Raw genomic sequence first — 60,948 nt, forward strand, 5'->3', positions numbered from 1 at the left:
CCGAGTCCTCCAGAGTCCCCCAGGGACTTCCTAAGTCCTCCAGGGTCCTCCCGAGTCCCCCGGGACCCTAGGTGGACCCACGGACCTCCAGGTAGGCCCACGGACCTCCAGGTAGGCCCACGGACCTCCAGGTAGGCCCACGGACCTTTAGGTGGACCCATAGACCTCTAGGTAGGCCCACGGACCTTTAGGTGGGCCCATAGACCTTCAGGACCTCCGGAATAACCCACGGACCTTCAGGACCTCCGGATACCAAATCAGTAGCTTGAATAAACCGTAGGAAAGGACTATATATACCAGGCTGCCCGCCTCCCTCTTCCTTTCCTTTTTCTCTCTCTCTCTATATCTTACTTCTATAGTCTTCACAGTCTTCCACAATTCAAACTGCCTCTTTTCCTCTAGATCTTCCTCTTCCGTTCCATCTCTCCGTGACCGTTATAAATTTTTTTTTATTTATTTAGGTTAGAATTAACTAAGTTATTTAACGATTTATTTTTATTATTTTCTTTATTACTTTTTCCTTTTTCTTTATTACGTTATCGATAAAGGACAGAAATAAAGAATACTAAGCTAAAGGTCTAATTCTGATTAGCCTAGGTTCGAAAAGTGGGTCTAAAAGTGGGTCTAAACGGTGAAGCTATTTATAGATCTCGCGACGCGAAGAAAAGCGATGCTCGTATAAAGCGAATAATAGGATTTCCACGGGCGGACTTTTTACTAAAAGCTTATATACCACGTTACGATATCTTATTATTATAGGCAGCGCGGTAAGTTAAGTGGCTTAATTATTATAGCCATTATTCGTGGATATATAATAGCCTTTATATTTAATCTATATATTCGTTATTTTTTTTCTTTTTTAAAAAGCCCTTTATATAATAAAGGAACAGTATATCCGATCATAACAAAGAGTCTTATTCTAATCGTATAGTTCTTCCGGAACAGGAATAAAGAGCTGGCCTCTTGGCACGACTCTTGGCGACCGTATTAGGAAGAATAAAGAGCTTTGAACCGTGGTATCGGAACGAACGGTTCGATTCGATTAGCTATCTTCGGGAGACAAAGGGATTTCGTACGGTCGGAGACAAGGATCTGCGACCGGGAGAGGATAAAGGGATGGTCTAAAAAGGCAGGTGGCCTAAAAAGGCAGGGAGTCTTTTTAGTATTTTTAAGTAGAATAAAAGGGTAGAAAAGAGTAGATTTCCTTCTTTACTAACCCGGGCTTATAATCTTTTAATAGATTAGGCTACGAGTAGTAGGCTATACGCGCGGAAGAGAGGAATCTTAAGTAAATAGCTATTAAATTCGTAGATCCGTAGGATTACTGCCTTTTTCACGAAGGTGTAAAGAACTGACTTCTGGGATTTCTTCCTGGATCCGGGGCTGGCAAAAGACCCTGAAAGATTGGGTGGCGACTGTTACGTTAATAGCCTACGCGACGGTTATCACGCCACGTTATTTGCTTAAGTAATAACTAAGATATCGTATTTACGATACCTAGTATATTTATATTATTATTATTATAATTATTACTTATTATAAGTATAATATCAACAGGTATTTTTCCATTATAGCCGCGAAGCGGTCCGCTATAATATCTTTAAGTAGCTTTCTAATCGTGTTAAGGAGGGACATCGGCCTCTAACCTCTAGCTATCTTATAGTTACTCCATAAGCGGCCCTTTTTTCGAATAATTATAATAATAGTGGTATAATAGTAGTACGGGAAGTAGCTTAGGGATAGGCAGGCTAAGAGGATCGTGGCTAGGATCTAGTATAGGGCTAGGCTATAGGCTTTTAGGAGGCCTACCGGGAAGCCGTCTAGGCTAGGAGCGGCCTATAGCTTAGTCCGGCGGAGGCGGCCTTAGATATCCGCTATAGTAACGCTTCGGTCTATATCTTATCTAGAGGGGTACTCTTATCCTAGGGGTCTAGGGTCTAAGTCTCTAGGGGGGGGGGGGGAGAACTTAGCGTATAGGATATCCGCTTTCTTATTATAACAGGTCGCTGGGTCGCTATGGTCGTGGCGTAGTGGTGGTATAGTAGGGGGTCCGGGTAGCTAATATCCCTTAGTCCGGGCCTATTTTTAGAGCCTTTAAAGGAGCCTATTATTTACCTGCGTTAAGTAAAGGAGGTGGCGCTAGTACTGCCTCTTCGTTACCGCTATAGCTTTATCGCGGCGGAGTTCGGCTTCCTTATACTCATCCTATCTATTCCGTGATTTCCTCGCTATATACCGCCTATATAGTCTACGCGCTTCTTAGGTCAAGGAGGTTAGCTTATTAGTCTACTACGGGCAAGGCGGGCGGCCAGGGGGCCCGGTTCGGCGATACGGGGCCGTCTAGTTAGTAACGGTGGTAAGGTCCTGGGTTAGCTAGTTAAGGGCCTTATCGATATTATAGGGCGTTATTAGGGGGCCCGGATATATAAGGATCCCGGGGGCTGCCTAGTAGGCGAGGGAGGGGACGAATTCCTTCTAGACCTAGTATAGGCGGTCGGGGGGCTATAGCAGGGCCGTGTCGGTAAGGCGGTCTATATTAAGATAGATAGTTACGATTTAGGAGAGGTAGTCTAATCCGATAACCTTAGTGTCTATACCGTTATAGTTATAGCGGAGCCCTTATAATAGCTAAATAAGGTCGATAATGCTTAGTCGCTGTGAGCGGCTGGTCATAGGTTGATCGCACTAAGTAAGGCCGAATAATTGTATTAGCTAGAATTAAGGAAAAGGAAAGGAAAAGGTCTATGGAGAGGTGCAGGATTTGCTAGGTTTGTGCGATTCCGCGGTGAGGGGAGCGCGAGGTCTAAGCGTCGGATCTGCGTGCTGATTGGCGGTTCCGGCCTTATGCCGGAACTATACTTTCGAGGGGTCAACCCGTGACAGTCGCTCTCCTAGTCTATACTAGGTAGTTATTCCGGGGGGGGGGGTAATAAGGTTAAGGTTTTAGCGAGTAGTTAGTTCTAGGAGGGTGCTAGACCTAGGATAGAATCTAGGGTAGCTAGCCTAAAGGGGATAGTAGAGGTTAAAGTCTCCGAGGAGGATATAGCGGCCCCGGGGGGGTATCCCTATAAGGTCCGTAGTTAAAAGGGTATACTACGGGGTAAAGGCGGATTAATAATTCTTAGAGTAAATTAACTAGATCGTGATAGCTTAGTCGCCTATACCGAAGGTGACTATATAGGAGTCCTAGTAGGCCCGCTATATCTATATACTATGGGGATATCGTTTATAAATATAGAGTAGGGCCTTATTACCTCCTTAGATTAGGAGGTACGGGGCCCTGCTTAGGGCTTTTAGACCCTTCGTAAAGGGGTTAAGCCCTGGCTCTTAGATAGCTATTATATTATATTCGGTACGGGCCCGTAATAGGAGCTTAGCCCGGGCCTATTTAGCTCCTATATTCTAAGATAGGATACGGAGCTTTATTAATAGGAGGGGGGGTTCGGGGTCGGGTTAGCCTAAGTGGCTCCCTAGGTGTCTTATATCGGGGGCGGGTTAGTCCCGCGGGGGACTAGGAACGGTTTTAGGGGTCTAGAAGCCGGGGGGTATTCGCGGAGTTGTTTTAGCGGGCGGCTAGGGCTATAGCGAGTAGGGGCGGCTTATAATAAAGTGGGAGAGGGTAAGGGCAAGGGCTAGCGTGGGCGGGGTCGCTAGTATACCGCTTTAGTTTATCTTAAGATATTAAACTCTTTTACCCGGTACTTATATACTTCCTAGGCTTTTACGGCCTCCTATTTCCTGACTTAGTAGCCGTTATTAAAAGCTTCGTAGTTCCTATTATAGGCGGTATACCTTTGGGTAGCCTTTAGGGCCGCCGCTAGGCAGTTCTTAAAACCATTTTAGTAGGTAGACTCGGGTTTAGCGTAATAGCGGTATCGTTTCTCTGCCTTTAGGTACTAGGCGGCCCTATACCCGAACTATAAGCAGGTATAGTATCGTAGAAGGTTTATATTAGGGTTATAGGGCTTATATAGGAAGCTGCCCCCTTCGAAAAGGAGGCTATTGTATATAAGGCTTTCCGTACCTTCCGGTATACTAGCCTTAATAAGTAGTATCGTTACCTTGCCGGTACTATACCTAGGGAGCCGGGTCCTTACTTAGTGTATTTTCGTGTTAGGGTTAGTGGCTTATAGGGTCTAGAGGAGTTTGTTTTTAGAGAGAGGGCTTAGTATCGAATAGGAGATAGCTTTTACTAGGACTAAGTAGGTTCGGGTAAATATTTTAGCTTTAGCGCCGAAGGCCTATTCGACCTAGTAGTTAGCGGAGGTAGATTATTATTATACCCCCTTAGTAAAGGTTAGGCAGATATCTTTATTAGGTAGGCGCTATGCCGTTATAGCGTTAGAGCGGCCGGCGGCTGTGTTTATTACTTAGATAATCTCTTTTAGCGACTAGGCTAGGAGTGCTTAGTCGGGCTAGTCTTTATATTTAATAATTAGTTCTTTATAGTATCTAGCTAGGATCACTTTAGGGGGGGCTAGGTCCTAGGGGGGGGGGGCTATAGCGGGCGGTGCTATAGCTATAATAGCCTAGGTCGGCTTTATGCTATTCCGGAGCTTCTCCTTAATCACGCTCCGTATAGTGGCGTGGAGGTAGATAATCGGTATTACTACGGTACTCTAGCCGTTAAGGCAGCGTAGCTTAATAAGCTTTTCTACTAGCTCCACGACGTAGTTAATCGTGTTCCTATTAGCTAGTAGACTTTACATTAATGACTCGACTTATTAGATTTTTGTTCTAGGGGCCCGTGTCGCCCCTGTATCGGTCTCGGTTCGGTTATGTACGGGAGTATCCTAATTCGGGTAGTAGGAGTCGAGTAGTGGTTATTATCGGCGGGGGCGGTTTAAAGAATTTTTAGGCGGTGGACTAGTCGCCACCACCCCTTCTATTATATCCGCCCCTATATCCACGTTACGGCTTTTACTCGGTGCTATCACGGCGTAGAGGAGGGAGTTAGATTCCTTCTCTAATTAGTTTTATTATCTTTACTCGTGTTACGCGGCGGTAATAGCCTAATTCGTCTTTTTTAGGTATTGGTTTTTAAGATAAATAATATAAATAGTATAGAAAAGGCTATATAATGCTTTATTAATATAACACTAAAAACTAATAGGGGGATTATAAAGTCTAAAAGGTATAACTAAATACCTTAAATAACTATACTTAGTATATAAAGTAGTTTTCCACTTATCCCCTTCTTATATACGTAGCCTATAGTAGGTATCTTTTCAATCCAGTTTAGTATATAACTTTCTTTTAGATAAATAGTCTATAATCTTATAAATTAAGGGGAAAGTGGTATAGTCCTTATAAGTAATCTTATTAAGTCCTTTATAATCGATATATAAACTATATTTACCTCCTTCCTTTGGAATAAAGAGTATAGGGGCACTAGGAGGACTAATAGAATATCGAATCTAACTTTTAGCTAAGGTGTCTTTGATATATCATAGTAGAGTCTCTAACCTTTCCTCGGTAAGAGTATAGATACCATCGAATAATAGGGTCTAATCGTCTTCTAGTTCGATAGCGTGATCCTATTTATGGTATAGCAGGAGACGGCTAGCCTTAATAACGTTTAAAATATCGGTAAAATGTCGGTATTATTCGGGTAGATAAGACTCGGGTAACTTCGGAAGGCTATTATGGGTAGGGGTAGTATCCTTAAGGGAGATAGGAGGGTCGGCCAGGACTAAATCGGATTCGGAGGCCTATCCGGCATCGGGAGATATAACACGGCCTATATTAAGGGCTTTCTCTTTAGTCTTAATAACGTTTAAACTAACTAAATAGATAATACCACGAGTACGCTTTCTTTCTTTCTTAATTTCCTTAGGGCAAAAGATAACCTCTCTTTTATTAGTAGTTAATGTAAAATATCCCAATCGATACGAAAGTTCTAAAGCCGGTCGGCTTAATTAATGTTGGGATTATGGGTGGTTAACTAGGGGATACTTAAAAGAACTTATAAAACTTTAATAAGGTTAACGATATAGAATAAAGTGCGATATATATCGGTACGGCCCTAATCGTTAATAGCCTTTGTAAATAGTATAATAGAACTGTAGGTATCTTTTTCGACTTCGCAAGCACTCTAATCAAGACGTTTAGGGGGACCAGTAATGTTAACACCTAGAGGTAGGGCGTGGCGGTTAATAAGATTATAACTAGCCCCATAATCTATTACCGCGAGGTAATATTTCTAATTACCGCCTAGCTGTATTAAGAGCTTAGTCTTTAGTAGCCTAGTTTCTAGGGATAGCGAGCTAAGCGGCGACTAATCCTATAGGGTAGGTAATAGATTATTAGCGTAAACTCAGTTTATAACCTGCTTCTTAGAATCAATAGGCTATTGATTAGGGTTAGACTAAGGCGGGGGTATATAATAGGTAGGCGGAGTATAAGTATTATAAGGCCGATAGTTGTTATTACCGGGGGTATTAGAACTAAATGTATTAGTAGAAGACGAATTAGCTAATTTAGAGTATATAGACTGATAATAGTCGAACTACTAATAGTAATCATATTTAATTTTAATAAGGGATTAGCGGTTAGAACAGTCTTAGGGCTAACTTTCTATAGACGGGATAGTAAGAGGATTATTAGTAGAAGATAGAGTAAAGGTGGAAGTAGATAGGGTATGGCCTAGGGTAGAATAGGATAAAACGGGCAGGGTAAAGGTAAAGGGTTAGGAGGATCGCGAACGGCTAGTAGCGGCTAGTCCTTAACGGAAAGCTAGCCTGTAGGCTAAGGGTGTGGCGCAAGCCACACCGTTAGGTGGCGTTAAGCCACAACGGCTTAGGCGTACTATGGCTGGAATATATATATATATATAATATAGTTTAGCTTATAGGCTCTAGCTATATAGAGATAGCTGGATTAATTAGTATCACCATTATATATAAAGTGTCTATAGATTAGCAGTAACTGCTCGTTTTTTTCGACGATTCGACCGTCGAACCAAGGGAAGAAAAGCATTGTTAACTATAGATTCCCGATAAGGAACACGAGACCCGAAGCCCACCGCGTTAAATAAAGGCCAGATATAGCTGAATAATATACTTGGCCAGATAACTACTACGATATCACGCAGCTTAAGCTAAGTTCCACGAAGAGATCTACCCGATTAATATTACTATTCTATGATAGGTGCTAGAATCGAAAAACGCGGAAGACATAATGCTAACCGATTAAGAGCACCTATATCTATTAGACTGGCTCTAATAAACCGCACCCCTCCGTAAGATAACTTCTATATTTTATAGGCAGGCCGTAAAACTTTACGACGTATACGACCGCTAGGACTAATTAGATTTTATAAATAATCTAATAGCCTTATATAGGGTTTTACCCCCGTATAATATAAGTAATATAATAATCGAGTCGGAGGAGAGTATTATTAATAGCCTCGAGTCGATACACCTCTCTACCCTATGTAATTAGTTCGGAAAATATAAACTACTACCCCTACTACCGATAGGCAATTCTCGTAGTATACTATTAATGTAGGTAGGATAATCTAGATTATATCCCCCCCTTCCACCTATTCCTTTAATTAACTTAGATATATCTGATATAATCTATATAGACTTAGCCCTATTTCCCGACTCACTATTAGCCGAATGAGCTAGAACCATAGCTAACTAAGATAACCCGAACTATAACGCGACGGAAGAGAACACGGACGCACGTTTAGCGAGACTAATTAAGGACGTAGTTTAATAAGCACTCGCACCTATATACTAGGCAGTCTAGTAATTTTAGGAAAGAGTGCGATAGAATAAAGACGCTAACACGAGGGAACCTATAATGCTATTATCAGGTAACTATGTCACGTCAGCTTAACACTATATATAATAATATTAAGTCAGATTTAATATATAGGATTACGGGGCTATTAACCAGAACTACCTATTTCACCCTCCACTTCGATTAGTATATATCGGTATATTTAATCCAGAAGTAAAGGACTTATAGTAACTAGGAATTATTAATAATAGTAAATTAATAATATAAACAGATATTTACGTATTCACTCATCGACTTAAAGATTAAGTAAAGATATAGGAGGATTAAGTCCTATGGGTGTAGACACTCTGCCTATAAGCCTAAGTATTATTATGGTATACACGATGCCTTACCAAAGCACATCAGCATTTACTAAGAGCCGGATTAATCAGTAATATTTATATAAAACTTACCGAGAAATTCAAGGTGCTAACAGATATAGCTATGGGAAGATAGCGAGACAGAAGATTCGCGGTTAAAGATATCGGTTAAGGTAAATCTATTAAGCTATATATATAGAATATATTACGGGAGGTATAAGTAGTATATATAGCGGAATAAGGAAGACTGCTATTTATCTATTCGATATTCGATCCCTAGATTAAGGCTATTATTAACAAACTACGAATAAACATAATACCTAATAAATAGTTTTAGTATATCGAAGATAAGGAAGTGGCACTCTAAGTAATAGCAGAATATATATATTAGCGACCCAGAGATATATAAGTATAAGGCGGATTATAATACGGTACGCCGTAACGCGATAACTGGCTGTTTAATAGTATAAATAATCATATATAATAATATAAAACGCGGGGAGGCTACGGCATAGGGTATAGACCCTAATACGGATACAGAAATCAGATATAACTATAATTAATATAATAACCGCGCGGTATATCTAATTTGAAACTAAGCTGCGGCGGGTTTAACACGAGATTCGGACGTAACTATACTAATAAGAATAACAGGCTATCCCGATTATAGCGACTAAACTATAACTAATATAATCTAAACGTAAGTACGAATTTCCCTTCATAATATAAGAACACCCAAGCCGGTCCTAGTAATACTCGACCTCTATATAATAATAATCGACCCTTAACGTGGCCTAATTAATAACCCAGAACAGTTCGAGTATATTATGACGAACTAGAGTAGGACACAGAGGAGATATTCCAATACCGAGGTAAACGACGGAACCTAATTATAATAATAAAGGCCCGATATAGATAGCTGAATTGGACGGTTAGTACCTAGAATAGGTAGACGACTAATAGCTAGAACCCGAGGAATAGAATAGTAATATAAAGACCTTTAACTACTATATCGTAACGGCGATAGTCATAAAGTGCCCCGAAATCGCCACTTAGTATATATACTACTGGTGTTATTAGAAGTTCCTAAGTAAAAATAAGTTATACTAATATATACGGGAATAATATTTAAGATACTAGACGATATTCTATACCCATTATGGTAATACGATGGTATTCTATATAATATAAATCGGCCAGCCTGAATTAATAAAAGCCGGTCCAACGATAATCGATATACTAGAGATTCGCTGATTAACCGTAAACGCGAGTCTAGATATAGGTATAGGCTACGGCGTCTAATTGAATTCCTATATTAAATTCAATATCTTGCCCGATATAGACTTAGAGGAAGAAGTTAATATATCCGCGGACACGGGATACTTGATTATATTAATTAACCGTAACGTCCTGCGTAGATACTACCATAATATTATAATTAGGCTTAGAATAATACTACTAACTGTATAAGGAATCGGAGATAATATATATATAATAAAGGAATATACACTATTACTGTTCTCACTTAATTGAATATACTAAGGGCGGTCGGTTAGAGCTAAATTCACCCGCGAGGTATTAGTAGTTGATAACTTAAGAGCTAACCTCCTACTAGGTATAGACTATATATTACCCGAAATATTCGATATCGCTAATAGTATAAACACAGCTTATAATTATAGCTATTCGGTATAGATTTCGCTAACGTGCTAGGGCAGAGTATAATGCCTATATATTAAGGTAATAGCTTATATATAGGTTATTCTCCTCGTATAATTATCAAGAATACCATAGATAATCTATATAGTACCCAAGCACAAAGACTTTATCTTCGAGCTAGCATAACTCCTAGTAACAATATACGCGCTGTTATATAACGCGAATTTAATAACGATACCACTATTTAACGATATAAAAACAGAAAAGGTTCTACTTCCCGGAATATATTTACGATATATAATCTTAATCGAACTAAACTATAGAGCCTGGTCTATAAATACCTGGATCGACGAACCCATACTCGAGACTAAGGAGACGTAATAAACCGAATAGCGGAATAAAGCACCGAAGGACTCTGGATATATTATATGGGACTTACCTGATGTCCAGAGGAACACGATTATATATTATACGAGAGTATATACCTATAAATATAACGGTATAGCGTACCTAGAGGATCCAATTAATGATTATAAAGATATATTTCGGGATAAAGAATTCGCTCGTTTACCAGAGGATTTATATGTAAGCATCTTGCTGCGTCTAGACTAGTAGAAATATATCCCTAAGAGGTATCGGATATACCCTATAAATATAGAATACCGAGCGGTTATTTAATAGATAGGGGAAAAACTAAAAATTAGACGGAAAGGCCTATAGAATAATGCACGGAGTGCCCTTCCTGGCTAGTATTTACCGTGTATTATATTAAGAACGGTAATCGTAATGGACGTATAGTAGTTAATATATGGCTATTTAATGATACGAATATACCCAACGTAGACCCGATACGTATATAAGACGAAATCCTATTATATATAGCGGGTAAGATATAAATTCTAGTACTTAAAGCTATTAGCTTCTACTATTAATAGTAAACCCACCCCGACTATTAATAGATATTACCTATCTCTATACTAGAAGGATAATTTATATTTAAATATCTATTTATAGGATTCAAAAACTTAAATATATATATATATATATATATAACGTATAATAAATAACCTACTCCACGGTATAAAGGCGATAATATACTCCGATAATATCGTGGTGAGTAGTATAGAATTCGACGAATATCTATAATACCCAGATAAATTATTTAGGCTATTTTGATAATACAATATATTAATCGGGTCCGAGAAATTATTTATAGGCATGCTATCGGCTATGGTACTAGGTAAGATGGTAAACGTATAGAGCCTATTAATACTCGAAGAGAAGATTAAAGTAATTAAAATTATTTATTTTCCTAGTATATTAAAGCACTTTAAATACTCGATCGGTTTAGTAACGTTACTTAGATATTATATCCCCCGCTTTATAATATAAATATAACTACTAGAAGTATATAAAGCTAACCTTCTAAAGGATTCTCGTAGAGTTAAGGAATCCCGAGATAAGAATGAAACACAGAAAAAGTCTATAGTAAAATAAAACTTAAAACTGGCTTAAACAGCCTGGGTATAATCGATGAATATCCCGATACTAAGAGGACGGGAGGTCTAAGCATTTCATAATATAAAGAACGTGCTATATAATAATATTATATTAGCGATATTTAACCTATATAACTAGTTATTTATCGACTTCGATATATCCGTAGAGGGAATTATAGTAGAAGTGTTTCACGTTAATAAGAAGATACAATAGAAGATTATATAAGACGAAAAAGCGGTATACCTACCTCGAATAGCAATTTTACCTATTATATTGTTATTACGCACGCTACGAGTAGCAGCAAAACGATACTACGGACTAAAGATGGAGATCGCGGGATTCGTGTAGATACTAAGTAAGATGGTATACTGAATTAATAGTACCCGATAACCCCCGGCGATTATTTTCACTAACTATTAAGTAACTATGATACTATCACTGTAACTAGATATTACGAATATGGTATCACGTATAGGGATAGATAAGAAGATTATAAGGGCTATAGAGTATATATCATAGGTCGAGATACACGTGATATATAAGCCAGGAAAGAATTATATTATACTAGACGCACTTAGCCGACTCCTAGTATAACACGAAGCCGATTTATAGACGGAAGGGGGACTTAATGAACTACCTTATAACCGATACGAAACGGCCTATAACGGTATTATACTTAAACTAATACAGCTATAATACAGGGAAATTACAATATAACCCGATATCCCCGTATAAGCAGGACTACCTATACAGACACTATAACCCACGGCTACTCTTATAGAGATATCACCCGATTTTAAGTAACGTATTCGACTCGGATATAATAATGACGTATTCTAGAAAGAAACACTGAATACCCTATAAAAGAATAGTGAACTCCGATTTAACTAGGTAAGACTACTATTTAAAATACACGACGATAGGTTTATATAGCGTGTATCAAAGAGCCTCCTACGCCTATATATCCCTAGAATATAGTAATAGGATATATTCGACTCCATATGTAATAGTAACGACCGAGGTAACGGCAAGCTAAGTTAATTCCTTAGTTAATTCTTTATTTATAAAGGGTATAAGGAATTCCGTCGCTACCTTAGCAGCTATCCCCTATATAAAGTATACTAGAAGTCCTATTATAAGCTATATAATAGTCTATAACCTATAATACCACCACTATACCCATACTATATAATCTGTACCGATTTTATCGTAGGACTACTAAATACGGAGAATAAGAACTATGTAATCCTGATAATAGTATATAAACTCTCAAAAGAACTACTAATAATTCTCTGATAGAAGATAGATACAGTAAAAGAATATATAGATAAGCTCCTGGATAACGTATTAGAGGCGAACTAGGGTATCCTAAAAATTATTCTTAGTAATCGGGACTTAGAATTCCTGGTATGACTTTAGAAACGATTCTAGTAATGCCTAGGAACCGAACTATTATACGCGATAGTATATTACTTATAAACAGACAGATAAACTAAGACGATTACCTAGGTTATTAAATTAGTACTACGGTGTTATATTTATGCAATAGATAAGTCGGAATACTAAGAGAAAGTACTACCACTGCTTTAATTTAAGTATAATACTATAAGATTAGTATCCAAAATATAGCCCTATGGAAATTATTAAGAGACGTATACTAAATAACGTTACTATAACGATTATAGGATATCCAGATACACTACTAATAGCCAGAATTGAAGCGGTAGGTATTATCGCCGAAGCCGCGATATTAATAAAACGATACTATAATCGACGATATAAACCCTAATTCCTCGAAACTAGTACGAAAGTATACATGCGATTATATAAGGAGTACTTAATTCTAAGCTCTTATACTATAATAATAAAACTAGGATAGTAATTCGTAGGGCCGTTTATAATCACGGAACGAATCGATCGACTCGTATATCGACTTAACCTCCCATATAACTAGAAAATACACGACGTAATCTTTATTAACTATCTAAAGCCCGTATAGTTAGACCTATACGGTCGCGCGTTACCCCTAATTTACCTGCTAATATTAGAGGAGGTACTAATTAGTAAAGTAGTGGCCATAAAATAACGTAAAGACGGATAGAACTACTTAGTGTGATTCTAAAACCTAGGGGCAGAATACGATTAATAGGTATCGAAGGGAGTGATTTAATAATAACTAAACGTAATAAAGCTGCTTAGAGTTAATAAGTAAGCCTAATCTCGAGTACCACCCGCCTTATAACTCGAAAAGACTAATAGATAACACCTCCTACTAAAAGAGGTAGGAAGGCACTTACCATAAATCTAATGCTTATTAAAATACAAAAGAACAATTTACCTCTGATTAATTAATAAATATAATAGTCGAGGTAACTAGGTCGGTTCGAATCCGGCTACAGGCGCACGCAAAGAAGGAACCCCTTTTCCTTTTTTACGCTACTCGGAACCTATTCTTAGGGGCCCTTATCTACCTTAGCACGCTAATAAGGGTTAAATAGGGGGACTGTTAGACCCACCTTCTGCCCGGCTTCGCTAGTCGATAACAGGTGCTACGGGGGAGTTAGTCGCCCTTCCATAGAAAAACAAGAAGACGGTATATAATATACACTAACCGTATATATCTCTGGCCAGCCAGTACTATAGGACCTACGAGAGGATTTAAATAAGGCAACCTTAGGGTGCAGTAAATAATATATAAATAGGATAGATTCTCTAAAGGAGAGGGTGAGGTTCCTACTCTATACATCTACGGGGGAACCTCGAGCTATCTAAGGCTAGGCGCTATACTAGGTATAGTGCTAGGACGGTGCTAGCACCGGTCTAGCGCTATACTGGTTTAGTACTAGTATAGGGCTAGCACTAATCCAGCGCTATACTGGTTTAATACCCGTATAGTGCTAGCATTAATCCGGAGCTATATAGTTTTAGGTCCTTGTATAGTGCCTGATAGTGGTGCGTAGTATATACCCCGGGAAAGGTAAAGCCCTGCGTTCCGCGGGCGTCCCCTTCTCTTAAGGTCTACGACATCCGACTTAGACTCGGCATGGCCGATTATTATACTAGTAATGGTAGATATAATTATAAATCTTTATTCTTAGCCAAGACTAAATAAATAAAAAGATAAAAAAAACTATAGTATATAATAGCGCTTTATAGCGTAGTTCCTAACTACGTTAGGTTCCGTCTATAACACTAGTAACTACGTCCGGCAGCCTATCCCTCTATTATATAATTACTAACCTAGGACTTAAGATAAATAAAAGAAAATGAAAAATAAAAATCTAGAAGGCAACGATCTATATTCCCTCGGAGCCATCCTATTATAGAATCTTAATCGCGGGAGCCTCTAGCTCTATATTAGGTAATCCCTATTCCTTTATAGGTATCCCCAGGATAACCTCTACGTCCTCGGGCTAGATTCTATCCTTACGGTGTCTAAGCTCGCCGCCAAGCAGATTATATAACGCTAGTAGGCCCTTACGTCGGTTATTCTTATAGTGGTTATAGATAACCGCTATATAGTGAATAGTATCCGTGATTAGGCTTACGTTACTAGTTAGCCTATTCGTTATAGTGTCGCGTTTATTATCGTCCAAGCTACTATTATTCTTTAGTTTAGCGACTTAGATAAGCCCCTCTATGCGCTATATTACGATAAGGAATAGTATATTAGCTGCCTACTAGACGTCCTTACTAATAACGTGCTTATTAATAAGGTCTATCGCGAATTTAGCTATAGGTAATAATATTAGGATAGAGTGTTAGCGCTAAGTCACGATAACTAACTTATAGCTATTATTCTTGAAGTCGTCCCGTATGACTTATATATTAGTATCCTTTAGGCGGCCCGTAAAGGCCTTAGTGGCTTAGATCTAAATTCTATCCTCGCCCTATATAGTGAATAGTAGACACTTAGCGGCTAGCGCTAACCCTGTGTTATTACGGGTACGCTTATTAATACCGGTTATAGCAGGTATAAATAGTTTACCGGTACTAGGGGACGGCTTAAGGCTTATTTAGCTTCGAATATCTATCACGGAACGAATAGCTAGTATAGGTCGTTCCTTAAATGATTATATATAACTCTTAATAGCCGTGGTATACTATTAGATATACTCACGATATTCTTTTATAACTATAATAAATAAGTCTAACTCGATTATTCTATCGGCGAGCTTATCGATTATCTCTACTAATACGAGGCTAATGCTATTAGTCTTATTAATCTTATTAATTGTCGCGGTAGATAAGTTAGCGCTGCGGAGCACGGGGCTTTAGCGGTTAAGCGGCGTATTAGTTACCTATATAGGAGAACCTGCCTTAGTTACTATAATACGGCTAGCCCTACGGGCCTACCCGTGCAGGAATTAGCTATCCGGCCTACGGGGTGCGTTATACCGAGCTATTATAAGGTATTACTTAAATAATTATTCGTACTAGGGCTACTAGGCGACGGTGTCATTATTATCTAGTAAGAATTATAGCTATAGGTATTCCGATATAGTCTCTTTAGCTCTGGCTATAGAGACGCACTTATTAGCTATAGGTTCTGGCGCGAATATAGTGTGCTCTAGTCGTCTATTTTAAGGGTCGTTATACCCTTCTTTTATCGCCTAGCGGCGGTATCTTTTAGTAATAGCTTCGTGTTCTACGACCTATTACTTAAGTACTAGCCTGGTAGTAGTAAGGTGGTATACTACGCCGTTTTTATCTCTAAATAATATAATAGCCCTAAAATAGCCCTTAAAGGTTAGACCGGACCCGACCTAACCGTTTCTAAACCAGCATATAAACTCCTCTCGGAGTTTCTAGTCCTTAGATCTATAAACGTTAGTTAGGTATATAACGATATAAAACGTTATATTAGGGGCCATAGATCTATTTAGGTGTTCTTCGGCTTCTAAGGCCACGTTATAATAGAGGTGAATAGGGATAATAATAAGGATATAGGTATTAGACGGACCTTAATAGCTATAAAGGATATAAGGATAGTAATAGGGGAAATACCTATAATAGGAATAGGGATTATATAAAAGCTTAGTTAGCTAAGCGCAGAGGGTAGTTAAAGTATAATCGTAAACGCTTAACTATAGGTAACGAATAGGGGCAAATAGTAAAGCTATAGGCGGCCTAGAAAATCTTTTATTTTCGAGCTAGCCGTGCTGATTTACGTGTATATTAGGGCTATATAGCCGGTAGGGCTATTATTCTTATTAGTTTAAGATTAGATAGTGGTATTCTTTCTGTATCGGTCGTGCTTTCTAAAGGAGTTTCTGTTATTAAGGGGGACGGCTCTTTAGCTTTAGCCTAGCTCCGCCGCGAGGCTAAATAAGTCCCTTTAGTTCTTTAAAGCTCGCCGGGCTCGGGTCTTTTAACCTCTTTTATTCCCTTTAATACTAAACAAAGCACCTCTAACGCTTTTTAACGGTTTTCGAATTCCTTTACTAAATCCAGGGCTTCTATTACGTCTACTAGTATCTAGACGTTCTACTAGTCCGGCTAGTCCTTTTATCGAATAAGGTACTCGGTATATGGCCTGCTCCTTCCTTTATAAGTAATCCGTTTATCTAGCATAGCCTTAATCTTATAGCGCTTATATAGGTTCCGCTATTACTCTCGGTCCTTATCCTATAAGTTAACGGGTCCCGTGGTGTCTAGTATCTTTACGAACTTAACTATTTAAAGCTAAGCGATACTAATTACGGGGTGAACGTTGAGAGTCTTAGGCAGATTTAATCGGCACGCTAGCGGCGATACTTACTTAAGGACCTTAAAGGGGCCTATCCGTTAAGCACTTAGCTTAGGCCTAGCCTTACCTAGGAGCGAGTACCCGCGGCTAAGGCGGATATATATATACTCGCTAGGCTAAAATCGGATATTACGCCATTTCTTATTATATAAGCCCTTTATATATATTTAAGCTATTCTAATAATAAGCTTTATATTCTCTTAGAATATCTTGTATATAAACTTAGGATTAACGTTACCGATTAAGTTAAGCGGACTATTCGTTTAAGTGCTATATAGTATCTTATTTAGTATATAGCCGAGTATCTTAGTAAAGGCGTTATTTAGGCTAAACTAAAAAGGTATAATTACCTTCGGCTATAAGTCGTTTAGGTTATCCGCTGGGTATATATATATCCCGATTTCCACGGTTTGGTTCTTTCTGTCGGAAATACTATCGGTTTAGGGATACTAGGCCGTTAAGAACTTTAGCTTAGTTCCGGCTACCTTTTATAGAGTTATCTAGAAGTCTAATAAGAACTTAGGGTTATAAGCTAAGATAATAGCGCGGGGGATACCCTAGTTACCTAATTAAAGGGCTTAAAAGGGCGCGGACGCCTAGTCCTGTACGGTATAGATACTATAGCTAGGATAAGCAAGGAGGCCTTAAAGAACTTATCCGTGACGGTTAGGAGGGCGTCGAATAAAGGAAAGCCTTCGCGCCACTAAGGTATCCAATCCCTATGGAGGGTATTTCGGGTAGCCCGATAATAAAGTCTATAGCGATAGTATAGAAAGGGATTAGAGGCGTTAGGATAGGTTATATCTCGTTAAGGGGAGCTTACCGATCCGTTTACTAGGTACGATATATCTTATATTAAGCGATATATAAATCAACCTCCTTATAGAGTCGTAGAATTATAAAGCGGCTAACTAAATCGTATTATATCCGTTTAACTCCGAAAGAATACCGGTTATTAGAGGCGGCCTAGAGGAATTCCTTATACAGGGAGAAGGGGATATAAAGGCGTTGTCTCCTATTTAAATCCACTTAGTATAGGAGCATATTATTTACCTCGAAAGGGATCTTAACTAATAACTTATAGTTAGTGGTTTAGGTAAGAATAAGTGCTTACTTTAACTTATTTATATATCCTTTAATAATCCTTTATCGTATCTTATTCTTTATTTAGATTTCCTTAATATAATATATAGCTTAATCTTCCTCAATCCAGTCTAATTCGCCTAGACTTTCGGCTAGGGGGCCGTTAATAGTAGGTAGCCAAGATAAGGCGTTAGCTATTATATTAGTCTTACCGGGAATATATCGATAATTTAATTATAATTAGCTAAGAAGCTCGGAGGAGAGGGTAAGCTTTATATTTAGCCTAGTCTTATCGGTGCTAAATAGGATAGTCGACTTTATAATACTAATAATAGCGGGTTAGTCTATACGGACTATAGTCGGGTTATAATAAGCGGACTAAATAATAGTACGGGTCCTATAAGCGGCCTATACTAAACAGGCGATCTTAAGCTTTATAGGCTAGTATTTCTTTTTAGCGGCGTTAAGTCCCTTACTAATATAAAGTATTAATCGAATATCGGTTTTCTTAAAGGTTGTTTTAATAAGCTATTTAGTCTTATCGATTAATTAGAAGAGTATAGGAGAACCCGTGCTTTTTAAAGGCGTTTAGCTAGATAAAGAAGATCTTAGCAGGGATATAATAAAATAGGCAGGTATCCGAGGTAAAAGCGCTAGTAATATCGTGGAACGTAGCTAACTCTTTAGTGGTAGCCTTAAATATTATACGTTTAGTATACGCTTTACGGGCCTATCCCTTATCTTTTCTAATCTAATAAGCCTTAGCGAGAAGGGTTATTTTCCGTTACTAAAGGGGAGAGATTCGATAAGAGAATCAGGGCATAAGATAGCGAAGCTACCCTATTATCCCGATCTAATATTCTAAGGACTAAAGAGAAGTCGGGGGGTAAATCTTTCGTGGAGCCTCGGTACGTTCTTTAGTATTTAATAGCCTAAGAGCGTCGACCTTAAATCCCAATAGTTGGACTAACGGATATCTAATAAAGGATTTATAGGGAGAGATACTAATCCTCTTTTTACTAAATAGGGAGAGCACTATATTTAAGTGCTTAGTAGAGTTATCCTTAGTATCCGATATAATAACGATATTATTAATAAAAGCGGAGATAAAATCCTAGTACGGGTAAAGGAGCTAGTTTATATAGCGTTAGATATACTCGGGCGAGTTATAGAAACCTATTAGGGCGACCTTTAGCTATTCCTATCCCCGTTAAGAAACTATAATAAACCGCTTATAGTGCGGTTCGTATATAGGGAACTAGTAGAAAAAGGCCTAGGCGTTAATAATACAGATAAACCTCTTCCCGTAGAGTCGTTTAATAACCTTATCTTAGAGCGGTATCGGGTATATATCTAGGATAATAACCTTATTCAGGGTATAAAGGTTAACCACTATATGGCCTTTACGTTTACCTTTTACCTTTAATTATATAATAAAAACCGGGGTATTAGAAGATATTAGCGCTAATATCCATTCTATATAACCCTAATCGTAGAGTCCGTCTAGGGTTTAGTCTAGAAAGGCTTAGTCCTTATAGCTAAGTGGGTATAACTTTTAGCTAATCCTTGAGGTATACTATTTATCGATTAGGGGAACGCGTATATAGTCCTTTTTATCTATATCGATAACGCCTTAGTCCGTCTAAACCTTAGGATAATTACCGATAATCCTAGTAAAGTGTTATATAAAACGGGCTCCGTGGTTATAGATAGTTACTCCCTTTAGAGTCGTTTTAGTCGGGGTATCCGGGCTCTTAGCGATTCCGAGCTTCCCGCTAATAAGTAAATACCCTTTAAAGATGTCGCCTTATTCTTCTAGACTTAGAGACTTTTCGGCGGCCTTTAGTCGTTTTATTAGAATATCACGGGTATTATCCTACTCTATATTAAAATATCCGTCTATATAAAAAGAATCTGTATACCCTAGCTTACTACCCCGGGAAATAAGTAGCGGCTAGTCGTTAGCGTTATAGATTAGGACGGATATCCCTTCGCTAAGGATATAGTTTAGTAAACCCTTAATATCCGGTTACAATTCTATAGAGTCTAAGGTTATATTCCGTTCCTTAAATAAGACGAATCTATACTAATATAGTAGGATACTAACCTTTTTAGCGGCTTTTAATCGGGGCCTAATTAGCGAACGTTTAGCGAAGATATATACTAGGATAATAAGACCTTTATAGGACCTAATCTGGATAGTATCCTATAAGTTAAGGATATCGACCTTATTCGGATAATTAAATTCCTGCCCGAGGAGTGGACTGGCTTCTAGCTTAGGAATTACCTAAGCTTTTATATATAGCCGACTAACTCGGGGCTAGCTATCCACCGTGCCTTATACTAATAGGGTAAATAAGTCCTATCCGATAGTATCTAAGGTGCCTACGCCTCGATGCGTAGATCTGTTAGACGTATCGACTTCGGCGTCGGGGAGGTAAGGAAGAAGGTGCTAGCTTATAATATATTATAAAGCACCTAAATTCACGTAAGCTTTAAAGGGAGCACTATCTAGGGCTAGTTAGACTTAGACCCGTACGTATATATAACCGCACGGGCCGGCTATAGGGTTTATTACTTCCTATAAAGCGCCTTTGATTAGCGGAGAGCTCTAACCGCCCTATTCCTTTATTAAGAATGGGCAGGAATAGGAGTTCTTAATGCGGAGGGCCTTATTGTTAGATCTTATTAGCCATCTATACTTAGTATATTATCGTTATACCTAATAGAGATTATGGTATTTAGGTATAAATCCGGGTTTATTAGCGACCTAGTATAGTTAATTACTGCCTTTATCGGTCTTGGCTTTATCGTCTATAAGGTCCTTAGAACTATTAGACTCCTCCTCGAAATAGTACAGGTCCTCTAGTTCCTTATCGTTCTTATATCCTTTATTAAAGACCCTTATCGTTAATAATAGTATGTATAGGGTCCCCGGATTACTCTTAGCGGAAATCCCTATTTCTGCGCGGTTAATTAGACGCGTTATTAGCTAAGAGCCGTTAGCTATATTCGTTTATATAACAGTTTAGCGTTCCTAGGGCTAGCAGGGCGTGGTCGTTCTAGCGGAATTACCTTAGTCCTAATAAGTAATACTCCGGTAATAATAAACAATACTCTAGCATTAAGGAACGTTATTCGGGGTATAGTAATCGTCCTAGAGCCAGGCTACCGTGTCGATCTAAGTACTAGGGAAAGGGCGAATATACCTAGGAGGATTAGTTTACTATTAATATCCGTTTAATCCGCGGTAGGGTTTCTTAGGTAATAAATACCTTCTAGGCTTTATTAGTATAGTTGTGGTATTATCCTAGTATTATACTAGCTAGGCTATTTATAAAGTCGGTTATTATAGTTTCCGGTCCGGGATAGGGAATAGAGTTTATTAGGTTAGCGTCTAAGCGGTCCTATATAAGAGCTAAATACTTACCTCTACGTTTATTATCCGCCTTTACTAATCGGATTACCTTATCTATAAAGACTCGGATATTATAGCGGGTGATTATATCGTCTAGGGTGTATCGCTTATATCTTAGCTTATACTTAGCTTCCTCTTAAAGTAGTCGGAACCTGTTTTATAAGGCGGTCTTTTATTCTATACCGGTGGCTATTATAATAAGGTATAAACGTTATCCCTTATCGAGGCTTATAAACTATATAAAGGCCTCGCCTAATAGGTAGCGGGCTAGTCCACGGGGAAAGGACCCGCGGTGCTAGGCACTTAGGCTCGTATACTAGTCTCTTACATTAATAAAGCCGAAAACGTTTATATAAATTAGTTTAGTTCCTGCAGTCTTAAGATCCTAGCCGGTAGCGAAGTATAAGGGAGGCTTAAAGTAACCTAGATTATTAGCCTTAGATCGGTATATCTAATCATCGCGCTAGCCGAGGATAGCGAGTAAATCCGATTATCATATATATAGGTATAGGTCCGGGTAGCTAATATACGGTATATTCCTTTAGAGGGGACCTAACCTATACCGGGAGGGCCGTGTCTAGGGACACCTTTACCCGGAGGGGCTGCCCGATACTATTAGTATTCCGGATTCCTATTATTTCTGGTTCCGATATCCTCTATTTAGTTATAAGGGTAGTATATAATATTATAGGGCGTAGGGCTTATATAATTATCGCGGTGGCTTATAGTATCGGCTTATTAATTTGCCTAGTCGGAGAATAGTATACGGTTATTAAACGCTAGAGTATAGTCGGGTATTCCTTTAAAAGGTTTAGCGTACTGTAAAGAAGGGCTTTTCACTATATCTTCAGGGAAACTTTTAACTAGCTCTTCGACTATACTTATAGCGGGGCGGATTAGAAGGGATTCTAATCCCTTAACCTTAATCTTTAGTTTTACTAGTAGAGAATCGTGGCTGGTAGTAAAGGTGGCTAGCTCCTTTCCCTTTATTACGCTACGGGGTATAACTATAGACTTATAAAGGTCGATATACTCGGGTTCCTTTTTAGCTAATTATAGAATACCTTTACGAAAGAGTCGTGATCGGTAACCCACTTAACGGGATAGGTTAGGTAGGGAGGCAGGATAGCTTTAGAGACTCCTCTTTTAGAGGTCGTGGTATAGCTAGCTCTGTTAATACTAAGGAGGTTCCCTGCTCGCTTAGCTATAAATAGGAGTAGCCGGTATTCGGGTAAAAGAACCTTTTTAATTATATCTAGATAGGCGTTCACTATCGCGGCGATGGGATATACGCCTTTTAAATCCCTTAGTATTAAGGGAGAGTTAAGGAGAACGGGGTAAGGAGTATCGGTTATTATTAAGCGGGTTCTACGATAATATTATTTAGTATTCGATAAGTCGTTTTAGATACGGGCCTATCGGATAACTAATACTCGTAGACTCTTATACTTATCGCTTACTCGCCTATTCCTAATAAAGGGGAGGCGCTTTACTTAGTGGACTACGGGTAACTAGTACCGCTTTAGCTATATATCCGCTTAGGGCGCTAGATATAGCTATTTAACTAAATAGGGGTTTAGTATATAAACCTTTATATATCACGCTAAAGGGCTAGTAAATATAGTAAGGGGCGCGTGGGTAAGCAGTTCCTTATCGGCGCTATTAGGCTATAGCTCGATAATCGCTGCTTATCGCCTAGTCCTATTTAAGGGGAGGCACTTTATTAATAACGGATAGTTACTTACCCTAGGATTATGTAACTAGAATAGTCTCTATAATCGTTTAATAGGATCGGTACACGAACCTTATTAAGATCGAATAATCTTATTTTAGTTACTATTATTTAATATATACTAACCGTATATATCTTTAGCTAGCTAGTACTATAGGACCTATAAGAGGATTTAAATAAGGTAACCTTAGGGTATAGTAAATAATATATAAATAGGATAGATTCTCTAAAGGAGGGGGCGAGGTTCCTGCTTTATATATCTATAAGAGAACCTCGGGCTATCTAAGGCTAGGCGCTATACTAGGTATAGTGCTAGTACGGTGCTAGCACCAGTCTAGCGCTATACTAGTTTAGTACTAGTATAGGGCTAGCACTAATCTAGCGCTATACGGGTTTAGGTCCTGGTATAGTGCTAGATAGTAGTGCGTAGCAGTATCGCGCTGTCCCTAAGCGCGTGAGTAAAATACGCGGCGTCTCTTCCACGATAGGGAGGTAGCCTCTTATGCTATTACATAAGCGTTCTGCGTATACACGTAGTCTATATTGTCTTTACCTGTAGCTATAGGAAGAGTAGGGAAGCTTAGGAGCTTTAAACCCTAGGAAGCGTATATATATAAGTCGCTTATAGTAGGCCCTTAGGGGTTAGCCCTAGGGTATATAGGAGGCATATAAAATAAACAGAGATAACGACGCGCGCGCTGTTAATCGAGCACGTAGTTAGCTTTAAGGCCGCTACGGGTAAACGTTATATGCTTCCTAGTATAGAAGCCACGAGGTTTGTATTAGTAGATAAGTCAGCACCGGGGCTGCCAAGGTACCCGTATAAGGCACTAATCCTTAAAAGAGGGGAGTATAGGGGTTTTTATCTAAGTCTTGTACTAGTTCGTTAAGTCTTATACTACGATTTTCCCCCCTATGGGTATCAGAGAAAGACCGTATAGTCAGAATTCTGGCTCCTAGCTACTTAGGTTGGATAAGGATAGCCGAGTAAGAATAATAAATAAATAAATAAATGAACAATAAATATAACTTAGATACCTTATAAAAAACCGAGATCTAGCCTCTTTATTTGCACTCTTTCTTATACTTATCTTTCTACTCTATTATTTATACTTATTTTATATCTATAGTTAATAAGCCTAAATAGATAACACGAATATAAACGATATTCCGGACAATAATAATGATACCCGGAGCATACTAAGTGCTTAAGCATAAAACGCGTACCGTAATATTAAGGAATAACTTGAGATTTATTAATAATAGCTAAGGAATGTATAGGGGAATGAACGGGAATAGAAGTAAGAATGATATAAGGTAGTATAGGAACGCTTTGAATAGGTATATGAATTAGCTCAGGGAAGCGGTATTTAGGAAGCGGACTCTTTTGGTAAGAATTAAATTCTCGCGACTTATATTTACCCGAGCAATTAATAATACCTATTTAGTATCCAATATGCCTAGACTTACAGAAATTATATATATACTTAAGAAAAATACTAGGCTAACCCAGGAGGATATAGTATAGGCAGTTATTAATACTATACTAAGAATACTAAAGATTCCAAATCGTCTTAAAGATAACGTGTAGTATATACAGATACTAGGAGAAATAGTGCTACTATTTACTTCATAGCTACGTAATAACTAATCTCTATATTCACGGAATATATTCCACACTTACATATAAGCAGCGGATAAGTAAGTAACGGACTATTAATTAATATATATACTACTAGAAGAGATAATCACTCTGAACGAAACCTAAGGCAAGATAGAAACACAGGAATATAAACTGATAAACTACCCTCGCTTACTGGACACTAATAATTACCTTGTAGAGTAACGATACAATAAGGTTATAGATTAAGTGGAAGGGTTCAGCTAATAAATGATCAGAGAAATATAATATCGTTATAAACAGAATATTATATATATAAATAATAAATGTACGGAAATGACTTAGTAGATAGAACGTGGCGAAGAGGATATAATAGGGAAGATCAGAGATTAGTTTATATACATTAGTATGTAAATGAGAGGCGAATAAACTAACACGATAAAGAGGATAGAGGAATTTATATAAACCCTGGTATAGAAGATTAATAAGATCGAATAATAACTGCAATAAGCATAAGCGATAAAGCGAGCTACCTACCACGAAATTATATTAAGACCCGAATAGCTTAATTAAACGATATACTAACTTTATAAGCAGGAATATAACGAGGATAAGCCCGTAACTTAAGAAGCCATTAAAATAGAGGAGGCAATAGTCTAAGATGGTGATAATAATACAGAACAATTGATAACGAGGGCGTTATAGTCTAATCACGGAGGGGCACCTATAGCATAAGCCATACCGTTAGGTAGCGTTAAGCTATAACGGCTTAGGCGTAGTATGGCTGGAATATATATATAGAATATAGTTTAGTTTATAGGCTTCGGCTACACAGAGATAGCTAGATTAATTATTATCACCGTTATATGCAAACTGCCTATAAAGGGGCGGTTCGAGGTAGGAGAGTCGACCTTTATCGACTAGGATAAATTAACTTTAGCTTAGCGCGCTAGAATATATAGATATTTATAGTCCTATACGAGGCTATTAAGGGTGACTTTATCGCGGAGTGGCTTTTAAAGCTTTATAAGAATAAGCTATATACGCTATTTATCGGGAACTTCTAAAGAGACTTTATGAAATCGGGAGTCTAATTAGTCGAGGAACTAGCTATAAGACTAGTTAAGGCGTTATATAGTCTAATCTAGGAAGAGTTATTCCGTGGTAAATATCTTACATATATTATGGTTTACTAATTAGCTAGCGAGGAAGTTACGAATGTTAATCTATTAAGCCGGCTATCACCCTTTTATAGGGTTATAGACTTATTACTAGTAGGCGCGGTACCTTGATTCTTAAAGGTAGTAGGTACCCGTTAGTATAGTATACTTTCTGCCTTTTAGTAGTATACTAAGAATAATCTAGATTAAATCTTTTTTATAACTCCTCCACAAAGGACTGGAACTAATCGTAGGACTTACTATCCTATTTCAGCTAGAGATAATTAACTCTAGCCTAATTATTACGCTTACGCCGTAGCTGTAATAAACGCTCTTGACATAGCGATTAAGAATAGTTTTAATAGCGTAATATTTATAGAAGTCGGGTAGTAGATAGTGTTTATCTGGGTCTTTACTATGTTATAAGCGACGTAGTCTGTTTTCTCGGTATTCTTAGGCTCTTTAATGGGCTATATAATAGGCTAGCTTTTAATTATTTGTAAGTCAGATTTTTAGGGGGGAGTATCCTCCTACTAAGGGTTAAAATAACTAACCAGGTAGTTTAGCGGAAGCTATAGGCGGGGCCTAAGGTTATACTGGGGAAGGGAAGCCTCTTTTCCTTTCCCTTTAGCACTTCTTAATCTTAAGTTGGAGTACCTAACTTAGAGAGGATAAGGCGCTTATAATAACTCTCACTAAGCCTAAGGAATAGGTGTAGAATAAAAACGTTCTACGAGACGGTGCGACACCGGGATAGCTACGATAGTGGCGGGAGTAAGGGTGCCTAGGGGTTATTTATCGGGTAATAAAGGATAAGCGACTAAAAGGCGAGAGGCCACTATAATGGCGTTATTATTAGATTCTATAGAGTCAGAGGGAGTCTCGCTAAGCTTAGAGCTCTCTAGTTCTGGCTTAGGACTAGGGGGAGGACGGCATCTTAGGCCTATAATAAGGTCGAAGGAAGGACTTTACTAGGGAGATAAGTGATAAAAGGTCGAAGTGCTTAATAGAAGTTTACTAATGGCTTCCAATAGTCGTTATACCTATATAGGGGAGAATGAATAAAATATTATAGGATTTAAGTAAGGAGTGAAGGAAGCTATTATAAGACTATAAAGGAGGCCTACTAGTAGACTAAGAGAGGGGGTATTATAGTGAGATTATTTATTAAGTTCCTTTAAGAAGATATAGGCATAGAGGTCCTTATTTATAGACCTCTAGTAGCTATATAATAGGAGTGCTACGCACTATTATTTAATACTATACTGGCACTAAAGCCTATATAGTGCTGGACTAGCCCTAGCACTATACCGGCACTAAAGCCCGTATAGCGCCGGGTTAGTGCTAGCATTATACTAGTATTAAAGCCTATATAGTATTAGATTAGTGCTAGCACTATACCGGTATTAAAGCCTATATAGGGCTAGACTAGCGCTAGTATTATCCTAGCCCTAGATAGACCGAGGTTCCCCCTAAACGATATAGAGCAGGAACCTCGCCCTCTCCTTTAGATAAGCTATCCTATTTTTACATTATTTAATATACCCTAAGGTTACTATAGAAAGGCGAAGCCGTCACTATGCAGAACGGCCCAGGCAGTGTGATCTCGGATAAGTCTTTGATAACAGGAGTGCTTAAGACTATAAAGTGCATATAACCAAAATAACACACATAACAAGGAGACCTTTAGAAGAGGTTCCTAGAGGTGCGCGCTGCTCTGATTAGGGCAACGTAGCTTAAACGAAGTGAATATAATAAACGTAGTAAAACTTAGGGTTAAAAGGATAATAATTATATAGGATAATAAGCATCCTCTGTGTCTAGGTGGCGTCGCCACGTATATATAATATATAAGATAAATAAAAAAGCGCGCGTCTTATAACGTTACGTGGCGTCCTAACGATATAGCACTGGGTCTCTGATCCACCCCTCTATAATCGGCCCTAGTTATCTTACTCACGTCCTTATAGCTATAATAACTCTAAATATAATCAGGTTACCCTAATTAAGCAAAGTATAATCTAGTAAAACCATCCTAAAACTCACTTACGCTTACGGAGAGTCCGTCTACTAACTATATAATCCTCCTTCTCGGTATATACTCGCTCTATAATGGCTATAACTATATCCTCGTCCTACTTAATCCTAGCGTTATACCGTAACTATCCTTCCTAGGGAATCGCGCGTAAAGGCGGTATATATAAGGAACTATTAACGGTGGTATCGTAAAGTATCGCCTAGTAGATACTATTATATAAATAAACGTAATTATCTTAAAAGAATAAGCTGGGTTTAATCGGACTAATATAAGAGTCTATAGGGCGAGGGTTATATAGTCTATAGAATAGATAACTACGAGATATCTCGATGCCCTTATCCTGCTCCTTTATATCCTTAACCTATTTACCTTAGATATTAATCTTCCTAGGCTATACTAAGACCTTTTTTAGCGATATATAAATAATCTCGTAGCTATTCAGGTTAATACCAGTGAACTTAGAAGATTTAGAGGACTTAAGAGTCTTCTTAGGACTCTTCGTGACCTTAGCGATCTTCTTAGGCGTGCTCGGTGCCGAGGGCTTTTTAGAGATAGCCTTAGGTGTCTTAGGACGCACCGGGATACCAGTATCTTTCTTAGGAGTGCTTCTAATTAGCGCCTAAGTCTTTTTCTTACCCTAATCAGAGGAACCAGGGGTAGTAGGCTTAGCCTTAATAATAGGTTTATTAATAGAGGTAAAACCTATACTCTTAGGAGGAGGCGGCAGAGGAGATTAGGGAACTACCGGGACTACTAATATCTTCTAATATCTAAAACCAAGGATTACTCTAACATAAGATAGCTATTCTTCCTTAATATAACGCGTATAAGCGGCGCTATTACTCCCGTAGTAACGTCTTTATATAAACCGATAAATCTTAGAGCTTTAAGGGAATAAGTAGCCCTCTTAGATAATAGCTCGTATCTACTCGATAATAAAGAGGCCGTATAAGTAATTATCCGTCTAATAAGGACCGGGAATAATATAGAAACGGCGGGTAAGGCTAGAGACGGCCTTATTAGGTATATTAATACTACGTAGCTAACCTATAGCGTACTTAAATAACCGTAAGAGGCGGTCCTTAGTATCACTAGTATTCTAAATACTATTATACCTATATATACACTATATCTCTTAATCTATAATCAGACTAATAAAGTGATTCTTAAAGTGATAAATAATAGGGATAAAACGGCTCCTCTTAATACGGTTAATTTCCCCGAGCGGTTAAGGAGAGTAAACTGGCGTCCGGCTATTTAACTCCTAGTAAGGGGTAATATTAATCTAGGCTACGGGACGGCTATCCCCTTATCTACGCTTAAATATTACACGTATTATATCCTCTAGACTGCCTTTCTCTAGCCACCTCTTATTCGTTAGGTCGTAGTATATCCTAAACGATAACTACACTATAGGATAAGCATCCTAGGACCTCTCGTAGAATATGCTTATTATAGGGATATAAGGGAGCATTACATTAATTATAGCAGCATTAAGTTCGCTATCTATAGTATTCTCGAGGAGGCGTTAGACTACGCGTATATTATCCTTAGGTTACTAAGGGAAGCCTATAAAGGGAGTAGCGTTATCGGGGACGTTAAATAAATAGTACGGCAGACCTTACTAAGGAAACACCTATCGGCTATTATTAGGGTCGCCGATACGACGGGGGCGTATAGTCTTATTAATAGTGACACGAGTAGCGGGAACGATATTGGCGGTGAGGATAGGACCGGCGGGAGCCGGCTCCTAGTAGTTAAAGGTGGGGGAAGTAGATATTCCGAATATCTTTATTAGCCTAATCACGGTAATATATAGGCGGGAGGATATAGGAAAAATATATAAGGGTAGCGGGGTAATAAGTAGTAAAGAAATGGCTGGCGGGGGTAAGTTAGAAAAACGAACTTAACGATATAGGAAAAGAGAGGAAGAGAGGGAAAACGGGTTAACTAAAGCTGGTGATAGGGGATATATATCCTTTATCGATATCTAATATTTCTAGGTAGTGCCTCCTTTATAAGACTAGCTTTAACTAGAGTTTCTATTACGGCTATTAGTTAAATAGGGTCGTGATTATTAAAGAAAGGGTAATCCTAATATTATTTATGGTTTTCGGATAAAGGTAACTTAGTGAATCAGGCACGGGATCTAAATACGGAAGTCGGCTTACCGTGTAACCGATCTGATTAGACGAAAAGATTATATAGTACCTTTTCTATTATACCTATAGTCGCGACTATATAATAAAGCGATATAAGGAAGGTAATCCTGAATCACGCTTAAAGCCTGATCTTTTTAGTAACTTAAAATAGGCTATCTATTTAACTACGCCTCCTTAAGTCACTAAACTATAAATCGCTAGGCTACGTCACCTATTATCGAGGGATATAAGGCGGAGGGCTGCTAGCCAGAGGCGTATCTTTCGGGCTCTACGTCTTTATATTATCTTATAACTCGATATCGTGTTTTCCTATAAACTTCCTACTATTAATAATAATAATAATAAGATTATCGATATATCCGCTAAAGCTCTAATCACGGGGCTTAATAACCTTAGCTCTTATAAGCGTAAGAAAGCCGTGGCTCGTTAAGAGTCAGTTCGTCCTATACCGTGTTTTTAGTCTAAGACACGACTTATCGCAGGTACGGTTAATAAGTATAATGTTTTTACGACGGTCTAAGATATAGTAGTGAGTTCTCTTTACGCTTTTTATTATATTACCCTGATTAGGGTAAGCTAATATTATAGACACAGGTAAACTCGCACTTTATTTAGTACGAAGTGGCTAGTAAGGGTGGTGTATTATACGTTAAGCTGGATTTCGTGGGTTAGGTTATCTAAGGTGACTCTAAGGCTGTTATCGTAGGCCGGGTATAGGATAGCCTGCTAAATCTTACTAATAAAGACGTGGAATAGGAGCTATTTAAGAAGGTAAGGTCTAGTAATAGTTTATCTCTGTTTCGTCGCCGTGTATTTATGGCTAAGGACCTTACTAGTGTATAAAGGGAGTATATTATAAAGACGGTAACCCGGGCTTATACGGTTAAAGCCCTAATTATCTAGGGGTTTAGGGTTATTAATAAGGTGCCGTGCTAGTGCTATAAGGAATAGTGGTCGGCTATAAGTGATCGGGTTAATAATAAGATCACTTATCCTTTCTTCGAGTACGTGTCGCTTTAACGTAATAATCGATTTCTGGACTACGCTAACTACTATTTTTATAAGATAGCTTATACGTATCGTGATAATAAACTCCGAAAGTAATTCTATTAGTCTAATCAGGAGGTCTTATAGCTAGATAGTGACTATATAGGTAGTAGTTACTCTAATCTATATACTAAGGACTTACTAGTACTACTATAATCCGTATATAATAATAAGATACGTCCGCGGCTTTCGCCTTAGTATAGTGTCTTCGTGGTAAGCACTATTACTCTATGCTATAAAAGTGCTTAGTAGATGCGTGACGTTTATAAAGGAAAGGGTCTTAAACCGTGGGACTATATAATAGTATAGGTCCCTATATTAGCGTATAAATATAAGGACGACCTCGAGAAGTTCTATTATACTATTTAGAATAACCCGATAAAAAGAGATTAAGAAGAGACGGTAGAGTGGTATTATATCCCCTTTATCTTTAGAGCTTAGGTTTAGCGGTATAAGTCGGAAGTATACGGCCCTAGTAACGGTGACTATAAGAGTAAGCCGGAGTAAGATATGGATAGGTAATTCGGGTAGTAATTACTATAATCAGGGTAATCTTAGTATGATTAGGATATTTTGTTTCGGTACGCGGCGTAAACGGGTAAAGGAAAGGTAGATAAATAATAAATATATTTAGTAGATATATCTTTACGGTGTATACTTAGTTAGTGCGTATAAATAGAAAATAGTAATAGTAAAATATAAATAAAAGGAACTAATAAATAAAATAATAAATAGAAGGGTATAGAATAGGGTAATTAGGGTAATAAAGGGTAAATAGGAAAGAAATAGGAAAAAGAGCGAGTAAAGGAGTCCTAAAAGTAGTGTTTTTATTTTAGGGGGTGGTGGTTAGTTTTCGACGATAAGCAGATAGCGGTGCCTTATATATCCTCGGCCCTAATACTATACGTAAGACTCCTATTAAGTATAGTATTACCACGATCAGGTTAACTAGGTAGGAAGTAGTAGTAGGGGATAAAGTATAAGGTCCTAGTATAGTCCTTATACTTACTTAGGTTAAAGTCAGGGTCTCTAGGGATATAGACTTTGACTCTTCCCGACTACGTCGTTTTCCGGAGCTCTGCTTCTGACCTCTTATAATACTCGCCTAGTAAGTCCCGAAATCTTATTAACCGTCGTAGGAGTGCGTTAACGGTATAATCAGGGGAACCTACGTTATCTTATCGCTTATTATCCTTAGCCCTAGTATCTTTATTAGTGGATTTACCTAGGAGGAGGGGTGCTTTAACTAGCTCTTTATCGATAAGGACGCCGCGGGCAGGGTACGTAATTATTAGTTCTTTAGCATAGTCCCTTTCTAGTATCGTCTAGTCCTCCGGTTCCTAGTATCCGTCTTTATCCTAGATAAATTTCTTAAGGCGGTTAGCGGTAAAAGTAACGCCCTAGAGCTCTTCCCCTAATAAAGTCGATAGCCTAAAGGTCTTATTATCCTAATTAGACGATATAATACGAAATAGGCCGTTTTAACGGTAGTCCAGCTTCTTATCGCGGCTTATATCGATAACTAGCTTAGTATCGTGCATAAGGATAAGGTCGCCGACTCGGAGTCTTTACCTACGCAGGGTCCTAACTCTTAAACGGTTAATAGAGTCCGTCTTCTACTACCGTTACTTATTAACTATATCGGCAGCAGTCCTCCGGTCGGCTTCTAACTAAGCGAAGGCCCTTAGGCGTAGCAATATCTCTTCCTTAAGGGTCTTAACGCGGCCCTAGTCGAACACTCTCTAAGTAAGGCAGGTCGTCTTAATAGGCGTAATAGCCTTATAGCCATAAAAGAGGTAAAAGGGGGTCTTTCCGGTGGATACTCGGATAATTATACGGTCTATAAAAAGGACTATAGGCAGGATCTTATATAATATACCGCGGTAAATCTTCTACTAGATAGCTAACGTATAGGCGATAGGCTTATATCCTACCTTATTTAGACTATTAGCGCGGGGGTAGTAGGTAAAGATAACCTTCCGCTTTATTAGGTACGCCCGATTTAGCTCGATTACGCTACCCTTATTCTTAGGACCTTTATCTACGATAATATACTAGTATAGCCTATACCGGCAGATAATATCTTCCTATAAGAATATCGCCACGGCTCGCGATATATTCTTCCGTAATAAACGGGCTTCGACTTATCCTATAAATATATACCGGGCCTCCACTAAGTAGTAGCCACTAAGATACTAGATATTAAGACTTACCCACGTCAAGGGGAGGGCCTATTAGGGTAGTTAAGTGGCTATTAGGGGATCCTCGTATACTTTACCTCGGCGGCTCTAATACTCGGCGTATACTTCGATAACCTCCTTAGTCTGCTTATAGATACCGTCCTAGGTGTATTAAGGGGTAAGCTTCTAGTACGTCCTATCCTTTATATAATAGCCTGGCTCGTTATAGGCCTTCCTAATCAGGGTAACCTAAGTCTCTTTATCGTTAATCCACCTTTTAGGAGTCGAATCTTTCTTAGTAACTCTTATCTATAATAGACCTCCTTTATAAAAACACGGGTTAATTAATCTCTAACACGACGGGCGTCACGGGGGTCTATTCTAGAAGGTATCTATAGGCTCGTTAAATATAAGGCCACTTATTAAGAGAACTAGCTCTAGATAGCGTCCGGGTCTAAAACGTCTTCGGCTAAGGAGGGGTTATTAAACCTCTTATCCGTATCTATAAGGAAGATTCGGCCGTTAATAAAGTCGTTAATATCTCCCTTTATAACGTTATTAGTCTAATTAGACGGAGTAGTAGGTATCCTTGAAAGTCTATTAGCCGTAGTATTCTTAGTCCCCTTAATATACTTAACCTTAAAGTCGAAGAGTCGGATCTAGGTAATCCACCGAGTAATAAGTACGCCGGGCACGTCCGTGGCAGAACCACTAAGCTAGGATACTAAGGCTTAAGTATCTATTTCTAGTATAAAGCGGACTCCGTAAAAATAGTTACGAAGTCGGCGAAGCACCTTTAATACTCCCCTTACCTCTAGCTTACCGGTATTATAGACCTTCTCTGCCGGGTTCTATCTACCGCTTTCGTACCGGGTAATAGCTCTCTTCTTATCGATATACTAGCCTAAGATCCCGCCCTAGCCCTCGATATATACGTTAATAATTATAGAAATAATACTAGCCTCTTTACTATACTTAATAATAATTAGAACTAGTATAAAGGTTAGGGTAACCTTAAGAGTGTCTATAGCGTACTGCTAAGGCCCGCTTTATAAGAAGACGGAAGTCTTTTTTAGTAGGTCTATTAACGGCCCCGCGATAATAGCGAAGCGGTAAATCCAGATACGGTAAAAGGTAGTAAGACTAAGAAAAGAACGGACTTTAGAAATAGTCCGGTATTTCTACTACTTAGTTAACTTAGCTACCTTAGCCTGCTTAGGGGAACGACTATCGGTTCCGTATATATAGCTTATAATAGTAGCCGCTTTCTAATACTATTAGCTTTTAGTGCTAGCTATAATGTCTTTAGCGAGCTCTATATTAAGAAGGACTTTATTAATATTACTAATATACTCGGCTATATAGCGGCGAATTCTAGGTCTAATTAGGGTATCGTTATAGGTAGTGGTCGGCCCTTTAACCGCGATATCGTTAATAAAGGGTCGATAGCATTAAGGAATAAGGTCGTAAAGGATACGGGTTATAGTATATATAAATTAGGCTACTAAGTTAGTCGCCCCTTACGGAAGGGTGTATATCCTAAAAAGTCCTAAAACCGTAGCGAAGGTCGTTAAGTCCCTTAATTCCTTATTAAGGGTAACCTGGTCGTAGCCGGAGAAGAAATCTAGGAGGGAAACTATCTTATATATACCGAAGTCCTCGGAAAACTCGTCGGCCTTAGGCGGGATAAAGGCATCGCGTAGGGTAATAGCGTTAATCTTAGTAATAGAGTTAATAAGGCGTATATTACTATCTTTCTTTTTTACGAGGATTTAGGGGTTACGGTAGGCCGCGTGGCTTTCCTTAATAACCCCCTTATCCTTCCTATCCTTAATTATCTTAACGATAATAGACTCTAAGGCTCTCGGGATAGGGATCCCTTTCGCCTACTATACCTTATACGGAACCAACTTAATCTTTTATAGCGGGGCGACTCTAGGGTTAAGCCTCCTATATTCCTGCTAATCCTATACAAGGGCTGCTTCGCGGTTTAGGAGGGTCTTCGTTAAAAGCTCCTTTTTTATAGGTAATAGATAGTTAGCAGAGTCTAAGATATCTTTAAGTCGCTTTTCCGTAAGTCTTAAGCAAGGGGTAATCTTAGAGAACTTTAGGGTGATTAGGCTAATAAAACGGTCGTCTTCCTATTCCTATATATCCTTTAGGATTTCCGCTAAGATCTTCTGCTTCTAGAGGGGGTCGCCTTTAGGGACGGAACTATTAGACGACGCGTCGTTTATAGGGTGAATCTTAAGGGCTTTTAGCTTATATATAGTATAGATAGCCTGATTAGGCTTATAGTATGCTTCCTCGATTAGGTCTTAGTGCTTTTTCCTTTTCGCGGTCTATAGCTTTTTTATAGCTACTACGGCGGCGCTAGTAATACGCGCGTCTTCGGCCCTTAGAGCCGATAACGCTAATAACTAATAAGACTTCTATGCTTCTGACTTAAAATTAGTAAAAGTGATTTAGTATAAATTAGGCTAATTTGGGTAACTACGATAAGGACTTATAGAAAAATATAGTAGTGGAGGAAGAAAACGGTGTTTATAGTGTTATCGGGCTTCTTTATTATATTTCCTATACCCTCGGCCCTAATTCTATAGTATCGCCCTTAAGGCCACGTATACCCTTAGTAAAAGTGGCTTAATCTCCTTAAAGAATATAAAGGCTATTAGAGACGCTGCGTCGGCGTCCCTGATCGTGTATTAGATTTTATCGCCCTTTTTTAGAATATCCGAATAGTAATAGTTAGCCTTTTCCTTAATGGATAGCGAAGTAGCGGCCCTAGGCTAATAGGTAGGGTCGCTATCCTAAAGCTAATATTAATTAGCCTAATTAAACCGATCTTTATCGATCCGACGCGTCTTATTAGCCTTATAATTCGGCTAGCTTTAGTTCCTTAGTATCTCCTTAATCTACTCGCGATAGGCTATAGGCATAAGAATACGGGCGTTACTAAGTATAAAGTCGGTATCGATCTAACTATCCCGGAAAGAAAAGGATACTCTAGTCTCCTGGATCCACGGTATACTAAGTAGTATATCGGGCCCTAGACTAGGGAGAACTTAGAAGTTAAAAACGCTACTCTATCCGCTAATCTATAAACGCTTTTCGAGGTACCCTATATACGGTTATCCCTCTCGGTTATTAATACCTTTAATCCGGATCTTAGTCTGGCTAATATAATATTCTAAACCGAAACGTTTTACGGTATCTATAAAGATAGTATTAAAGGTAGCCCCTATATCGATAATAGCCTTAATAAAAACGTCGGGGTTATACGTTAGGGCACCCTTATAAGTAAGCCTGCACTTTAAGACTATATATCGGGTAATAACTAAAGGGTTATCGGTTTTAGGGACTGCCTCCCTTTCGATAATAGTAAGGGTATTCGAGCTAGCGTTATTAGGTCAGGTAAATAAGACGATATATCCCTTAGACGAAGGCGGGGGAGGAGGTATACTAGGGGGACCTTATTTATTAAGGAAGAAGGCTTTATTAGCGGTTAGGCGAACGATCTCGCGCTAAGGTTAATTAGTCTTAGCGGCACGTATCCTTTTATTATTTTATAGCCTCGCTTCCGGGTCGTTAATAAGGTGGTATTAGATAGGAACTTTAATCCGGAGATCCCTGATTTGCCTATCCAGGTCTCTTTATGCTTACTCGATATTATAAGGGTTATCCGCGGAGGTACTGGCCTTACTTTTACCGATAACCTCCGGTTATTATTTAGGCTATATCGGCGTTTCGTTTATCTCCACTTCTTTATCGACGACCTTAGTTATAATAGAGTCGGGACCCGGTAGCTAGGACCAGGGTTTAACTTCTATAGGCGTTATTTAATAACCTGATTAGGGAAACGGACGACCTTAAGAGTAGGTTTAACGATCCTCCTACTCCTAGTTATATAAAGAGGCTAAGAGGGGGGCTGCTCTTTCCGAGTATCCTTTGATACGGTATAGATATCCGCCTACTAATAATCGGATATAATAGACACGAAATTAACGCTAATACTTACTACGGGAGCCTTAGCCTTCGCTTTTTCCTCCTTTAGCCTAGTATAATATTCTAACGTTACTCGTATAACGTTTTCTATCTTAATAGGGAGGCTTCCGGAGTTAATACTAATATAATAGGCTTTAGCTAGGTTTTTATACTTCCCTTAAAGGCGCGTGCTAAGCTAGTAGAGGACGGACCGCCGGTACGGCTAGTCTTACTGCTTAAGGTATATATCCTGGGGGCAGGGCTGCTACTCGTTATTCTAGTCTAAGGCGAGGTAGTCGGGGTAGCGAAACCTGACTAGGTGCTGGGTCTTATTTAGCTATAATACCGCGTACTGCTTATAGCGGTAATACTCTTATCTATAATAAAAGTAACGGGGGGTTAGTTATCGATAGGGTGGTATTACGACGGGCCGCCGGAACAGGGGTATAAGTTCCTATTCCTATACCGCGGTGGCCCTCGCCTATACTATATATTATCCTTATATATACCGACATTAGTCTAATTAGGGGTAATATAATAAGCTACCGGAGCGGCGTCCTGCCTTTCTAAAGTAGACTACTTTAGGGCGGCGTAGAACGGGGTCTTTAGGTAGGGGTCGGTAGCCAGGATCGCGTTAACCTTATCGGCTCCTACTCGGCGCGAGAGGGCCACGACTTAGGGGACCGTGTTCCTAATAACGCCTATACTATTATAGACTATAAAGATAGCGCACTTCTCTAAAAGCTCCGTTAACTTATCTATATTATTCCTTATCTATATGGCCGGTTTAGGTACTATAGTAGGCCTCCGTAAAATAGTTAGCGTATATATTATTGGGTTAGCTTAATTAGGCCGAGGCGTAACTATTAGTGTCGGCTTAGCGGTTAGCGTAGGAGTAGGAATATCTATAATACTCGCTATTTTATTAATAGGCCGCCCGTCGGCTACCTAGACGTCTTCTACCCACTCCTTTAATATATCCGATAGGTTATAATACCTATATAGTCGGTCCTTTAGGTTAACGAACTTATACTTTATCCGGTTAGCGAGCTATATATTAATATCCTTATATAAGATAGCGAGGAAGATATCGTAAAGCTTATAGTCTTTAATAAAGGTGCCGCCGACCTTATCTGCTCTTGACTTCTAAACTATAACGCTCGTTAATAGCTGCTTAACTTACTAGACTATCTTAACCTTTTCGTGCTTATAAGTAAGTCGTAACTAGTATACTTAGTCGGATAGGTCGAGCTGCTAGTCGGGATCTAGGTAAGAGTATTCGTTAATAAGCCGCTGCTTTAAGTGCTTTTATCGGCCGCCGGATACTTCGACTAGTCGGATTATCTTATTTACCGTAGGACGGATACTAGGCTCCGTGAATAGGCTAATATAGGATATCTTATCGGCCTTGCTAAGGCGGTTAAGCTTAGTATAGTCTTTATAGTCCCTAAGGAAGTTAGATAGGGCCCTTTTACTAAAGCAAGGGGCCCCCGCGGCGAAGGGGTTTAGGGGCGCGCGAGATATGATAGTAGCTTGAGTCTTTTTATTATCGTATAGGCTGATATACTAGTGGATAGCTACGAGCGTCTCTAAGGTAAGGCCTACCTTAAAGTTCTTAAAGACGTTATTAGAAGACGCGATAGCCGTGGTGGGTGTGTGGGCCTGCTAAGGAGCGCTCGGTCCGGGGGAAATAGGGGGAATAGGGGGAATAGGGGAAATAGGGGGAGCTAGCCCGCCGATAAGGGTCGGGTTACCCTAATTAGGTAAAGGGGAGGCCGATACGGCTCCGTAGCCAGACGCCGGGGTGCCCTAACTATAAGAGACGGTCGTTAATAGGCCGATACCGGGGTTTATATCCCCTTACCTAAACGAGGCGGTCGCGAGAGGAGGGTTAGCCGTAGGAGCGGCGTTACCCTAATTAGGCGTAACTATAATCGCTAGGGTTAGGATAGCCGCGTGTATGCTATTATTATTAGGCTTAGAGTCGCTATAGACTATAACTATAGGGGGAGGGTTATAATAGTCGGTCTACTATAAAGCCGTTATATTATTAAAAGGGGGGGGTTAATCTATTATAGTAACTGTTTTAGGTAGATTAGGGGAATCAGGGTCTTCGAGAAAGAAAGGGTTAAGAAATAAGAAGTAGTCGTGTATTAAGTCTATAAGTCTAAGGATGATTCTACTTAGCGATAGGGGGTAGGAGCCCTTTTCTTAGGGGCCCTAAAGGATATAATATAAGTACTCTCCGCTAAGGCTTAGGAGGGAACCTATTATAGTTAGACTAATAGAGATACCTATAAGGAACAGGATAAGGTATCGCTAGCCGTTATAGGAGATTAGTTTAAGTCGTATCTAGGATCTATTAGTAGGTTTACCTAACCGCCGGGTCTATAAGGGCGCGGTATCTCGGGGCTCCTTAATAGGTTCTTTTAACCGTTAAGGCCTTATATAACTAGATTTTCTTAAAATTCTTAGGGCTAGGGACTTATTACTATTCGTATAGGCCCTTATTACCCTGATTATAGTAAGGTTAACCCTACGCCTTTATTATTTTATACTTAGAGGGTTATAGTAAAAGATTTTTTTATATTTAGGCTCTACGGCCCCTATTAGTCTATATCCATAGCTTTTCCTATTCCGGTAAGGGAGCGCGCCCTCTATCTTTATATCTATACTATATCCGGAATCTATCTTATAGTTAATCTATTCTTTATTCCACTTATCGTACCTTTTTCTTAACGGTTTTTCGCTTTTCTTCTTACCTTTACCTTATTAGCGGTAGGGGCCTGTCTCTCCGACTATAGCTTTTATTTTATTTTTAATAGGGAGGATCCGTCCCTGTTTTCTGGTTATTAGGTTTTATTAAGGCTATATAGGGGGCAGGTTTCCTAGGCTATTATTATAATCTTAATACTAATTTTAAATATTAATACTTTATTTTAATCTCGGCCCCTTAGCAGTATACTTCCCTTCCTACTTCTATAATTAACGTATAGTTTATTTAGGTAGGCCGGAACTCCCTTTAAGTGCTTTCGGTTACCCTAATTAGATAATCAGGACTTCCTAAGCACCGAATAGATCCGCCTTTAAGTACTAATTATAGAAAGGCGAAGCCGTTACTATACAGAACGGCTTAGGCAGTATAATCTCGGATAAGTCTTCGATAACAGGAGTGCTTAAGACTATAAAGTGTATATAACCAAAATAATACATATAATAAGGAGACCTTTAGAAAAGGTTCCTGGAGGTGCGCGCTGCTCTGATTAGGGTAACGTAGCTTAAACGAAGTGAATATAATAAACGTGGTAAAACTTAGGGTTAAAAGGATAATAATTATATAGGATAATAAGCATCCTCTCTGTCTGGGTGGCGTCGCCACGTATATATAATATACAAGATAAATAAAAAAGCGCGCGTCTTATAACGTTACGTGGCGTCCTACCGACATAGCACTAGGTCTCCGATCCACCCCTCTATATTACCTTACTTAAATCCTCTTATAGGTCCTATATTACTGGTTAGCTAAAGATCTATATAGTTAGTATATATTAAATAGTAATAACTAGAATAAGATTATTCGATCTTAGTAAGGTTCGTATACCTATCCTATTAATTAACCGTGTAGACTTATAATAAATTATGCTACGAGTAGTAGGCTATACGCGCAGCAGAGAGGAAAATCAAGCAAAAGCTATTGGATTCGTAGATCCGTAGGCTTACTGCTTATTGCGCGAGCGTCTATTAAGATTGTAAAGAGCTGACTTCTAGGATTTCTTCATGGATCCGGGGCTAGCTATTATAGGTTTTATATAAGGAGTAAAGAGAGTCGTTAAGACTATAGCAAGAACAGGTCAGGAAGCTAACCTTAGGGGGGAATAATTATAAGATTATTCGTTAAACCCTTTTAACTTAGGACTTAACGGGAAACACCCTACTTAAGGACTAGTGACTATCCTCCCTAGGATCGGTATATAATAACCTAAGGCTCTAAGACCATAGGTCTTAGGCCAGCTTAATAATCCTAAAACATAACTCGGTCCTAAATATCCCTAGGGTTAACCTTAAGGCCGGTTCCGGGTTCTTAACATATTCCTTAACGCCTCTAAGTCCTATCCGATTCCCTCGAATAGAATATCCCTAATATCACGCCCCTCCTTCTAAGGCTCCTATCCACGGGAGCCGGTAACCGTTACTAGTCCGGCCCGTTCATTAATCCACCCCGACCTAGGGACGGGCAGGCCGGCCTAAACTCCACCTATTAAGGCTATTAACTCCCTCCTTATACTCCCGAAGCTAAACTAATCGTCCCCCTTAACCTATCCTAACCCTCTAATTAATCCTATCCACCTCGTATAGTATAACCGCAGTCTTTATAAACCAAGAGGCCTAGTTATCCTTAGATAAGGCATAACTCTCCTAGGTCCCCTTTATTTATCTCCTTTACTATACTATACTATAATAAAGCCCTAAGCGCTCTAACAGGGACCCTATCTAATAAAGGGCTCCTAGTCAGAATAAACCGTAACTCTAAAAGCAGGCTTCGGGTCGGTAGTGAATTATAGCCCCTTATTACTTTTATAATCCCCTTACACTACGACTATTAAGGCGACCTAAAGCCTATATAAAGAACTCCTTTAGAATAAGGCCCCTTACACCGTAGTCCTAAATAACAAAAAAGCTTGCTTTATTTCCTTTATCGCCCTCTCGCGGCTTATCTAGCTTAAGGTCGGGCGATAATAAGGCGTGATATCTATCGTGAATAGTAATAATAATAAAGCCTATCCGTAAACGCGTATACTATAATAGCACCTAAGACGCGCCCCTTTATTAACTAAATAACCGTATCGTAGAAACCCGTAGTAGGTAGTCGTATCTAGGTAAAAGGGGAAGGAATAATATAAGTAGGGCCTATATTAGGTTATACGACTATTCTGATATAGGACTTTTCTATCTACCTAACTTATCTTATTATTTTCTTCTCCCTTACCCTTTCTTATTTACCTATCTATAATAATAATAATAGTATCGCTATTATAATAAGTTATTTATCCCTATCTATATTAAGGGTATTAACTATCCTATCGACATCTTATTAGGGTATATATTATCTCTGCGTGGTTCTATGTATCGCGTATAGGATCGCGGGCGGCTTAGGACTCGGCTAATATCGTGGTAGATTATTATTATTATCCGTATTATCACTATCACTATTATATAAGTGTTATATCCCCTTCGCGTAGACCTTAGGCTGACTTATAGTATTAGAGTAGACTACTATTATATAATAGCGCCCCTAGCTTTAGCTAATAAGTATAAAAAGTCCGGCGCGGCTGGTAAACCTAAGAAGTCCGGTAAGGCCGGTAAAATGTCCGACGCGGTCGGCACTAAGTCTACTAAGGTAGCACCTAAGGTTATCGATAAAGGGATAACTAATACTGCTAGGAAGAAAGCATAGCGGGCCGCTAAGAGGGCTTAGGCTAAGGCTAAGGCCGCGGCTATAGCGGCTATTCTTGAGTAGTAGCGGTAGTAGTAGTAGTAGTAGTAGTCTAACTCTTTATCGGACTTATTATCGGATTCGTCCTTAGATTCGTTGTTTTTTTCCTCCTTAGAGGATAAAGCTATCGAGTAGCCGGGTATAGCGGTTACTCTAGCTAAATAAGCTATATCGGTTAGGACCGTTAAGGAGCCGGCTATTATAGCTACTCTGGTTATTAAGTCGACCGACCCTCTCCTTTTAGGGCGTGATGACTCGTTATAGGGTGCTCTTAAGCCCCTTAGTGACCTAGAGGGCGTCCTTAACTATGCTAGTTAGGACGTCGTTATAAGCGGTGGTGCCGATAAAGCCACCCTCTTTAATAATAAGGAAGCTAACTCCGATAGGTTATCGTTATCGGAGTTCGCTCTATCCATAACTAGGTTTAACGATAGACCCTCGGACTTTAGTAATAGCGATAGTATCGAAATACCGGTACGCCCCGTTATTTTAGTTAGGTCTGGCCTAGAGCTTCGTGCTCTTTATAGGCGGTGCGCCCGTATACTAGGTTCCTTAGTATTATATAGCGATAGCGTTACCGGTCCTATCACTATACGGCCCTGCTATAGCAGTAAGGCATCTAATAAATACTATTACTACTATAATAATAATAGCCACGACTACGAGTTAGTATATTTATATAGCTATAGTCCCCTTTACTTTAACCGCTCCTAAGGTTATTAACTAAATATATAGCTTTTGTTATAAGCGGAGCGGGCAGCTAAGAAGCTATAAAAGATATTAATAGCGGCTATACGGGGCGGTAATAGTCTAGACGACTAGGCGTCTATAAGTCGACCTAATATCCTTATAAAGAGCACCGCTAATATATATAAGCGCCGGGCTTATCGGGTCTAAACTAAGCTACGTCGGGCCCTCGAGGCTATAAAAAAATACGACCGGGATAATAAGGGGTTCGACCCCGTAGCGCGTTGTTGCTAGGAGGAGGAAGAGGAGGCTAAGTATAAGAGGCGCGATGCTCCCGCTTATATAAAGCGCCACCTTACTACTATCGCCCGCTATCTAGGCTAGTTAGTTAAATAAAATTCGAAGTTAGCCGGTCTTTATAAAAAAACCGGCTAGAACTAATTAAGGACTCCTCGCGGCGGTTATTAGGTTCGGGCTAGGGGGTATTCGGGGGGGGTGGCGTTAGCGTTTTTATTTTTATTTTTGATTTTTCTTTTTCTATTTTTTTTTATTTACTTCCTTAGACCTAAATAAAAAAAGTCCTTACGGGGCAACGATAACGCTATTAACTGGTTTTATTCTTCCGACTATAATACTCCTTAATAAGCGTGTCGGGGAGATATCTTCGTGGTTCCTATATATTATATTTATATTTATACCCGGCCTACTTAATAAGGTATTCCCGCCTATTCCCGTTATAGCGATAGGCCAGGACTTCTTCTACCTTGTATTTATCCGACTCCTATAGTTCGACCTCGACGTCCGCGGGTATAAGCGACCTGCTATCCCGAGACTTTTATAGTTCGAGGAGCGAAATCAGGAAAATATTATAAATCTTTATTAACTCCGGGAGCTATAGCTTATAGGCGAGCCTATACTAACCTATTACGGAGGTGATTTTATAGGGGCCGAGGAACTTATCTAATAGTTTCTTATTAGGGCGATATTATTTCATATTCTTCGAGGATCATAGTATATAGTCGCTAATCTTAAAACGCTAGGCCGCCCGGCCGGCGTTATAGTACCGTTTATAGGTGGTTTAGGCTTTCCTAATAAGGACCTTTATAGCCCTGCGATTCGATATAAGGTGCTTTACCCTTTACTTAGCTATAGCGGCGCGAACCTTACCCGACTTACGTATTTATATATCGTATAGTCCGTATAGGTTAAAACCTATTAACGTAATAAAAGGGGTTTACCGGATAGCTAAATACTATATAGTATTATAGGTAAACTAGGCCAGGGGTGGCTAGTTAACCCAGTTATCCTATTATAGGGCACCGAATACCCGTAGAAAGTGCTTTAAGTTCTGGTTCTATTATTCCGTCTAGCTATCCGTCTAAGGGTGGAACGCGGTTAATAACCGCCGCTTAATGCTTAGAAGGCTATATAGGGTAGTCTGGAACTTACTAGTAAATAAGGACCCTTAGTCCGAAACGATGCTATCGGGTAGGCCGTAGATACTAAAAACGTGCACCTATAGGATACTAGCGAGACCCTAAGCTATTAAAGAGCTGCTATAGGGGATATAGATCGCGTACTTAGTATATCGATATACTATAACTAGGATAAAATCCCTTTTCTTTCCCTATAAGGTTATAGGGGGGAGGCCTATTACAAAGTCTATTAAGATCTTTTAGAACGGCTATTTAGGTACGGGTAAAGGTGCTAGGTACCTAAAGGGCTTATACTAGCGCGGCTTAGTCCTTTAATAGATACTATATATAGGCACGGACTTCTTAATATCTCGCGAGAGGTATTCCTAGTAGTAGGACTCGGAAATCCTTTTAATCGTCCGACCTAACCTATAATAGCCCGTAGTAGGCGCGTTATAAAATACCTAGAGGACCTTATCGCGTAAACCTAACTGGTTTAGTATAAAGAGACGGTCCCTAAAGTAGACCGTACCCTAACCGTTATAGGACTATAGGTCCGCCAAGTTATTTTTCGATACTAAGGAGATATAAAAGGGATCGTTCTTTTAGGTAAAGATAATCTTATCCTTTAGGCTAGATAGACCTGGGGGCTTAGGTATACTTTGGGCCCTTATAAGGCTAATAATAAACTTCTTAGTAAATCCCTTAACGGGTTTTTACCGCCCCGCTTCGAGATCTACCTAATCTATAACGAGCTACGGCTTCCGTGAAAGCCTATCTACGGGGTTCTAAACGCCTAAGTAGTAACGGATCTTAAAATCAAAGCTTAATAGCTCCTCTAGTTAATAGGCGTGTTAAGGTTTAATTCGAGGCTTATTTAGTAAATACCGGTGGTTTAAGTGGTTAGTTAGCACCTTTACTAGGGTCTAACTATACACTAAATAGTGGCGCTATTACCGGAACGCTTCGATAATCGCTATTAACTTAGTATTTAGTATCGGATAGTTTAGTTCGGGTCCCCTTAGCTTCTTAGATAGGAACGCCACGGGTTACTAGGTTTAGTCCTTATACTAACTAATTATAGCGCCTAGTACGAAGTTAGACGCGTCGGGTTCTACACGAATAGGCAGGGCTAGGTTAAAATACCGTAGCACGGGTACTAACTAGAATAACGATCGTAACTTCTTAAAAGCGGCCCTCTCTATATCCCCTAACTAAAACATACCTAGTCTGCCCCCTAACCTTAATAGGTCCGTAAAAGGGGTAATAACCTTAGAGTAGCCTTTAATAAAACGTCGGTAGAAACCGGTAAAACCTAGGTAGACTTAAATCTTCTTAATAGAAGTGGGTTCCTCCTAATCCTTAATAGCCTCCACCCTCTTTAGGTCTATAAAGACCCTATTAGAGCTATATATAAAGCATAAGAACTTAACCTCTTATATCTTAAACACGCACTTTAAAGGGTTTACGAATAGGGACTATTCCCATAGGCGCGTAAGGATCTCCTTAACGTGTATACGATAGGTATTAAGGTCCTTACTATAAATCAGGATATCGTCTAGGTATATAACGCAGATAGTATCGATAAGACCCTTTAAGGCTTTATTAATATAATACTAGAAACTAACGGGGGTATTATATAGACTAAAGGGTATTACTAAGTACTTAAAGTGTCTATACTTAGTTCTAAAAGCCGTCTTCCACTTATCCCCTTCTCGAATTCTTAAGCGATAGTAAGCGTCCTTAAGGTCTAACTTAGTATAAACCGTGGAGAATATAAGGCGGTTAAGGATCTTATATATTAGGGGGAGCGGGGTATAGTCTTTACGGGTAACCTTATTAAGACCTTAATAGTCTATATATAGACTCAGCTATCCACCCTTTTTTAGTATAAACAGGATCGGGGCGCCTATAGAGTTTATTAATTATCGAATCCACCCTTTAGCTATAGCCTCCTTAATATATTCTTATAGGATAGCTAGTTCTTACTCGGCTAGGGGGTAGATAGGGCCGAATAGGGGTGACTTACCTTCCTTTATCTCGATTACGTGATCCTAACGCTAATAGGCGGGTAAACGGCCGGCCTTTATAATATTAAAAACGTCTAAAACTCTTAATAGTACTCGGGGATAATATTCCCTAACTTATCTTTATTTAGCGACTCTTAATACGGCCCGGGATTAAGATATTCTAGGATCCCTTTATTTAGTTAGGTAGGGTTAGGGGGTATAGGGGGTATAGGTTATAACGGGTCTAATTAGATAATAGGGATTAGAGGACTATTAGGTAATATATCCTTTTTTTCCTTAGTAGCGTTCCACTTTATACTAATAACTTAGCTAATATAGGGGGCACCGGACCTTATAAGGCGGATAATAAGCTATACGTGCTCCTTCGCCTTCTTTAACTCTTTTTAACCCAGGATACCTTAAAGGTCCTCTTATTAGAGTCGATATATCTATTCGCCGGACTAGAAAAAGGTAATAGGGTTATATTCTACTAACCAGGGTATACCGAGGATAACTTAGGACTTATCGGGGTCTATATCTAACACCTCGAACTTAATCGGATATATCCGGGTCCGGTCCTAACTATCCGTGACCTTAATATATATCTTAAAGGACCCGATAAACTATACGTCGACCCTAGGGATAACCTATCTAAGTCGCTTTAGTGGTCCTAGGGGACCGTGGTCGGGAGGTAGGGCTTTTTAGTTAATTAGGTTAACCTTAGCGCCTTTATTAAGCTTAGCGCTCCGGCGGCCCTATCCGCCGTTTAACCGTAACTCTAACTTCGCTTTAATCGCGCCTTTACTAGCGAAGAATAGCTAAGACGGCGGCCCTTCCTACTTCTAAGCCTACCTAATAACAGGGTGCCTTATATTAACCGGTAGGTTATTCGGGTTCTAACTAATAAAGTATCCTAATAACTAACCTAACTTAGGGGGTTCCTTCGGGTATTTATTCCGGTAATAACCCTTTTTATTATAGCCGAAGTATATAACACCGCTATTATTATGCCTTTTAGGGGGCCCGGGGGCTTCTATGTTATTTACTTTAATTAATTCCATAAAACCTTAGGGAGGCATAGAGGGCCGAATAGTTATAGTACGGGCCCTATTAGGGGCCCTATTACGCCCACGCTTCTCGCCGCGGGGCTACCTTAGGCGATTATTCCGGGGCGTCTCTTTTTTATTTTTATATAAAAGAGTAATCTCTGCTTATTAGGCTATAACACCTAACGCCTTATTATTAGTAGGGATACCGGCGGCTATAATCTAGTTACGTAGCGGCTTATTAAGCTTTATTAAGATTAACTATATACGCTATTTATCGGGGAAGGGTAGGGACATCTTATTAAATAATAAGTCTAGCCTATCGATAAACTTAGCGTAGGTCTAATTAGGTTTCTATATAGTCTAGTCTAAGAATAGCTTCTTAGTTATAGATATCTTACGGGTTTCGTTATTAACTAATTACTTAGTTAGGAAGGTCTTAAGGTCCTCCTAGGTAGCACCTCTAGTCTTCTTATAAACACGCTTATAATAAGTATACTATTAGGATTTTATAATCTTTAGTAGCAGGGTAAAGGTAAGATAGATCTTCTCTGCTTTAAACGGCTTAACCTTATTAAGTATAAAACGCTCCTTAATTTCTTCGATAAATATCTAGAACTCGTTATAGGACTGCCTATCCTATTCGGGGAGCTTTTATAGGACCTTATACCAGCTCTTATAGGAGTCCCCTCTAAGGACACGCTTAGAGGTATCGGGGTCCTTCCTTTATTAAAGGGTAAGGAGGCGCTTCTTTTTCTTTTCGCCGGCTCGGCGGTCCTTATAGTACTTAATCAGGAAGTTAAGTTCCGCCGATAATAGAGTGCCGGGGGGGCGGCTCTTAAGGTCTTTAATATCGAATTAGGGTCCTACACGGATAACTTAGGGGGTCCCTTAGTCGAGTAATAGTCCTACTATAGGATTATAAGCGTCCGGGTTAGCTTATCCGCGAATCTTAAATTCAGGGTTATTATCTTTATCCTCTAACTCGGGTATAGGGGATTACTCGTAATCGGCGCCTAATAGCCCGGCTTTAGCTCCTTTAGTAGCGGGGGAAGTATCCCGGGTACGAATAGTGGTAGTGCGCTTAGGGGGTGGGGTATCTTAGGTATTAGTTAGGGGTAATAGTAGGATTTAAAGAATAACTTAGTCTTTTAAACTCTTAATAGTCGTTATACCCGTAAACGGTTTAGAACGAATAAAATATTATAGGTTTTATATAAGGAGTAAAGAGAGTCGTTAAGACTATAGTAAGAATAGGTTACGAAGCTAACCTTAGGGGGGAATAATTATAAGATTATGCGTTAAACCCTTTTAACTTAGGACTTAACGGGAAACACCCTACTTAAGGACTAGTGACTATCCTCCCTAGGATCGGTATATAATAACCTAAGGCTCTAAGACCATAGGTCTTAGGCCAGCTTAATAATCCTAAGACATAACTCGGTCCTAAATATCCCTAGGGTTAACCTTAGGGCCGGTTCCGGGTTCTTAACATATTCCTCAACGCCTCTAAGTCCTATCCGATTCCCTCGAATAGAATGTCCCTGATACTAGTAAAAGACTATGAAAGATTAGGTGGCGACTATCACGTAAACAGCCTACGCGACGGTTATCACGCCACGTTATTAGCTTAAGTAATAACTAAGATATCGTATATACGATACCTAGTGTATTTATATAATATATATTATAAGCTAAGTATATATACACGTATAATACGTATATATTATAGTATAGGGTAAGCTAGTTCTAGTTATACAGCTATAACTATATACTGTTTATTTTGACTTAGATATTATACTTATGATTATTATAATTATTACTTATTATAAGTATAATACTAATACCCCCCCGTAAGCTAAATCTTATATAAATAATGCAGCTTAGTCAGGTTATAGTTATATTATAGCGTAGTAATCCTAGTCTACCTAAGACTAGAATATATAAAGGAAAAAATTAGAAAAATCTCTTCTTTTAAATTCAAGGCAAAATTCAAAAACCCTTGTTATTATTATAGTATATTATTCAAAGGAAAGTTCAGAAAAACTTTTAATATCCAGGAACGCCCGAAGGTAAAAAACCTAGTTATACCCCCTTATAAAGAACCAAGAATACTAAGTATTAAAACCTAGTATTTTAATTAAATAATATCATTATAAGGCAGTAAATCATACTCAGGCAACGTATAATCCTTATAGCCTAGGTTTATATAACCGCAAAGAGTATTATAAGTCTCTTTTGCTAGGCCTTTAGTCATTATATTAGCTATATTAAATTTCGTATTTATATATACGATTTTTATATTATTATTATATAGCTATTGCCTATAGTAGTGATACTGCCTGTAGATATGCTTTACTCGTTTATAAAATTCAGGGTTTTCAGCGAGCTTCTTTACACTCTCACTATCTATTAAGATAGTAGGAATCTCGAGAGTTTTATTATTATTATTATTATTATTATTATTATTATTATTATTATTATTATTATTATTATTATTATTATTATTATTATTATTATTATTATTATTATTATTATTATTATTATTATTATTATTATTATTATTATTATTATTATTATTATTATTATTATTATTATTATTATTATTATTATTATTATTATTATTCTTATTATTATTAACAGCTAGAACTCATAGCCCGCTATCCGTAGACTCTTTCGTCTATTACTATTATCCTCTTCTTAAGGTTAAAGAGACTTAACAGAACGTTTCGAAACGCGTGAAGGAATATTTTATAAAAATTAATCGGTACTTTTACTAGAAGTGATTCCTTTATTATACTTAACGGGTTGGTAAGACCCGTGGTTGGAAACCTGATTATATGACTGAGTATTAATATAATAAGGGAGGTTATTATGGTTTGTAAGCGTATAGTTATTATTATAGTTATCTGAAGAAGAGGAAAGAAACTGATTTCCTATGATATACACGTCTGGAAACCAACCAGTCTTTCTAGTTCCTGGGTTATAAACCTTATAGTTATATTTCTTAAAACCTATTAAAGCCCTCCTAGTGCCCTTTTATCTAGTTTCTTTATACTCGGGTCGTTGTTTTTATAATAAATAATAGAACCCTAAACTCGTATATTATTAACATTAGGTTTCTGACCTTATGAAAGCTTATAGGGACTCTTAGAATTAAGAGCTGAATTAAGCGATCTGTTATATATATAAGTAGCTAAAAGAATAGCTTTACCCCAAAGATATCTAGGTAGCCCTGAGTGGAAAAGAAAAACTCGAATCTTTTTAATTATAGGTCTTATAACTGGTTGAATAGAGCCCTAAGCTTTATGAGTATACAGTGGCTTTATATTATGCCTTATACCTATAAAGAGGCATTAAAATAAGGCGTTATTAAATTCTTTTCTACCGTCTGTATCTATTTCTATAATAAAGAAGTGATATTTATTATTATTATTATTATTTTCTACCTGTGCTTTCTACTCTTTTATAGCTATTACTACCGTCGTTTTAGGCTTATCTAAAAGTGGTTATGCCTATAGAAACCGGGTGGAATGGTCTAGTATAAACAAAATCTAACGCGTTTTATTATAAGAAAGAGATTCGATCGGTCTGTAAAGATCTATATAAACCTTTTCTAAATAGGAAAAGTCTTTATACTTATTAACTAAATCTTTAATAGTAAGCGTAATAAACTTACGTCTCTTATAGGTATTATAGCTCTGTATTGTAGTTAACTCTTCGTTAGTTATCTTTTATAGTTCTTTTAAAGAGTATTAGTCTAGAGACTTTTTAAGGTAATAGGGTTAATATAACATATCCTGTTATGCCATAGCGTTGTGTTTTTAGTTATAGAAGTAGTCCTTCGACGGTTATTACGGTCTCTTGATTTATAAAGCTCTTCTTAAGGCTAAAGAGGTTAAGGTTTCTTTATTATATTATTTCTTTATTAAGGCTTAACCAACTTCTTTCTTTGTATATTTAATATGTTTAAAACCTGTTCTTAAAACCTTTAAAACCTCTTTATTCTAGTTAAGTCTTAAGACTGTTCTTCAGGTAAAATACCTCTTTATAATAGTTTCTTTGTGTTTTTTCTGGTATTTATTATATTCATTTTCTGAAACTTAACCCCCCCGTACGATAGTGCTTATGCTACAGCATAGTATAGCCCGTTATTAAGCAGAGCCGTTATATAAAGAAAGAGGGGCTCTATATTCTTAAATAATAAGAGCTTTTTATTCCTAGTAAGACCGCAAGCTTCACTATTAAGACGAGAGAGACCAATAATATTCGTGTCTATTTCCGGTATATAAAGGCACTCTTTTAAAACAGAAGCTTTCTAGTATCCCTGAATTTTATCACGTAGTCTCCTTTACCTTATATCTTTATTTTCTTTGCCTGACCCTAAGGAACAGTTCTTTCTTTTATTTTGTAAATAAAAAAGAGTCTTTTATTTATTATAATATACGCTATAGCCCCCCTGTCTACACAGAAATTGACATCCAATTTAGTACTGTTTTCTGCTTATATTTAATGAATCTTTTCTACTAACTGCTTAATATTAAGGTTAGGATTAGTAATGATATCTTTGTTATTAATTTCAGAACTGCCATATGGCTGCCGGATAGAGACGTCTTTGATATTCCCTTATTAGGCTATTTTCAGGTAGTAGAACGATATTTTTTATTACTTATTTAAATTAAAATTAACTAAGCTATTTAACGATTTGTTTTTATTATTTTTTTCATTACCTTTTTCTTTATTACGTTATCGACAAAGGACAGAAATAAAGAATACTGAACCAAAGGTCTGATTCTGATTGGCCTAGCCTCGAAAAGTGGGTCCAAAAGTGGGTCCAAATGGCAAAGCTATAGTGAGTAATCAAAAGTGATGAGTGGGCGACCCATATCCAAATGTTATCACCAGAACCTTATTTTGACCCTTTGAATACGAATATAAATAACTTTACGAATACTACTTCTAAAATTTCGGAGAAATCAGATTTATAGAGGGGAATGACCGTATAACAGGAATATCTAGTTATATCTTTTTAATACTTTATAAACCACCCTCTAGCCGCGATATAAGCCTTAACCCTTCGCGGCATCGACTTAATTAGAGCCCGTAGAAGCTCCTTTTTAAAATCGTTCTATACCTCCTCCGCGGCCCCGTGGAGTAATTCGTATAAGATTATTGTAAAGCCTATCTTTGCTAGTGTAGGATTCCGTAAATAAATCCTCTCTTTTAGTATTTTCTATAGGTTTTTAATAGGGTTAAGATTAGGCGAATACGGCGGCTAATCCAGGATAATAACCTTATTCTCTAGACCCCACGGCAGTAGCTAATTCTAAACGAGGCGCGCCTTATATACGGCAGCGTTATCTTAAACGAATATACTACCCGGTTCGTATATTATAAGAAGCGTAACTGTAAGCGCGCGCTTAATAAAGGCTACCGTAATGCCTCTACGCGGTGTATTAGGGTCCCCGTGAAGGGCGATTAATTCGGTGCGTTTATTATTCGAAAAGCCGGCCTAGAATATCTACGAATAGCGCGAAGGCTTATTTTAAGGCTAAATACTATTCTATTAAAGTCGTTTTCCCTATAAATTTATTAGTAGAGGTATAAACTCTTAATAAAGCTAACTTATAGGACGGCAGAAAACCTATTTCTGCCTCTGCCTATCTCCGCGCGCGACTATAGTTTTATCCGAAAGGATAAGCCGTCTCTATCACTCTAGGGGCTTAGAGGCGTGACGGAAGCACTATGCTAAACGTATTTACGCGTGCCTTAGGGTTAGGGTCGGCCGGCGTAACGCGCGGAAATAGTGGTAGCCCTCTAAACGAAGGTATCGTAATAAAGTGAGTTTTAAATAAGGAAGACCTAGTTGAACCTTTAAATCCGTGGGTAATATAAAAGCGTTAGTACTGATAGTATATATAATATGCCTTTTTTAGTGTGTATTAAGGGCCTGAGGGCGGCCAGACCGTTGTCTTAATCGGGCTGATGTTTAGGTTTCGTAGCGGCGCGCGAGGCCCTATATAGACCCTGGCGATATATCGAATTTAATCGTAACCTCCTTTTAACTAAGGCCACTACAATATACGTGCGTAATCAGGGTCCGTTTATAAGGCGAATGCTTAACGCGCAGCGTAATCAGGGGCATTTTCTGATTTTTAATAAATTCTTAAAGTTAAAGGGTTAATGGTATTAAAGGAGCAAGTGTTACAAACAGCGTACAACTTTATTTCGTAAAGTAAGCGACCGATCTGTTAATTCAATTAACTCTGTGAAAATCTCTGATTATAGTGCTAAACTCCTGCCCTTATTCCTGCGGCAGGTCCAATCCCACTTTCGGGTCCGGAATAACCCGTTCCGAACCTGCCTTAGGCCAGCCTATACAACACACCCCCCTAACTAAATAACTATTCGGCAGTTATTTAGTTAAAGTTATTCATAGGCTTCTTCTATCGATATATCCCCTTCGGTAACGTCTACGTAGCTTCTATCGAACTTCTTTTCTAGCTCTTCTAAATACTCTAGTAAGATCTCCTCTAGCTTATTTATATAGAGACGTCCCTATATATCTATCACTCCCCACCTATTTCCTAAAGCTTATAAACTTTTCTCTAGATAGTACCTATTAGCGATTATATCAGCGCTTACTATATAGCTAACTTTAATACTTTTACACTACTACGCCTCTCGTAACTAACTATTATATATATCTACGTGCCGTAGTCGTGTACTTAATTAAGCGATCTCCGCCGTTAATAGGCGTATTGTTTTGCTATTATCGCATTGAATCCTTAATCATAGATTATTAAATATCACGCTCATCGCCTCTAATAACCTCTTCGTGAATATCCCTTCCTTTACACCTTATATAAGCGAGAGCAGCTCCGCCTCTATTATTAACGTTATAACCGTTAATTACTTATTAGCTCGCTAGGCCGCTATGCCTCTAAACAGGCGTATTATAAATACCTAACTACTCTTTAGATTAATTAAGTTATCCGTAAAGGACGCGTCGGTAAACACCTCGATAAAGTCGCCTCTACCTAATTCCAGGGCGTAGGTTTACGTGGCTAGCAGATATTGGATTAAATAGTTGGCTACTTTATAATACTAATAGCTCGGGTTTATATTAAATCTATAGAGTTAAGATACTATAAAGGCGATATCGGGATATAATATTACTACAGCGTATAAAACGAATCCTATCTCACGTCAATAGCTCTTAATGGTAGTGGACTTCTCTGCGTACGGTAGCAGCTCTGCTGGCTTTATAGGGCTTATAGCCTTATAGTTAGATACCGTTAACAACAGATATCCTACCTTCACGATATAATGGCATTATAATAGCTATATCTTCCTCGAGGGACGGTCCCGAATAACCTTAATACTAAGGAACCACTATAATGGCTACCCGCCTTATAGGGCGTAATGCTCTTAGAGGCTCGCGATAGCTTATTCTATCTCTTCCTTAAAGTCTTCCTTAAAGCCGATCACGATATCGTCCACGTAAAAGAACAGGATCAGCCCATAGCGTATAAAGCAGTAGGGCTTTTACGGCACTATCTTAAATCCGTCCCTTTTTAGCACTTCTATAATATACTTTTACTATGTTAATAAAGACTCCCGTGGCCTGTATAACGCCTTCTTTAATAATAATAATTAACCCGGCACCGTGGTCCCGGGTAGGAACCCTATATATATATATATTATGGCAGAGGGGCGTGCATAAACACGTTAACGACGTCGTATTATAGTAAGGATGGATTAAAGCAGGCGGCGATCGCTATTAGCGATCTAAAGGAGCGACCGCTAAAAGTAGCCGTATATATATCTTGTAATAAGTCCTAGTACTATTAATCTCCGCGGACCATTAGTCTAGCCTTACACTTTTATAAAAAGCTATGCTTATTAAACTTATAAGTTATCACCTATATATATCTAAACACCTAATACCCCTTTACCCTATCCTTCGACACTATAATCTATAAGTCTATCTCTTTATAACTTTTTAGGTAATCCCTTTAGGCTTATCAGAATAGGATCTTATATAGGTGGCTTTTAAGGTCTAATTGATTTCTTAGAGGGCCCGGCAGTTATTTACGGTATATCTTATAGGGTCTCTTAAGTGTCTTTTTAATTTTTAACTTCATTAGCGGCTTAGTATTTAAATTACGGACTAATAGAGCATATCTTCCTGCGTTAAGCGCGGAGATCTAGACCCGGTTACTACTATAGCTTCGAAATTTAGCTCCCCCCTGCTCTATAGGTATATAGCCTATAAAAGGAGCCGCCGTAAGCCCTGCCTAAGGAGGGGTTTCTGGTAGGGTTAGAAGGTGACTATTGTCTAGGCGTTAGTAATTAATCGCGGCCATGGAAGAGTCCTTTTTTAGCTCCGGCCTTATAGGCTCTATAAACTCCTCCTACTATTCCGGCCTCTCGGGCTCTATAAACGGTTCCACCCCCTAATCCTTAAGGTCGGTAGGCGCAGCCCTTAGGAGAGGTTCGTTAACCTCGCTACCCGACTAGAGAATAGGCTCGAAGTATCCTACTATATTTATCTCGGGTAATAACGGCTCGCCTTATTTAACTATATATATATTTAATAGGCAGATCTAATTAATAATATCCACTAGCTCTTCTTCCGTTAATTAATATAAATCGTCCCTTAGGGCTTCGAGATTACTATTAAAATACTCTTCTTTATTAAAAAGAACGTTATATATGCGAATAATACGATTACTCCTAAGGCACGAGACCTAACCATGGTAAATATTAGTTAAATCGTATCCTATAAGGTAGCCGATATAGGCCCGCGGCGCTAGTCGATTTTAAAGCTTTCTAGATTTTATTAGAGCCGCTCTAGTTATAGCAAAAGCCTTATAACCGTAGGCCCAAGGTAACCTAGCTATGGCTTACGTTAATAGAGGACTTTAAACGGGGTCTTTTAACTAAGGCGCTGCTTAGGTATTCTGTTTTATATGTAAGCCGTAGATAGGACGACCTTGACCCATAAGAAATCAGGTAATCGGGAGTGGATTCGTATATCTTATCCCTTTAGCATAATAATAGCTCTAGACCTTTAGCACCACTATTCTATACGGGGGTCTCTGCTAATAAGGACTCTAGTTAGATACTAAAGCCCCTCGTTAAGCCCTGTATTTTATACGATTATATTAGTTCGTTATCACACTTAAAGACCCGTACCTAGCGGTTAAATTAGCGTTAAACCTATTAGATATATTGGGTTATAACTATATAGATTTCGGAGGCCTTCCTCGACGTTATAATATAGTAGGCCACGAAGCCGCTATATCGATCTATAAAGAATATAATCCGTATATAGCCTTTGGCGGTTAGCTAGAAGTCCGTGAAATCGATCGCCTACCTCTCGCAGGCGTAGCTTAAAGCTATTCGGGTCCGCCGGCTAATCTAACGCTGGATCTTCGATTAAACGCAGGCGTAATAATCTATTATTCCTAGTCCCTTTAGTTTAACGCCCTATAACTACTCTTCTAGTTGCTTAATTGTATTAGGGCCAGTATGCCCTAGCCGAAGGTGCTATAGGTTACCGTCGGCTTAGCTAGCTATTCTCTTAATCGGTTTTCGAAAAGGCTGCTTATTAGTCCGTAAGTGGACTAGTAAGGTAGAATACTATTAACCTACAAGAGTAGCAGCTGGGGCGTTAGTGACTAGAAAGAGCTTTATAATAGTTTAATCGTAGTGGAGACTTAGCTTATAAAGGATTAATCGGTCGCGGCGCCTTATATAGTCGTTTAGCGCCTCCTGATCCTACTAGTAACTATTTTAACGTATCTTCTTATTAGAGACTAGGTTACAGATAAAATCTTTATAGTAGGGTATATCTTTTACCTGGAACTTAATCGGGTTAGTCGTTCCTTCTATTATAAGAATAATATCTTTATATCTTTAAATCGGCACTATTATAGTGCTAGCGATTATAACGTTACTAGGACGGGCCGGTCTATAATCCATAAATCTTCATTTATTATTAAAAACGTAGGAGGTAGCACCTAAGTCTAATATAGCGGACTACTATAAAGGATATACGGCGGCCAAGAGGGCAGCCGCCGGGGCTTCTAGCCGGCGTGAGTCTATATCCGCATATAGTTATGCCTCCTCTAAGACTTCGTTATTATTACCGGCGCCTTTATTATTATTATTAGTGGCTTTATTATTACTACTGACTTCGTTATTATTATCGGTGGCGGTCCTCTTCCTTTTATTTCGGGACCTAATCTTCTCCACGGCGCCTTATAGGTCCCGGTCTATCCTAAAGGACTTCTCCATACGCCTCCTAATAGAGTTATTAGCTTAAAAGCCCTCCGGCGCTAACTCTAGGAATAGTATCCAGTAGCCCTATGGATTATAGCCGCGCCGGTAATATACGGGGTACTTATGTGTATTAAAAAGGCATTATCTACGCTTAGAGCTTATACGGTTAGTTAACTTTCCTTTAGAGTAGGTAATATAGCCCCGCTAGGCTCTGTTCCGGTTAGCCCTCCCGGCCTATTATAGCCCGTTATTATCGTTACCTTTACCTAAGTTTAGGGCCAGGAAGGCTATAGTTCCATAGCTTCGGGTAGGCAACGCGTTAAGTTATTCCGCCGCTTTTATCCCTTCTATAATAAGGGTTATCGCCGTTACTATTGAAAGGTCCAGCACTACTTCCTTTATATCTACCTAGTTACCTAGGGCAGGCCATATAGCGTTCAAGAAATCGTTAATCTGAATCTCCCGGGGGTTATTATATATCCCGACGTTATAATAGTCCTAAAGCCGGTCCTCCTAATCGTCTAGCTAGGCGGCCACTTTCCTTACGTTAGTAGGCGGCTTATTCTTATAAAGTTCGTAGTTCTTTTAGGAGTCCTTTATACGGCTCGCGATATAGGGCGCGGCGTCGGCTCATACTACTATAAAGATCTTTTTAGAAGTTATACCCTTTATTAGGGCCTTCCGTCTCTGCGCTACGATCGACTCTCCCACCTATTTAAGTATATCATTAATACCCTTCTAATAGGTCTTATAGTCCTTACGATATTCTGTATATCGATGGTAGTCTTCGGTATAGGCAGCCTTACCTATAGCCGTTAGCTCGAAGATATTAATAGGGTACCCATTTATATTAGCAATAAAGGCGTAGGAGGTAAATTCGGGACGGGTAGCTCGCTACGGGCAAGGGGCTAGATCGTTAGGGCGTAGGAAATCCCAGACTCCGTTACTATAGGCCCTAACTTTGCTAAGCCGTCGCCATAGTTCCTAATCTTCGTGGCTTATGTAGATAGTCGTATTAGAGGTTATCGTTATAGCTATAGGCAGCTCGGCGTAAATAGCTTTAATAGGTTATTAAGCATAATAAGACTCTTAATTATTATAAACAGCGTATAACTTAATTTCGTAAAATAAACGACTAATCTATTAATTTAATTAACTCTATAAAAATCTCTAATTATAGTGCTAAATTCCTGCCCTTATTCCCATGGCGGGTCTAATCCCACTTTCGGGCCCGGAACAGCCCGTTCCGAACCTGCCTTGGGCCAGCCTGTGCGACAGGAAGACGCGCTGTAACGCGTTGGTGGGGTAAATTTAATCGTCAGTTTTGATTACCTACTACATTTATAGATTTCGCGGCACGAAGAAAAGGGATGCTTATACTAAGCGAATAACAGGATTTCTATAGTCGGACATTTTGCTAAAGGCTTATATACTACGTTACGATATCCTATTATTATAGGCAGCGCGGTAGGTTAAGTGGCTTAATAATTATAGTTATTATTCGTGGATATATAATAGCTCTTATATTTAATCCACGTATTCGTTATTTTTCTTCATTTTTAAAAAGTCCCTTCGTATATAAAGGAATAGTATATCCGATCGTGATAAAGAGTCTTATTCCGATCGTGTAGTTCTTCCCGGTCTAGAATAAAGAGCTAAGCTCTTAGCACGGCTCTTAGCGACCGTATTAGGAAGAGTACACAGCTTTAAACCGTGGTATCAGTACGAACGGTTCGAATCGATTAGCTATCTTCGGGAGATAAAGAGATTATATACGCTCGGAGATAAGGATCTACGATCAGGGGAGGATAAAGGGATAGCCTAACAAGGCAGGTACGAGTCGCTCTAGAATTTTATATAGCCTAAAAAGGCGGGAGTCTTTTTAGTATTTCGAGGAGAATAAAAGTGTAGAAAAGTGTAGATTTCCTTCTTTACTAACCCGGGCTTATAATCTTTTAATATATTAGGCTACGAGTAGTAGGCTATACGCGTGGAAGAGAGGAAAATCAAGTAAAAGCTAGTAAATTCGTAGATCCGTAGGATTACTGCTTATTACGCAAGCGTGGTTTAAGATTATAAAGAGCTGAATTTTAGGATTTCTTCCTGGATCCGGGACTACTAAAAGACCCTGAAAGATTTAGTGGCGACTGTCACGTAAACAGCCTACGCGACGGTTATCACGCCACGTTATTGGCTTAAGTAATAACCAAGATATCGTATTTATAATACCTAGTGTATTAATTATATATATCTCATAAGCCAAGTATATATACACGTATAATAGGTATAGTGTTATACCATAGGTTAAGCTGGTTATAAAGGAGACGTCTGATTGTATAGCTATAACCATATACTATTTATTTTACCTTAGAAGTTATACTTATTATCATTATAGTTATTACTTATTATATGTATAATATCAACACCCCCCCCCTATAAGCTAACTCTTATATAGTAAGTGGAGCTTAGTCAGGTTATAGTTATGTTATAGAGCAGTAATTCTGGTCTATCTAAGACTAGAATATATACAGGAATACATTAGAAAAGCCCTCTTCTTTTTAATTCA

At 38.6% G+C, this 60,948-nt stretch overlaps 1 protein-coding gene across 1 annotated transcript; it reads right to left on the reverse strand.

Moving 5' to 3' along the window:
• Positions 1 to 40,879: 40,879 nt before the first annotated feature.
• Positions 40,880 to 59,723, reverse strand: ACRALDRAFT_2020696 (uncharacterized protein; the record flags this gene model as incomplete). The annotated part of the gene is made up of 4 exons (XM_071020031.1): positions 40,880 to 40,893; positions 50,499 to 50,718; positions 59,606 to 59,669; positions 59,719 to 59,723. The coding sequence occupies 4 exons, from the start codon at positions 59,721 to 59,723 to the stop codon at positions 40,880 to 40,882; spliced, it is 303 nt and encodes a 100-aa protein (XP_070874274.1).
• Between the last annotated feature and the right edge of the window lie 1,225 nt (positions 59,724 to 60,948).

Source organism: Sodiomyces alcalophilus, assembly GCF_042370955.1.
Source record: "Sodiomyces alcalophilus JCM 7366 unplaced genomic scaffold ACRALscaffold_5, whole genome shotgun sequence".
Taxonomy (NCBI): Eukaryota; Fungi; Ascomycota; class Sordariomycetes; order Glomerellales; family Plectosphaerellaceae; genus Sodiomyces; species Sodiomyces alcalophilus.